Raw genomic sequence first — 72089 nt, 5'->3', positions numbered from 1 at the left:
GGCGGAAGAAATAGTGAGTCTGGTGACTTTTCATAGCCCTCCCTCACTTAAATCCAGTTCACTTGCAAGTCATGGCATCACCTTCCTGATGTCAGGGTCCTCTAGGGTATGAAGGACAATAACTGTGGGTCTTAGTGTCTTTGGGGACTTTGAGTAGGAAGAATCCTTAGAGATGATAAACTCTGATGCCATATCTAATGGCTGCTTCTCAGTCCTCATCCTTCTTGACCTCTCTACAACATTTGACACTGTTGACCATCCTCTTCAATCTGTCAGTCAGCAAGCATTTATTAAGCACTTACTATGTACCACCACTGTATAAAATTTCAGTACTACAAATAGAAGTACAAAAATAGTCCCTACCCTCAAGAAGACTGCAATCTAATGGGGAAAGCTGATACAAGATGTGAAGTAAGGTAAAGTCCTGCAGAGAGGAGACAACAATGCAGCCTAGAGAAGGAAGAGACATTTTTGGTGTAGGTCTCCTCCTTAAATTGGAGGTTCTAAGAGGAATCAACTAAGCAGAAGCAGAGGTCTTAGGGGCTATAAGTATTCCCAATGTGAGAAGCAGTCCAGAGGTAGAGAGAGCTTCCAGGATGAAGAGGTTTCAATGGTATGATAAAGATGATCTTGTGGAGGGGGGCAGAGCCAAGATGGCAGAGTAGAAAGACGCACAAACGCTACCTCCGAACCCACTGCCCATAAAATACCTGTAGAGAAAAGAACCACTGGCGAATTCTGGAACAGCAGAAGCCACAGAATGGAGTGGACGAGATTTCTGCTCCAGAGAGCCTGAAAACCTCTCGCAAAAGGTCCCTCGAATTCCAGACCTGGAGCAGAGCCCAGCCCTGCCTCGGCAGCACAGCGCCAAAAGGAGCTGATCCGAGCAGGCTTCAGGGACAGAATCTCCAGCAGCCACGCGGGTCCCTCCACCCACAGGTGACAAGGGTCGGTGACAGGGTCTCTTTGGCGGGTCGAGAGGGGAGTGGGGTGCCCCCATAGCTCAGGCCCCCTCGGGGGGCGGCAGCGGAGGCGGGAGCAGACCAGGGCTCCCCAAGCAGGCAGGACCCTGGATCCATTGTTGAAGGTCTCTGCATAAACCCCCTGAGGGAACTGAACCTGTGAGCCAGCCCTGCCCTGACTTGAGCACCTGAACTTAATCTCACACTGAACAGCAGCCCTGCCCCCGCCCAAAGCCCTGAGGCTGGGGAGCAGCATTTGAATCTCAGATCCCAAGTGCTGGCTGGGAGGATCTGGAGGCGAGATGGGGGTGGAGAGTCAAGTCACTGGCTGGGAAAATGCCCAGAAAAGGGAAAAAAAATAAGACTATAGAAGGTTACTTTCTTGGTGAACAGGCATTTCCTCCCTTCCTTTCTGATGAGGAAGAGCGGTGCTCACCATCAGGAAAAAACGCAGAAGTCAAGGCTTCTGTATCCCAGCCCACCCAATGGGCTCAGGCCATGGAAGAGCTCAAAAAGGATTTTGAAAATCAAGTTAGAGAGGTGAAGGAAAAACTGGGAAGAAAATTGAGTGACATGCAAGCAAAGCATGAAAAACAAGTAAACACCCTGCTAAAGGAGACCCAAAAAAATGCTGAAGAAAATAACACCATGAAAAATAGGCTAACTCAACTGGCAAAAAAGGTTCAAAAAGCCAATGAGGAGAAGAATGCTTTCAAAAGCAGAATTAGCCAAATGGAAAAGGAGATTCAAAAGCTCACTGAAGAAAATAGTTCTTTCAAAATTAGAATGGATCAGATGGAGGCTAATGACTTTATGAGAAACCAAGAAATCACAAAACAAAACCAAAAGAATGAAAAAATGGAAGATAATGTGAAATATCTCATTGGAAAAACAACCAACCTGGAGAAAAGATCCACGAGAGACAATGTAAAAATTATGGGCCTACCTGAAAGCCATGATCAAAAGAAGAGCCTACACATCATCTTTCATGAAATTATCAAGGAAAACTGCCCTGAGATTCTAGAACCAGAGGGCAAAATAAGTATTCAAGGAATCCACAGATCACCGCCTGAAAGAGATCCAAAAAGAGAAACTCCTAGGAACATTGTGGCCAAATTCCAGAGTTCCCAGGTCAAGGAGAAAATATTGCAAGCAGCTACAAAGAAACAATTCAAGTATTGTGGAAATACAATCAGGATAACCCAAGATCTAGCTGCTTCCACATTAAGGGATCGAAGGGCATGGAATAGGATATTACAGAAGTCAAAGGAACTAGGACTAAAACCAAGAATCACCTACCCAGCAAAACTGAGTATAATACTTCAGGGGGAAAATTGGTCTTTCAATGAAATAGAGGACTTTCAAGCATTCTTGATGAAAAGACCAGAGCTGAAAAGAAAATTTGACTTTCAAACACAAGAATGAAGAGAAGCATGAAAAAGTAAATAGCAAAGAGAAGTCATAAGGGACTTTACTAAAGTTGAACTGTTTACATTCCTACATGGAAAGTCAATATTTGTAACTCTTGAAACTATTCAGTATCTGGGTACTGGGTGGGATTATACACACACACATGCACACGCACACACATGCTCACATAGAGACAGAGTGCACAGATTGAATTGAAGAGGATGGGATCATATCTTAAAAAAATGAAATCAAGCAGTAAGAGAGAAATATATTGGGAGGAGAAAGGGAGAAATGGAATGGGGCAAAATATCTCTCATAAAAGAGGCAAGCAAAAGACTTATTAGTGGAGGGATAAAGAGGGGAGGTGAGAGAAAAACATGAAGTTTACTCTCATCACATTCCACTAAAGGAAGGAATAAAATGTACACTCATTTTGGTATGAAAACCTATCTTACAATACAGGAAAGTGGGGGATAAGGGGATAAGCAGGGTGGGGGGGATGATGGAAGGGAGAGCATGGGGAGGAGGGAGCAATTTGAGGTCAATACTCATGGGGAGGGACAGGATCAAAAGAGAGAACAGAAGTAATGGGGGACAGGATAGGATGGAGGGAAATATAATTAGTTCTTACACAACACTACTATTATGGAAGTCATTTGCAAAACTACACAGATTTGGCCTATATTGAATTGCTTGCCTTCCAAAGGGAAGGGGTGGGGAGGGAGGGCAGATTGGCAGACAGGGGCAATTAGAACGCTCGGTGTTTTGGGGTGGGGGGAGGGGACAAAAGGGGAGAAAATTTGGAACCCAAAATTTTGTGAAAATGAATGTTAAAAGTTAAATAAATAAATAAATTTTAAAAAAAACAAAAACAAAAAACAAAGATGATCCTGTGGAAATGAGTGCAAATGCAGCCTGGGCAGGGGAACTTCCAGATATTCTCTATCCTGGTTTTTCACCTGTCTGACTGTTCCTTCCTGGCCTCTTCACTGTATGTGACCTTTAGAAAGTTCAAGAGACATAGTTTTAGGGTACTTTAATTATTTTATTAATAAGGCTAACATGTTATTAATAAAAAGAAGTCACTGGCACTCTCGAATGCCAAGGACAATCATGGTGGCAGGCTTATGGCTTATATGCCCTTGGAAGAGAGGTGTTCTTGAGGATGGCAATGAACTCTGATTGGTTGACAATTAATGAGAGAATGAATATGACAATGAAGGGCCAGACCTATTTTAATGAACCACGATTATGTCGTTTCTTCTAAGTTACTCAGGCATTGGCCATGTCTTCAAAGAATTTATCCCCACCCAAACCTAAGTAGAAAGTTGGGTGGGGTCTGACCAAGATTGAGGAGATTTATTATCTGTAATGTCCTTCAAGAGACTGACCTTGAAATGAGGACTATAGAAAAAGGGGAACTCTGGATCTCCCCAAATTTATTATTATTAATTATATACTTAAAATAGAAAATTATATTATATAAATTATCATCATATCACATAAATTATATAAATATATTATATGAGATGAATTACTAATTAAAATTAAATGTTATTAATAATAATTCCTTTCATTGTATCATTGTTCGTGTCATACTCACTGTGAGTGTATTCCAAGGCTCTCTTCTGAGCCTTTTTTCTCTCTATACTGTCATCTGATGAATTCATGCACTTCTATGAATTTAATTACTGTATTTATACAGATGACTCCTAGACCTATATATCCAGCCTTAGTCTCTCACCTACATTGCCACTTGCCTATTAGCCATTTCAAACTGGATGTGCCATAGGCATTCTAACGTTAGCATATGTGAAATGGAACTCACTACCTTTCCCCTGCAAACTTACTCTTTTCTGAATTTCCTTATTGTTGAGGACATCACTAATCTTCCAAGTCATCCAGGCTCACAATCTTGTAGTCCTCACCCCCCATCTTCATTCATGCTACATATCTAATCAATTGCCAGGCATTGCAATCTCCAACCCTATTGCAGGCCACTCCTAACTTGGGCCAATGTAATAGTTCAGTTTTGGGATTGTAATATGAGACACGTAGGTGATCTAATAGTTATCAAATGGAGATTTACTTAGCCATGATGTGGAAAGGATATGTAACAAGGATGCAGCATTGATTCAGTTTGCTGGTCATACCTGTGCCCTGGTCAGAAGCCTCAGAGAAGAACTCCTGACTCCTTCTGTATTGGCTTTTATACCTGGGCCACTCTGAATCCCTGTCAATGGTTTAAGCCTTGGTCTCCTGGGCCAATTAAGCTTTCAAATAAATTTCAAGACCTTTTGAGGAAAAGTTAGCAAGCACAAAGTAGAGCCCTAGAAAAAGTTAAGCAGATGATATGGAAAGGCCATAGAGGAGATATTGCTTGTAGCACAGTCCCTTGCTCTCTACTCACATAACCCTGAACATAGGCCTCTCCTCGGGACTATTGTAATAGATTCTGAACTGGCCTTCCTACCTCCAGTCTCTCCCAACTTAAACCCATCCTGGCACTGCCAAAGTGATTTTCTGAAAGTGCAGGCCTAACCATATCACTCACCTACTCAATAAACCTCAATGGTTTTCCCAGCCATAGTAAAGCAAGAAATTGAATGTTCACTGGCAACAACCTGGATAAGGAGAAAAGAGGTTTTGGACCCAAATTATGCAGCTAATCTTTTTAGTTCTTCTCTTTGCTTGAACATTATTGATTTGGTCCGATTGGCTTTGAACCTGGGTGATAAAAACTAGAGTGCACGACATTGACGGTGAAATAGAAAGTTAGTGATTACTTGGTAAATTTGATTAGTGTAGAACTAAAGCAAATGATTACGAAGAAAAGTTCGAACTCCTTCCTTTTAGAGATGTGGTTTTATTTTTATCTGAATTATTTAGGTAATTATAGATAAGAATAGACTAGTTCAGTGAGTTGATCTCATTTTGGTCTTCTAATAGAAGAAAGAATTTAGTCATGAAGTGTAAAGATCAGATGAGGAAATAGGAATGCGCAACTTCAAAAGAATTTCTGGATAATTCCATGCCATGTATGGCTACACTGAGCTATGGAGCAGAAAGTCTTCAGGAGCCCATTCTCAAGAAATGAATGTCTTAAGCCTGAGATCTAATGCTAGGCGTTCCTTCTCTAGGGAGCAAACACAATGGTTTCTTAGATTTGGTGCACCCACTAGTGTCACTCTGCCCTGTTTTCCCCACACAAAATACATCCAACTAGAGTCATGGGTGGCTTGGAAGGACAGCAGGAATCTTGTCTGAGCTGCCAAGTGGCGCTGTTTGAGGCTGGGCTTCGCCAGCTTTGTAGCCGAAGCACAATGAAACTTGACAATATGACATTAATCATTAATAGATCGTTTTGGAGCAGTGAATAGCAGTGATTTTTCTATCAGCAGGACCAGCTGGTCGTCTTGGGTTAGTATCATGTGCCCCAAGTAGGTGGATAGTAAAATATGCCCCCAAATATTTATAGCAGCACTTTTTGTCTCAGCCAAGAACTAGAGACCAAGTAGAAGCCGATTGATGGGATAGAGTGGGATACTGCTGTGCTGTTGAGCCAAAAGCTGGATGGAGCCGGGCGGAGCACAGCCAGGGGGCAGGGGAACTCACACTCCTGAGCTCAGGTGTGGCCTCAGAGGTTGTTGTTGCTTGTTTGTTGTTGCTTTTAATTTGTTGTTATTTGTTGTTATTGTTGTGCTGTTGTTGCTGTTGTTGCTGTTGTTGCTGTTGTTGTTGCTGCTGTTATTGTTGTTGCTGTTGTTGTTGCTGGTGTTGTTGGTGTTGTTGCTGTTGCTGTTGTTGTTATTGTTGTTGGTGTTGTTGTTGCTGTTGTTGGTGTTGTTGTTGCTGTTGTTGTTGCTGTTGTCGCTGTTGTCGCTGTTGTTGCTAGTGTTGCTGTTGTTGTTGTTGCTGTTGTTATTGTGGTTGCTGTTGTTGCTGTTGTTATTGTTGTTGGTGTTGTTGTCGCTGTTGTCGCTGTTGTTGCTAGTGTTGCTGTTGTTGTTGTTGCTGTTGTTGCTGTTGTTGCTGTTGTTATTGTTGTTGGTGTTGTTGTTGCTGTTGTTATTGTTGTTGCTGTTGTTGCTGTTGTTGCTGTTGTTGCTGTTGTTATTGTTGTTGGTGTTGTTGTCGCTGTTGTCGCTGTTGTCGCTGTTGTTGCTAGTGTTGCTGTTGTTGTTGTTGCTGTTGTTGCTGTTGCTGTTGCTGCTGTTGTTGCTTGTCCTTCCTTCTTCAAGAGGACCTGATACTACTAGCTGAATGACCCTGGGCAAGTCACTTAACCCTGTTTGCCTCTGTTTCCTCCTCTGTAAAATGAGCTGTAAAAGGAAATGGCAGTTCTAGTACTTTTGCCAAGAAAACTCCCAATGGAAGTGGAGTTGGAGATCATCGAAAACAACGGCACAGCAACAATGCCACGCTATTAAAGGTGAAGATGATGACCATGGAGAAGCATGTATGACTGTACGAACTGATGCAAAATGAAGAGCTAGAAAAATGAAATACACCATGACGACAACAGTGTGACTGGAAAGCAATAAAAGTATCATAGCTGAGTGCTGTAAAATTACAGTGGTCAAACCTGGCCTTAAAGAATAGATGTGACTAGATGTGCCTTCCCTTCTTTGAAGAGACAGGGAACTATTGGTGTGAAATATCACATATAATGTCAGACTTGGGTGATGTGTTTGTTAGTTTTTCTGTTTTAAAAAACTTTTATTATGAATGCTTGCTCTGGGGGAGGGAAGGCTAAATGGGAACTGTAGGTGACAGAAAAAACAAAAGATATTAATTTTTAAAAGTTGTTAGACAAACAAAAAGCTTAGGTCGCTTCTTTCTAAGACTGTCATTTTGAAGTTGGAGTGCATTTTTTTAATTAAAAAGGAGTAGATTGACCCTCAAAGTCAGATTCACACAAAATACAACCAGAGAACTCAGATTTAATGTTCTTGTCTTTTCACGCATTCACACCAATTTTCTCTGGTCAGGTTTATGTCATACACTTGAATGCCTTTTTCCTAGCTATACTAGCTAAGTCCACTGGTAGCAAAAAATCATAAGTAGAAATACTCATTTTGCGTAGGAAAGCAGAATTGATGGTCCAGAACTTGAGCATTGATTTCTTAGGAGAGACTCTCATTTCTATGTGAATGGATTCACCTTACATTTCTTCTCCCCTGCAGTGTTTTTGACAAGCTTCTCTTCTACGGAAACAGACATGAAATGGACAAAATCAGTAGTTTCTACGTTCTTGGTCGGAGATAGGACAATAACAGAGTGGGTATGTATTGCGATCGGCAAGAACATGCAAAGGGGCACAATGAAATATTGAGAAATTATGCCATTGGTAGCATGTCTAACATTCTCTGATAGATTTATCTTTTTGAGATCTCTCCAAGTAAATGTAAAAGATAGTTTCCTTGGTTAGTGTTTTATTTTGCAGTTTCACAACTTTTACCTTTAGAGAAATTATAAGAATCATAGCTGGCAGATCAGAAGGAGTTCTATAGGTGGCAGATAGTGCTTTTGGAAGTGATGGGGAACTCCTTCCCCTCAAAAAGTTCAAATTAAATCAACAAATATATATATTTCAGGAGCATAGGACATATACACATGGGCAGAGTAGATAGGGTGTTTGGATTGACACCAGTGTGAGAAATGACCATTTCTTTCTGTCTTAATATCTAATTATTGTAGTAGGATCCAGCTTTTTTTTTCCCCTTTTCTACTTCCTCATCCAGAAATCAACTAGTGTGGGACATCTTTCTAAAGCACTAACCCAGCCAGGATGGCTGAGATCTAATCAAGGATAATAAAACAAATTCTAAATTTAAACTAATGGGTGCGTTTCTTCTCATTGTGTTTACTCAGACAGGTCTGGGAAAGTGTTGACTCTCCCTCCATTCAAACAGATGATATGGAAATTGATGTTTCTTTGACCAAGATTTTGGTGACCCAAGTCATGTACCCCAAGACCCTCATTGTTATATAGCCCAGATTCTTATTGTAATATTCATTTTCTCATTAATTGTTAGCCAATCATAGTTGATTACCACCCTTCAGGAACACCTACTCTTTAACGGCACAAAAACCATGAGTCTGCTACCATGAGTGTCTTTGGTCTAAAAGAGATGGCCAAATGACCATCCTTTCATTAAAATGCTGACATTATTAATAAAATGATTAAATTAACCAGAAATTATGTCTCTAAAACCTTTTTAAACACCACATCAGAAAGACATGGGGTCAAATTTAGCTTCATTCACTTGGGATTTGACCCTAGCTAGGTCACTTAACTTGTGAGTATCTTAGGAAATACCTCATCCGTATTAGACCCAAGTTAAAATCCTATATCTGCCATTTACCTAAATTGTGTGACTTTGGGCAAGTCACAATCTCTTTGGACTTCAGCATTTATAGAATGATTTTAGTGAACCCTATGACCATAGTTCCCTTCTAGGTCTAAATCTATCTACTATAATGTAGGAAACAGATGGGTTGCAACCTTCACTGAAAAAGGAGTCCCCATGGTGAGAGTTGCCTATAAGGATAAAAATCCCTGATTCTTCATTTGCCATACACAAAGAACTGCCCTGGGTACTTTATTTTCATTTTTCATGTCCCACATAGGTAAAATGTGAAGAATCAGTGACAAGCCTATAGCCCTACCCAGCAGAGTTGTAACTAGGGATTACTTATAAGGAGGATGAGAAAGAAAAGGAAAAAGGTAACTGACAAAGGCATAGCTCCTCCTCTGCTAGTGATGTGAAAAAAGAATTACCGTTCACGCCCAGAGAAAAAGTAAAAAAAGTGTTTACCAAAGACAGAGTCAAGATAGAGTGAGAGCAAATATTTTTACCCAGGATACCTCTTCTACAGCAACCTAGAAAATGCACCAGACCAAAGTTTGATTGGGAAAACCAAGAAAAAGTACCAATGAATAATTTTTTTCAGCCCAGGGCAGCCTAGGAAGGTAGGGAGGTCTGTGGACACTGAAATGGGGGCAGACCAAGAGCATGGGTCAGTGACGGTGACAGCAGGGTGGTAGATAAGAAACATATCCTATAATGATCCAAGACAGTTCTGAAGAACTTATGCTGAAAGGTGCTGTTCATCTCCAGAGAAAGGACTGGTGGAGCCGGATTGCAGATCAAAGATGCTTTTTCTTTACTTTCTTTGTTTTTGTCATTTTTTGCTTCATGTTTTCTTTTATGGCATGACTTATGTGGAAATGTATTTTGCATTATTCTACACTTATAACCTATATCAAATGATTTGCCTTTTAAATGGGGGTGGAAAGGGGAGAGAGGGAAGGAAAGAATTTGGAACTCAAAATCTGAAAAAAAAAAAAGAATGTTAAAATTATTTTTGTATGTAATTAGGGGAAAATAAACATTAAGTTTTTTTAAAAGAAGTAATAAAAACAGAAGGTAAAAAAACAAGGGTTTTTTTTCATCATACAATTTTCCAATAAACTGTTTAAAAAAACACTTTATACAAATAAGGCCATCTAAATAATTGGAGAAATATGAATTGCCTGTGGGTAGGTTGAGCTAATATAATAAAAATGACAACACTACCTAAATTAGTTGATTTATTCAGTGCCATGTCAATCACATGCCCATAGACTTAGCTTATAAAGGTAGAAAAAATCATAATATGATTCATCTGTAAAAGTTCAAGAATATCAAGGGAACCCATAAAAAAAAAACAGGAAAGAAAGGAGCCTCAAATCTCAAACCATATTACTAAGCTGTAATCATCAACAACTTGGTACTGAATAAGAAACAGAGTGGTTGATCAATGGAACAGATTAAGTGTGTGATATACAGAAGGAAATGAGCACAGTAACCTACTGTTTGATAAATCCAAAGATCTCAGCTTATTGGGACAAGCACTTACTCTTTGACAAAAACTTCTAGGAAAACTGGAAAGTAGTTTGGGCCCAAACTAGGCATAGACCAAAATCTCACACCATAAATACCGAGATAAATTCAAATTGATACATGATTTAAACATATAGAAAGATATCATAGGTCAATTAGTAGAACATGAAAGAAATTACCTGTCAGATCTATGGACAGGGGAAGAGTTCATGACCAAATAAGAAATAGAGAAATTCGCAGAAGGTAAAATGTATCATTTTGGTTATATAAAATTAAAAACATTTTGGACAAATAAAACAAATGCAGCTAAAATTAGAAGAAAAATAAGAAACGGAAAAAAATCTAAGTGTCTCTGTTAAAGGTCTCATTTCTAAAATATATGGTAATTTGAGTCAAATTTATAAGAATAAGAGTCATTTCCCAATTGACAAATGATCAAAGGACCATAGACAGTTTTCAGAGGAAGAAATCAAAGCCATCAATAGCCATGTGAAAAAAACCTCTAAATCGCTAATAGAGAGATGCAAATTGAATCTACTCTGAGTTACCATCACTATCATCCAATTGGCTAAGATGACAGAAAAATAAAATGACAAATATTGGAGAGGACGTGGGAAAATAGGATCACTAGCACAGTATTGGTGGAGCTGTGAACTAGTCTAACCATTCTGAAAAGCAATTTGTTACTATGTCCAAAAAACCTATTAAACTCTCCATACCCTTTGACCCAGCAAGACTGCTAGTAGGTCCCTTCCCTTAAGGATCTCATATGCTAAGGGAGGAGACAATATACAAGCAACTACATACATACAAGAAATAGCTTATAGATATAATGAGATTATTCAGTGTACAAAGGTCATTTTCCAAATCCCATTGTCATGATAACGGCTTGTTATTTTGTGTTCCTTTTTCTGGACCTAGGATTTAATCTTTGTGGAATTCTTGGAATGGAAGATTCTCCATTAATACATATTAGCCACTCATCTATAACTTTAATTCTGCCAGTCCTCTGTTTGCTGCCTCACACTTCCTCTTATTACATTGGTTCTTTTTTTTTAATTTTTAATGTCAAAGGGCTTATTCACCCCATGGATGAACAACTATAAATGAATCTGAGGAATCAGAATCTACTTCTGCTTATACCACTAGTCAGGTTTACTTCAGTTCTCTTTGTTTTGGGTCTCGCTCTGGCAGAATGAGATGGTCATGCCTCTTCCCACTCTACAGAGTATTCACAGACTTCCTTAGGTACAGAAAAGGCCTAAGACAATGCCAACATAGCTTTTGTTTTTACTGCCCTATCAGCACCAGATAAACTCCCTCTCTTGCCTTGGACTCTTTTCAGTTCTGATCTTCCATCTAGACTCAGAATCTTAGCTGCCACCTTGGATAAATAGCCTTCCTTGATTTCCTTATTTATCAATGTTCCCTCTCTCCTCAAGTTATAGCATGTTTAATATGTATGATATTATATTAAATCATTATGTATTATATGATAACATAAATGATAACATTATTATATACAATAAATAATTATACAAATACTGTTATAATACTATATAATTTTGTGGGAAGTAAGAAATGTCCACATTCCTAGGTGATAAGGGTTATGACCTAGCATGGACAGGTTAGAGGTCAGAAACTAATGTGCAGGCCCAAGGAGCTATGTGAGGAAGGCCTATCAGAGAGGAGAACATGGAGTCACATGACCAGGGGATGGTGTTAGGAGAGATCCAAAGTTCAGAAAACAGTTTAAGAAGGCCCATCCTTCTGCATGTGTTGTAGTCTTCCTGTAACCTTTCTGGAGAGGCTACCCGTCCATTCAGGGGGAACGGATGTAAAGATTAATAAAGGCTTTCCTGATTTCACAACAGGTATTGTTCTTTATTTAAGGTGAGCATGTTTCTCACTGTTGGGGGCTTGTTAGACGGGCTCACTTCTAACAATATATATTTTTATACGTTTACTATATTGCCACCCAACATTCCCTAGAACACAAGCTCATTGGGGACAGGAATTATTTTTCATTTTGTCTTTGAAGACATCTTCCGGACCCAGCACCTAGCACACAGTAGGTATTTAATTGTGTTTGTCCTTTGTTGCCATCAGAGAAATGACGACATGACTTGCACTTGACTTTGTTTTGAGTGAGGGAGGGCTGTGCAGATCACCAGCCTCACTTGTCCTCCAGAGGCATCTGAATCCAGTGACCCAATATTCATCAGGATGACTGGAGATGACCCAGGATGCACTGGGAGGCCTTGGTCCCTTTAGGCCAAGGTCATTGCAGGTACTCACTTAGTATGAGGCAATGCCCATTCATTGAATAAGGAAGGTAGGTATTTAATAATTGCCTGCTGAATGAAGAAGAATATAAAAATTGATCACTGCTTCCCAAACACACGGAAAATATTTTTCTACTAAAAATAAACAAATCAGCAAATAGTCTTTCTAAATTTTCCACTCTTTGAGGCAAAGAAAAGAAAGTTTTCAAGTTACATTCCCCAAAATTTCTGATTTCCAGAAGGCATCCCTAGAGGTTCTTTGAAATACTTATGCCAAAGCAAATACATTTGATTGGTACCTCTTATTATCATCTCCAGTTTGGCTCCAAAATTACCGTGCACCCAGGGAGGTGAGGTTCCCCAGCATGAAAGATGTAACCCACAAAAGGGCCACAGCCTCAAAGAATTTGACCCCCTCTGACCCAGATGGCTCTTTCAGGCCGCAGTGCTGAAATGAATAGTCTTTCCATTCAGCTCTGGAGGTACTGCCAGTTCCCATTTCACGACAGGTGAAAGCATGATGACAAATTTGAAACAGCACCTCTACTGAGAGCATTTTAATCAACACGAATGAAGGTGGCTCCCTTGGCTCTCTTCCCAAAAGTTGCAGCCTGCTTTGCATCCAGTTGGTAAACTGAACATTAGGCAGGATGCCAGATCCATTTCTGAGTCCAAAAGAGATTAGAGAAGCAAATCAGCCTCTTTGGTTTTCTTGTCTGCCCCTCCCAACTTCCACCCTCTACATTGCTACAAGGGCTCCTGCCGACCCTCACTCCATTCCTCAAATCATGTTGTTTACGAACTTGGATTCCATGGTATTTTTGTAGCTTTTTTCTTTCTAGACCTCTGACTTCATGAATGTAGGGAGGAAGCTCTACCAATACAGGGCAACAATTGTTTAGAAACTTATCTAATTAGAGGCCACTAGGTGGCCCAGTGAATAGAGTCCCAAAGTCAGGAAGACTCGTCTTCCTGAGTTCAAATCTGGCAGTGTGACCCTGGACAAGTCACTTTACCCTGCTTGTTTCCATTTCCTTCTCTATAAAAAACGAAATGTAGAAGGAAATGGCAAACCACTCCAGTATCTTTACAAAGAAAATCCCAAATGGGATCACAAAGAGTCAGACAGGACTAAACAACAACAAAAAGTCTTAGCTGCCAAAGGGCACTGGGAGGGTTTGCACAGCTTATTGATTAAGAAGCAGGACTTGTACTCAGGTCATCCTGATATGAAGAACTGTGTTCCAACCACTATAGGATGTTACCTCTAATCTAAAAATGATAGAATAGAAAAATTAAAGTTGCATTTCTTCAATATATTTTTTATTGTAAGAGAAGAAAATCCATTCATTCAGTGATGAATAAAATATAAATCAGTGCCAGCAAATATGTCATTGTCTTCGTTGTTTTAACTTTAAAATATCTATATAAACTGAATAGTAAGTGTTACAAATTCATAGTCCATAGAACTTCAAGCTAGAAGGGGGCACCTCCTAGGAACTAGGTCATTTCGTGAGGATATAACCTTTTCTCTGGGCATCATTTTTTGAGAGTGAAGATAGAGCAGGTGTCAGAGCCATACTCAGATGTGAGCTAGTCTAAGGCCTTTTTTTTATCAGTAACTACCAATTTAGCAATGGAATATACAAATAACTCCCATCAGACTATACGTTCCTTGGCAAACAGGGACTGTCTCTTATCCTTCTTTGTATCCCCATTGCTTAGCACAGTGCCTGGCAGATGCTAGATGGTAATTAAATGGTTATGGATTAAGGAACTGAGCTCACACTCTCCCAAGAGTACACAGGTTGCCCTGGTTCAATCATGAAGGGATGCATCCTGAGGGAGACTCCCAAATTCACAGATAAAGTAAAAAAAGGTGTGAGATTGAATGATACTGTTCCCCTCCCCAAAGATTTCTTATTTAATCACATGATCATTTTCAAGTTTGATGATGGTGAAAGCAGTTTACCATGCAGTGTTTTTTCCTCTGACACTATGATAAGCAAAGAGATATCAGATCACCAATATCATGGCACCTCTAATGCTGATTCTTATTGGCTAGGATAATGATCAAAATGACAGTATTTATGCAGAACTTCCAGACTTTCAAAGCACTTTAACTAGATTGTCTCATTTGATCCTATGAGATGATGTTATTCGTATCCCTGTTTTACAGAAGAAACAAGTGTGGAAAGGTGAAGTGACTTGTCCAGGGTCACAGAGCTAATAAGTATGTGGTGGTGTTTGAACTCAGGTCTATTTCAGACTCCCAGTTATCTCCCACTTGTTCACTCACATCCAACTATTAGTGACCTTTGTACCACAGCACACCAGTTCTGTCCATAGAGTGTTCTTGGCAAAGATACTGGAGTGTTTCACTATTTTTTTCTTTAGTAGATGAAAGTCAAACAGTGGTTAAGTGACTTGTCCAGGGTCACACAACTTGTAAGTGTCTGAGAACAGATTTGAATTTAGGTCTTCCTGACTCCAAGTCCAGCATTCTATCCACTGTGCCATCTGGCTGCCTCCAGTTATCATTCACCAGCTACCCACAATGAGCTGATAAGAATTTTTTTAAATTTATTTATTTAAGTTTTAAACATTCATTTCCACAAAATTTTGAGTTCCAAATTTTCTCCCCATTTCTCCCCTCCCCCCACTCCAAAAAATTCTGAGCATTCTAATTACCACTACCACGTACCTGCCCTTCCTTCTAACATCCCTCCCTTCACTTATCCCCATCTTCTCTTTTGTCCTGTAGGGCAAGATGAATTTCTGTACCCCATTACCTTTATTTCTCATTTCCTAGTTGTATGCGAGAACAATACTCAACAGTTGTTCCTAAAACTTTGAGTTCCAACTTCTCTTCCTCCCTCCCTCCCCACCCATCCCCATTGGGAAGGCAAGCAATTCAATATAGGCCACATCTGTGTAGTTTTGCAAATGACTTCCATAATAGTTGTGTTGTGTAAGACTACCTGTGTGTTGGAAGGACATATAGGAGGGAAAGACACATCCTATCCTGCCCCCCATTTCTTCTATTCTCTCTTTTGACCTTGTCCCTCCCCAAGAGTGTTGACTTCTAATTGCTCCTTCCTCCCATTGCCCTCCCTTCCATCACCCCTTCCACCCTGCTTATCCCCTTCTTCCCCACTTTCCTGTATTGTAACATAGGTTTTCATACCAAAATGAGTGTGCATTTTATTCCTTCCTTGAATTGAATGTGATGAGAGTAAGCTTCATGCCTTCTCTCTCACCTCCCTCATTTTCCCCTCCACCGAAAAGTCTTTTATTTGCCTCGTTTATGAGAGATAATTTGCTCCATTCCATTTCTCCCTTTGTCTTCCCAATATATTCCTCTCTCACCCCTTAATTTCATTTTTAAGATATGATCCCATCCTATTCAACTCACTCTGTGCTCTCTGTCTCTATGTGTGTGTGTGTAATCCCACCAACTACCGAGATACTGAAAAAAGCTTCAAGGGTTACAAATATTGTCTTTCCATGTAGGAATGTAAACAGTTCAACTTTAGTAAGTCCCTTATGACTTCTCTTTGCTGTTTACCCTTTCATGCTTCTCTTGATTTTTGTGTTTGAAAGTCACATTTTTTTTTCAGCTCTGGTCTTTTCATCAAGAATGCTTGAAACTCCTCTATTTCATTGAAAGACTATTTCTTCTCCTGAAGCATTATACCCAATTTTGCTGGGTAGGTGATTCTTGGTTTTAGTCCTAGTTCCTTTGGCTTCTGGAATATAATATTCCACATCCTTCAATCCCTTAATGTAGAAGCAGCTAGATCTTGTGATTGTATTTCCATAATACTCAAATTGTTTCTTTCTAGCTGCTTGCAATATTTTCTCCTTGACCTGGGAACTCTGGACTTTGGCTACAATGTTCAGGAGGTGATCTGTGGATTCTTTCAATATTTATTTTGTCCCCTGGTTCTAGAATATCAGGGCAGCTTTCCTTGATAATTTCATGAAAGATGATGTCTAGGCTCTTTTTTTGGTCATGGCTTTCAGGTAGGCCCATAATTTTTAAATTGTCTCTCCTGGATCTATTTTCCAGGTCAGTTGTTTTTCCAATGAGATATTTCACATTATCTTCCATTTTGTCATTCTTTTGGTTTTGTTTTGTGATTTCTTGGTTTCTCATAAAGTCATTAGCCTCCATCAGTTCCATTCTAATTTTTAAAGAGCTATTTTCTTCAGTGAGCTTTTGAATCTCCTTTCCCATTTGGCTAATTCTGCTTTTGAAAGCATTCTTCTCTTCATTGGCTTTTTGAACCTCTTTTGCCATTTGAGTTAGTCCATTTTTCAAGGTGTTATTTTCTTCAGCATTTTTTTGGGTCTCCTTTAGTAAGGTGTTGACCTGCTTTTCATGCTTTTCTTTCATCTCTCTCATTTCTCTTCCCAGTTTTTCCTCCACCTCTCTTACTTGATTTTCAAAATCCTTTCTGAGCTCTTCCATGGCCTGAGACCATTGAATATTTATTTTGCATGTTTGGGATGCAGAAGCCTTGACTTTTATGTCTTTCCCTGGCAGTAAGCATTGTTCTTCCTCATCCAAAAGGATGGGAGAAGATATCTGTTCACCAAGGAGGTAACCTTCTATAGTCTTATTTTTTCCCCTTTCTTGGGCATTTTCCCAACCAGTTACTTGACTTTTAGGTCCTTTGTCAAGAGTAGGGCATAGTTTGGGGGGCTGGTGCTGAGATTTAGATAAGCTGCAGGGGCAGGGCTGCTATTCAGTGTGAGATAAAGATCAGCTGCTGCTGGGTGTCTGCACAGGGCTGAGGTAAGAATCAGCTGCTCAGTGCCCCCAGGGGTTTTACGATCCAATAATAGATGCAGGCTGCTGTAGGGGCTGCTGTGGAAGCTGGTGCTGCCCACCCAATGTGGCCTCTGCAGCCGCCTGAGACCAGAGCTATGAGAAGGCCCTTATCAGCCTGCTGCAAAACCTTGTCACTGACCTTTGGTGCCTGTGGGTTGAGGGATGTGGGAACCACTGCTACTAAGACTGGAGATTCCACCCCAGAGACCTGCTCTCATCCTCCTCCCAGAGCACAGATGGCCAAAGCTAGGCTAGGCTCAGCTCCCAGTCCAGTGTGAGACATTTCCTGTGGGCCTTTCAGGTCACCCTGGGCTGGAAATCTCCTCCACTCTGTTGTTTTGTGGCTTCTGTTGCTCTAGAATTTGTTGAGAGTCTTTACAGGTATTTTATGGGCTGTGGGGGAAGATCTAGTATATGTGCATCTTTCTACTCTGCCATCTTGGCTCTGCCCACCCTGATAAGAATTTTTATATCCCAGCTCCATTGCCAAAGCTGATACTCTCCTTGCACTAAGCCCTTCAGTCTTTGTGTTTGCTTGGTCCCCGTTTCAGTTCTGCTAGCTATGCTTGCTTCCTTGGTGGGAGCAGCTTTTGCCAAGTGATATAAGTTCACTGATTTTCTGTGATCTTTGTGCTGGGGTAGAAGGGGGTCATCTGACATTATGACATGTTTCTTTCACTTTAGAGTTTCTAACAAGGCTATTATTTTGAAATGGGTAAAGAATATTCTGATGAATACCATAAAGCCAAAAATCTTGAAGTCCAACTATGAAATAAGATTACTAATTAAAAACACATATCCAAGAACTCATGTTCCCAAATGAGTTTTATCCTTCAAAGGAACAAACTTAGGAAACTGTTCATTTGTCCCAGTGTTAATGCCATCCCTCAAAGATAGTGCAGTGAATAGAGACCTAAGTTTAAATACATCTTCACCTACTTACCAACTATATGACCTTGGTCAAGTAACATAAACTCTGCCTCAGTTTCCTCAAATACAAAATGGAAATAATAACAGCAACTATCTCCCATAGTTGACATGAGGATCTATTGAGATAATAATATTTGTAGAGTAGTCCCTGTCGTAGGTGTTATAATAAGTGGTGGCTAGCTATTATTACTGAAACTTCTCTCTGAGAAAAGCTTCCAAAAACAGTTTATGAGTCATGTAAGAAAATAAATCTTAACTTTTTCATAATCACACCTCACTTTGGCATTTGCCAAACCTTGTCACCTATCTTATTATATAACTTGTTATCGATTGGCTTGATCGAATCTCAAAATGAATATGCACCTTTAGCAGATGAAGATTTGTTACTATTGAGCACATTCAAAAGAATATGTCCTGGCCCCACTAACAAGCATGCACCTCGAGGACGCCAAAGACAGACATAAAAGTACTGTATATACTGTAATATTCATAGATACCCTTTTTGTTACAGAAAAAAGCCTTGAAACAAAGTGGGAGCTCAGCAATTGAAGAACTGCTGAACAAACATACAAATATAATGGAATATTATTTCATCATAAGAAGTTAAAGCTATAAGAGTTCAGAGAACCATGGAATGACATTTGAACTGATATAGAATTAAGAAAGCATAACCAGAAGAAGAATATATGCAATGGCTGTAATAATTTAGATGCAAACCACATTGAAAGACATGAAGAAACCATTAAATGCAACTTAGTACTTTCAGTAAAGAAACTCAAAGGGGTCAGTGGGGATAGGAGTGGAGACTCTGGATGCTAAATGCTGTGTGCCCGGACAGATGAGGCTATAATGTTAGTTGGTTTTCCTTAACTATTTTTATTGGTAGATTTGAGAATTCTACTGGACTGGCAGGAAGGTGGAGGGTGGATTTTTAGAAATTACTAGGGTGATATTGGGTTTTTTTTTGACATCAATTTAAAATTTAAAAAAAAAGAACCCATCATGAGGTCTACAGGCAAGCCTCAAAGAACTCTGTGAATATTTTGGACAATGGCAATATTATAACAATAAATTGATAGTCTTCTGAATGATCTGTTTTCATGAAACAACTGTAATTTGGATGTATGTTCTGGTATTGTTGTTATTTTTTTTAAAGAAGCCTAATTAATTTGTATGATCTTCCTCTCCTTGCCCTGCCTATACCCTTGTAAAAGGAAAATGAACTGCCTTGACATTCAACTGTCAAAGTGGGAGGAGACTTCCTAAGGCCTCTCTTCCATATGTGCCCTTTTTGTTCCCCATGAGGCATTTGGCTACAATCCAATTCTTTTGATGACAATCTGTTTGGTAGACATATGTGACTGATGCCATCTTCTCAACACTGTCAGTTTCATTATTTGAAAAGGATCCAAGTCTTTAATTTGACCATTATGCAAATTGAGTAATAATTTCATTTTGGCCTTTATAACTACTGGTTTCTGCCTCCATCTGATAGCAGTTGGTGAACAATTATGTGACATTTACCCTATCTCACCCCATTATTCTGAGCTTCATATAGAATTTGAAAAGGCACGTATTGGATAAGTTTAACCTTTTCTTTTTCAGATGACAAAACTGAGACCAAAAACAAAATGTGAATTGATTTATACCACTAGAATAATGGGTTAACTATTTTCTTAAGCTCTAAGAAGTATAAAATTCTTAGATACACAACACAAATATCTACTAGTGATGGTTTTCACTACTATTCAGTTGAAAATTGCATGAAATCCCTCCCTGGTACATAATAGGTACCTTTAATACTTATTGGTTGATTGATTTCTCTGTAGCCAAAAGGGGTTCTACATGGAATTCCAGTGTGAATATTCCATAAAGATAGTGAGTAGAATGATCAGGGAGGGTCTAGCTGTCACCCTGGTAAGCAATTTCTTCATGAAATGGTACAATGATGGTCTTTAGTACTAGAAGAGTCTAGTACAGGAGATTTCTGCATATATTTTATTTTTTGTGATGACTGCCTTTGCAAGGTTTCCCTCATACAATTCCTCTACTTCTATTTTTGATGTTATTTTCAAGTAGTAAGAGTTACCAGCATTAGGGATTTCTTTGAGCCTTTTATTATTTCCGGGTAAGACAAGACAGGGTAGGAGAACAGGAGAGCTAGCGCTCACTCCAGTCCTTGGATCTTCCCAACTTCCTCTTGCCTCCTTCCTTATCTCTGTCTTCATTCTCCTTCCCTTAGGATGGTAGTACAGGGCTATTCATCTCCCAATACATTTCCAGCTCTATGGGTAAGTTTGGAACAATGTCTAAGGGCTATCTCTAATCATTGCCAGTTTGTCCTTCCCAACTTGCATGAACCCCAAAATGAAAATTCAGAAGAGAAGAAATCCAAAATATAAGCAAAAATGTATTATAGCTAGCCTTTTACATAGTGTTGGAAGGTTTACAAAGCACTTCACAAATATGACTTCATTTTATATTCACAACAACCCTGGAAGGGAGGGATTATTGTTATTATTATCCTTATTTTAGAGATTAGATCATTGAAAAAGAGGTTAAATGACTAACCCAAGGTCATACAGCTAGGATACACTCAGGTCTTCCTGACTCCAGGTTCAGTGATACACTATACCACCTAGATGTTTCAATTATCTATCATGTCCCTTTCTGTTTCTTTTATATATCTAATCTTTACAACCTTGCTTAAAGATGATTTTTCACCCAAAATTGCAATTTTTAAGTGCTAAAGTTGTTAAAGAAATGTTTAACCATCACTGTATACTCTGTCCAATTATTCTAACCTTTTCAATGAGGAGAACCGTGGTATTGTCAATCTCATGTTCATCCTTATTGCTGTGCACCCAATAACGGGATGGCCCTTAGAGAGAATTGGCTCCCAAAGAGCTACTACCTTTGTTTACCTTTTCTCCCCTTCTGTTAGTGGTAGTTACTCACCTATTTAGTCTAGAGATATGTGGTCAGTATAACTTTATTCAGTTAGAAGCTTAGCTTGAGCTTCCATCCATCAGGAAAATTTTACCCTCTTCCTTGTTCGGAAGTCAATCACACAAGCATGACTTAATTATACATCTTTTTTTCTTTTTTCTTTCTTTATTATTATTTTATTTGTTTTCAGTGTTCTACAATCACTTCCATATAACTTAGATTTTTCCCCTCCCTCCTCCTCTTTCCCCCTTCCTCCCTCCTCCCTCCCTGAGATGGTGTGCAATTTTATATAGGTTCTACAGATACTTTCCTATTAAATACATTTTCACCTTAGTCATGTTACATAGAAGAATTAAAATGAGTGGGAGAAATCATAAAACAAACCAAAATGTAATACAAAAGAAAATAATCTGCTACATTCTGCAATCATATTCCATAGTTCTTTCTCTGAATGTGGAAGGTATTTTGCCTTAAGAGACCATTGGAAATGTTTTAAGTCCTTGCATTGCAATGAAGTTCTAAGTCTACCAGAAAAAATCCTAACACACTGTGGTTGTTGCTATGTATAAAGTTCTCCTTGTTCTGCTCCTTTTGCTCAGCATCAGTTCATATAAGTCTTTCCAGGCCTCTCTGAAGTCTTCCTGTTCATCATTTCTTACAGCACAATAGTATTCCATTACATTCATGTACCACAATTTATTCAGCCATTCTCCAATTGATGGAGATGATTTCCAGTTTTGGGCCACCACAAAAAGTGCTGCTACAAGTACTTTTGGACATGGGGGACCTTTTCCCATTCTTGTGATCTCTTGGGGTGTACATCTCTTTTCATCAAAGAAGTAAAGTAAATATGATAAAATATATACAGACTTTTCTTTTAGTGTACGTACTAACTCCCAGACACAGTTTAGATAACTAGATTCATCTGATCCCAACAAACTAATACCAAATGCTGAATTTAGCAAATTCCCCTGTGCTTTCCCACTACTAATAAAAGTGTCCCACATCGTTTTTCTCATCTATGGATTCCTAGAGGGTCATAGACAACAGATTGTCCCTGTTTCATAATTCAGCATGTCCTCATTCGTAGATGTGCCACACACACACACACACACACACACACACACACACACACACACTTCTTTTTTGGAGCTTACATTTCTTGTTCAATAAGAATTTTTTTAAAAAATTCCAAGGGGAAATGGCACTTTCAGACCTCAAACCATATTATAAAGCAGCAGTCATCAAAACCACCTTGTGTTGGTTAAAAATAGAAAGGTAGATCAATGAAACAAACTAGACAAAGGAGAGTCAGAAATAATAGAACAACCCATTGTTCAAAAATATCTGAAAATATAGATCATTTAGGAAAGAATTTCCTATTTGACAAGAACTATTGGGAAAACTGGAAAGCAATATGACAAACTATGATGGTTCAGTGGGGAAAAAAACCATTACTCAGAGATTCAAAAAACTTGTCATTTATAATATAATCCTGCCACTAGATTAAGAAAATAAGGAAGAAAAAAGTGAGGAGGAATTAAGGATAGAAGTAAGATGCAGAAGAACCTCTAGGGTGTGAGAATAGCACTGTTGCATTGTTTAGGATTCCCAAGGAGAAATTTCCTTTATGTCAACATATATTTGTTGACCAAGAAACAGCTGGGAAAAAGAATGTGTGTCTATCTGTGCTTCCTCAGGTATTCAGTGTCTTGCAGCAGCACTTGGTACCATTTCTGTGTGGTAAGGAGTTTGTATTGTGGTAAGAACTAAGTTTATGACGTAAAGGACTTTGAGAGACATCTTTGGGCACATTTCTACATATCACTGGTTCTGAAACAACAGCCAAAATCCTGAGGACATGTTCTGAAACTCCAGACATAACAAGGAAAAAGACAGTAAAAGCAAGAAATTATATATAACCACTTTTATCTTCCTGGGAGCATCATTTCAAATTCAAAAGTCAACAATAATTTAGTTAAAAAACTACTTCATCAGCAGGAGGATAAAATAGAGGAAAAATTAATGGGAGTGATAGCTATTTTTGAAGTTTTAGCATTTGTTTTCCTTTTTCTTTTTCTGTTATGGTACATCAAGTAAACTTGTGAAGAAAAGGTGAACTGATTTACAAAAGAATTAGGTAGAAAATCAATAATATATAATATTAAGACTATATAAGAATATGACATAAGAATATGATAAATCAAACAGAAAGTGTGAAATAAGAAAGTTAAATAGGAAAAAATATAAGCAAATGAAATGCAGATATTTTATCTGGAAGAAATGTGGAGAGAATTGATTATAAAAGTTAGTCAAAGTAATCCAAATGACCTGGACATTTCAGTCTTCTGTGACCCATAAATACACTTTCAACAGGTTGTCCCTGCTTCATAATTCAGCATGTCCTCATTCATGGACACACACACACACACACACACACACACACGCACACATTCCTGGAATTGCTCCTTTTTTGTGCTTATATTTCTTGCTCAATAAGGATTTTTAAAAAATATTCCAAGAGAAAATAGCACTCTCAGACCTCAAAACCACTTTGTGTTCATTAAAAACAGAAAAGTAGATCAGTGAAATAAACTAGACAAGGGAGAATCAGAAATAATAGAACAACCTATTGTTCAAGAAATTTGAAAATACATATCATGTAGGAAAGAATTTCCTATTTGATAAGAACTATTGGGAAAACTAGAATGCAATCTGGCAGAAATTAGGCTTAGACTATCATCTCCCGTTCTATTTCACATTAAATTCAAAATAAATACATGTCTTTAATATTAAATATCATACCATAAAAAATTAGGAAAGGAAATCACATGTCTTTCATATCTATGGGTAAGAGAGGAATTTTCAATCAAACTAGGGAGGTAATTACAAAAGTAAACTGAATTATTTTGATTATTTAAATTCGCAAAACTTTTGCAATAATAAAATTAATGAATTTAGGATTATTGTAGAGAATTCTTTGACTCAGAGATATCACTGCTAGACTTATGTGCTAAGGAAGTCAATGAATTTTTTTTAAGGGTCCATATCCACCAAGATAGGTGGATTTTTACATACCTTTTTTTTTTTTGGTAGTTGCAAAGAACTAGAAATTAAGTAGATGCCAATTGGGTAATGGCTAAATAAATTCCATTGCATCCTTGGCTATAAGAAACAATGAATACGATGAAATACAGACAAGTGTAGAAAAACTTGTATGAACTAATACAACATGAGGTAAACAAAACCAAGAAAACAATATCTACAACAACTATGACTACGTGAAAGGAAAAAGTACCAACCAAAATAATAAAACTAATTGTCACGTAACTGCAAAGAATAAGCTTAGCCCCAAAGATACGGGGAGGCGCTTCTCACTACTCCCTTTAGAGGAAGCAGAGGATACCTGAGTGTCCAATGCTGCACATATTGTCAGATTTTTTTCAAAGCATTGACTGGTTTTGTGGATTTGTTTCTTCTTCCTTTTCTTCTAAAACAACAGACTTTGCTATAAGAATTCACCGGTAGGGTTAAAGGTTGAAATATAGGTAATACAAAAAGACCCCCATCACACGGGAGATGATGCTTCTTATTCCTTGAGTGAGATGAACTATAATTCTAGAATTTGATCTAGAATTTTTCCAAAAGCGTTGAATGGATGTCACCATTCTCCTCAGTTGATAACTCATTTAGCAAACCCTTCCCAGCATAGTCTTCCTCATGAAAACTTCTCTTGCCAGTACTCCCCTTCACTCTTTCAAGGTCTCTCTTCTCTAGGAGAGAAATGGAAAAGGTCTGATCAATTTATTCTTCATTCCTGTCATCAGCATCATCAAATGCACCAATGATGTCCATGTAGTGTTTTAAACTTTTTTAAAGCCTTTTACATATCTTATGATAACACCTAAATGTCTGGCCCTTTTCAGGGATATTTGTGTTTCAATGGCGAGTTCCACCCCAAAACACAAAGTTTTAATCTGAGGGAGTTATTTCAGGCATCACAGTGGGTCAAGGAGAGAAATACTTTTGGTTGAAGGGGTCTTCTCAGCACATTTAGGATAGTATCATGCATGTGATTTACTGCTTGACTTATGTATAAGAACATCAAGTGAACCCACATTTAAAAAATTATCAAAGGTTATGAATAAGATTTTATTTGGAAAGGAGCAAGATTAGAGTTTGAAAGGGCCTTAGAGTACATATTATTTTCCCGGCTTTTCTTATCTTGCTTTGTATCCGTAATGTTCAATTTAATTTTTTCCATGTTTCTTTATGTTCATTACAGTTCTAATTTCTTACAATATAATAATATTATATTACATTCTTATAATGTAATTTGTTTAGCCAGACCTTTTCCTTTATTTTATTTCATACCCTTTGGTATTAAGAATTGAAAAACTCATTCCAGCATGAGGAACAGAGATTCTAGAGTTGAAGAGAAACAATAAGCAAAACTCTCTCGCTTTATTTTTTTTTATTTCATACTTTCTTGATTTTTCACTAATCGTTTCTTTAGTGTTACGGATACTTCTTGGTTTTTACATCACAGTTATTTTAAATTTGATCCCTCCCTCACTTCCCCCATGAGTTTTTCCTTTTGAAAAAAAAAAACTGATTAAGCAAAAGTAAATTCATTGACTGCATCTGACAGCACATGGCTCCTCCCACCCCCACTGAATGGAATGGAAGGTACTCATCTTTTTCTGGGGCAAGATTGGTTGTTATAACACTGTGTTCAACTTCTTTCATTTATTTGTCCTTTGATTTTTATGTTTTGTTTTCATTTAAATTCTCTTATTTGTTTGTCATTGGTTCTATTTACTTCATTCTGCATCAACTCAAATAAATCTTTCCCCATTTCCCCTAATCCTTTGTATCTAGGGATGTGCTGGTAAACATTTAACAATCAGATCCCCAAAAGCATGACATACTTTTAAGTTTAATCTTCATTATTAACATTTCTTCATCACTTAAGTCTAGGCAATAAACAAAAAAAAAATTGAGATTTGATTTCTGAAGTGTAAATTGTTTAAAATTAGGGATATTTTAACAATCAACACTCCTGAAATGGTATGAGATGTCTCCAGCACACCTCTGCATATCTATCATATCTTATATTGCAATACTATTATATTATATTAATATGCCAAAATTTTCAAGTACCCTCATTTTAATGATAGAAACACTAAGGCCCAAATATGGGAGGTAACTGGTCCAAGGTTATACAGGTGGTACCAGTAAGTAACATTTCAGATTCTAACGCATACGGTCTGATTCAAAATCAGAGACCTTTCTCAAAAAAGCCATTTGTCATCATGAAATATTACTTTATGGCAGGACATACTATATATTACATTATAATATAGTAATCTTAGGGCAAAAGGAGAGAAATGATGCTTCTTAGCAAGAAAAAGCAGCCTTCAAAGGTTGATATTTTTCTGCTTTGATGTTTGAATCATGTTTTGGTTCAAATGGTGAATTGTTCTATCTCTTTTTTCTCCACCACAATTAAAATGGAAACTGTATTGGGTGAGCTAGGGAATGTTCCTGGGTCCAAAGAGTTAGAAGCATCACCCAGAGAGGAATCATTTAGAAAGAAATTGATGTAGCATATGAAATCCCATGCAACGTCCATCTGGGCAACACCATTTATTATAGTCTAGTGGTGCTCAATATTCTATGTCAATCCTCTGAGAAATCAATGATAATTTCCCTTACACAGCCAAACAAAGAAAGCCATTTGTTTTCTTTATTAATAGCTTTATGTCTGAGTAACTGCCCATGTGGTATGATAAACTACAGTCTTATGATGACAATAACGCAAAGCAAAGATAGCTGTTATAGAGAGTCAAGGCCCACAAGCCTGACTTAAAAGGTAGTGAAAACAAAGACCTCTTGAGCTTTACATCAGCCTAATCGTTAACCTGTCAGTCTTGTTTTCTCCCCATGAAATAGCATTTTAACTAGGGAAAGTCTTATTTAACCTCTCCCCTTAATTCTGTGCTATTGATTAGGCTCAATACTGACTCTACAGTTATCAAGAATGACTGCAGCCCATAATAAAAAAATTTCTCCATAAATAAATAAGTCGAGAGGCTAATGCTTTTTTCCTGAAGGGTTTTGGTGGTATCTGCTGAGCCTATAAATTTTACTTCAATCTTGGATGACCACCAACTAATGACAAAACAAAAAAGTGTAGGGCTTTCTGACCAAAGCAACTTGTGATAATGATACAACACAGCCCAACCCACTCCAAGTGTCCATATAAATGGAATCAGAGCTAATAAAAACTTTTAAAAAACACCTCTAAATTTAAATAAAGAAACCAATTTGAAATCTCATGAGCAAAGGTTCATTTTAGCTTTAGATAGGGTCTAGAGAAACCCCTTCCATGCAATTCTAAGTCACCACATCTAGACTTCAAAAACAGCAGTCATTCTTGAGCATCCTGTGTTCATTCTTATGCCTTTAAGATGATATCCTACCAAGGCTTAAAGCTGGGTTTTCACCAAGATTTCAAGAGGTCCTTGTACTTGGATGGAGGCGGGGCAAGCAAGTGTGGGAGGGGAAATTGCATCTTAACCTAAAAAACTAAGATCTTAGCAACTGGTCCTATCACTTTCTGACAGACAGAGGAAAAGAAATGGAAACTGTCTAAAAAACAGAGACATCCATCACCTTGCCATCAAAGGTCTGTATAGTCAAAGCTATGTGTTTTTTTTTCCAGTGGTAATGTATCACTATGAGAGTTGGACTATAATGAAAGCTGAGCATTGCAGAATTGACACTTTTGAATTGTGGTACTGGGGAAGACTTCCGAGAGTCCCTTAATCAGTCAATACTTAGATTAATTCAGGCTATTCACTGGAAAGTCAAATAGTGAATCTGAAGCTTAGATACTTTGGTCACATAATGAGACAACAGGACTCATTGGAAAAGACCCTGAGTTGGGAAAGACTGAAGGAAAAGGATAAAAAGGAAAAGAGGAAGCAGAGGATGAGATAGTGTCATGGAAACAATGAACATGAATTTGAAGAGATTTTGAGAGATAGTGGAGGACAGAAGGGCTTGGAGTGTCACAGAGTCAGACACAACTGATCAACTGAACAACAGAAGTCTTTCTTTTAAGATTATAAGACATGATAAGGGAGTGTCTAGAAAAAGCCAAAATGGAATCATCTGTCATATTACTATAAGAATTCTTTATCTACCTCTCATAGGAGAAGTATCATGTAGAATAGTCACAACCAGGACTAGCCCCACACAAAATTATGGAACCTAGTAAGTTGCCAACCTCTTTTCTTACCATCAGTGCCCTTATCCCAAGTGCCAAAGTCACCAGCTAAAAAGCCAAAGTTCTTATATTTGCTGATTGAAACATACATTGATGTTGGTGGTATTGCTGCTTCGTAATGCTGTATTATGAAGGAGCCATATAAGGAAGTGATTGTTACCTGGAGGCCCTCAAATATGCAAATAGACCTATAATCTCATTTTATCTGACTGCTTGTTCTACCCATCCATGCCTGACTCTTGCCTATGCCCTCCCATAAGTTTGCCACAAGAAGTCCACCAGACATTCCAGAGCCTTATTAGCTTACTCTTCGATGCAAGATGGGAACATTCACCAAGCACCTAGCACAGTGTCTGCCATGTAGTAGACTCTCATTAAGTGTTCATTCCCTTCCTTCCTTCCTTTTTTCTTCTTGAGATTGTGAGCCTACCAGGAAATCTCATGGGCTACTCATTGGATACCCCTTGCTTTTGCCGCATGATTGATGGATCTTCTTCAATTAGACCCCTTTTTGATGTCCTTTTTTGTTAATTATTGCAACTTGCTTGCACATACCACATGCCTCTCCAATACCCTCTACATGTTGCTGGTTAAGCATGAGAGAGAAGCTATCTAGAGATTTGGGATGAAAAAATTGGAAGAGAAAAAAGTCTACTCAGTTTTGAAGTCGAATTTTCACACCATCTTTCAGATGACATTCCTTTTACAATCCAATGCATTTGGCATTCACTTGAAGAGAACTCAAATTCTTGTTATGGTGAATTTGTTGTTCTAGTACTAGCACCCAATAAGCTGAATGTTTAAAATCTAAAGATTTAAATAGAAACAAAATCAATATTAAAACTTCACAAAATTAGGAGCATCAATAAATGCGTCAGACTATCCATAAATAAATGAGGCTAAAACTAGGCACTGTTTGCAATAAAGCACAAAAAGGAATTTCTCCCATGATCAAATGCACCATCTCAATCAAGGCTCAATTATGGTCACTCTACACAAACAAGACCAAATCATATCTGATAATAAGAAACACACACCATAGGATCATAGATTTAGAGCTGGAAGTTACCTTAAAAGTCATCTAGTACTATCCCTTGATTTTACAGATAAAAGAAACCAAGGTTCAGAGACATCAAGTGATTTACCCTGGCTCTCACAAACAGATTCATTTGATATACTGTGACTAGTTTACCTGAAGGTTCCTTGTGGCAGGAAACTGGACAGGACAGGTCCATGGCTCTCATGCCTTTAGAACAACTTTACATGTGGCAATGTAGTTGGTGTTTTCAGTCCAGTTCAGGTCAGTTATTGTGCAGAACCAATCTCTGGCAACACCTACAGTCACCATTCAAAGTATTTCAGCTGGCCACTGTGTTTCCAAACTGCTAGCTGAACAACAATCCAAAAGAAGAATTGGGAGGACGCATGCCACCAGGATGTGGGTCCTCAAGATGACATTTTGTTTGGAACATGTGTAAACATAGCTCATGTCTATCTAATAGCATAGCTACGTAGCTTTTATTAAAAGCTTTTCTGAAGTCAAAATAATTTGAATCTACGTGGAGCTTTATTCAAAGAATGATTTTACAAATTTCAAAGAGTTCTAACTGTGAAGACTTTAAAATCTGAATTTGCATGTGTATTTTGTCACTTATAATGAAAAGGACTTTGAGGAAACTAAAGACCAGAATTCCATTGAATTAAGATTTTGCTGGAAGGGTTTAAGTTTTATAAAGAAACATTTGTGCACTCTAAGTATTTTTAACAGATCCAGTTGCAGGAATGGAAACTCTACACTGTAGAACTCCTTACTGAATTCTTGTTTAATTGTATTTGTCCTGTTAAAGGAGTTGTTTATTAGAAAAACTGGGTGATCCTAGCATGACATTTCCGCTCATGTTTCTCCTAAATAATTAAATCATGAACTAAAACCATTAAGAGGGAACAATTTTCTTGATGGCTGTTTTAATTTCTCCAATTGCATTTTGCTAAAAATAAATAAAATATTATTTCTATCTCTACTCCAGTGTGTCTAGTAATATGGTAAATTCATATGTTTGTTTTGCCTTTCTATATAGGATCATATTTTTAACATACTAATTTTATCTGTATCACCTCACATACTATCCTTTCCCATGTGGTCCCCTCCAGAAAAGCTATCCCAGTCAATCTGAAGTCAATAAGTATTTATTAAGCATCTACTACCTGTCAGGCACTGTGCTAAGTAAGCTCTGAGAATATAAAGAAAGTTCCTAATCTCTAGAAACTCACCGTCTATAGAGGAGACAGCATAAAAGCAACTATGTACAAACAAGATTGTGTGTGTGTGTGTGTGTGTGTGTGTGTGTGTGTGTGTAAGATAAATTGCAGACAATCAACTGTGGAGTCCAAAATTATTCAATCTGCAAGAAAAACCACTGAAGCAGAGCTCAGAGCCATTAACCACTTATTAAAAGTTCCAGATCCCTTCAATGAATGGAACCTCAGATGTTCCTCATGACCTTAGATGCCCCCCCCCCCAGTCCCCAGGGGCTTACTTTTATAGGGTTTGATACTCAGACACTCAGAAGAGGCAAAATAAAATGCAGAGTCTCATTGGTTGATAGACCTTGCTTATGACCCCCTAAGGAAGCCAGAAATGAAGTAATCAGCATGGGTGGTCATAGGATGGGCAAAGCAAAGGTTATCTCCACTGACTGGGTGAGCAGAAAATGATTCCTTGCACATGCTGGGCAAGGGAGAGTGGTCCAGAGCTACAAAAATAAGTCGGAGGACTTTCCATATCACATCAAGACATCCTACCCAGCCTGGGTTTGGTCATCAGCATTCCTGTGGTTAAGCAAGTAACCGTCATAACTAGTAAATAAGGTGGTGAATAGCGAATTCCTAGGTTTTTAAATTTGAGGCTCACTATTATCCCTATATGGTAGATAATTATCTATCTAATTACCTTTATATGTGTAATAGTAATTTAAAATAGAAAGATCTTTCTCATTAATTAATAGGCCCATATGATCTGCTTGGATCCACTGGAAGCCTGGGTCACACGTGTTGGGAGGAGCTTGCTGAAGAGGCAGAACAGGAAGGGTAGAGCTGAACCAGGAGGAAGTGAGTGAATAGGGTCAGCTCAGAGGGGAAAGAACACAGGCCAACTGACCCATTGTGACAGTGGATGGTGAGAAGGCCCTGGCTGGGGGAGGGGTAAGTTGATAGTGATACATTGTGACAGTTGATAGTGAGAAGGCCCTGGCTGGGGGAGGGGTAAGTTGATACCGACACATTGTGACAGTTGATAGTGAGAAGGCTCTGGCTGGGGGAGGGGTAAGTTGATACTGACCCATTGTGACAGTTGATGGTGAGAAGGCCCTGGCTGGGGGAGGGGTAAGTTGATACTGACACATTGTGACAGTTGATAGTGAGAAGGCCCTGGCTGGGGGAGGGGTAAGTTGATACTGACACATTGTGACAGTTGATGGTGAGAAGGCCCTGGCTGGGGGAGGGGTAAGTTGATACTGACACATTGTGACAGTTGATAGTGAGAAGGCCCTGGCTGGGGGAGGGGTAAGTTGATACTGACACATTGTGACAGTTGATGGTGAGAAGGCCCTGGCTGAGAGTGGGGAAATTTGAGAATGGCTTTGCCCCCTGCTGTGATGATGGTTATTAACTTCCTGGTCACCACAACGGATTTTGCTTTCTAGTTCCGGGATTTGACTTTCTGGTGTTTAAACAAATGTTTTTCTTCGGCCTTCTATATGGAGAGTCTTTTGTATTTTGTGACTGAGAACTACACTGGCATATTCATAGTCACCACCAGAGCTGTGAATATTGTCTTGGTGATACATTTGGCATCACAAACAGGATTGCAAAGTATTTGCAGGCAGAAATGATTTAGGGGAAGACACTAATATCCCAGGATGGGAGAATTTACCATATTCCTCACTAGCAAGGGAGTGGGCTAAAAGCACTGGACCTTGTGAAAACTGGGAGGGGGGACAGAGCCAAGATGGTGGAGTAGAAAGACACACAAACTCAAGCTCTTCCCCCACAGCCCATAAAATACCTGTAAAGAAAAACTCTCAACAAATTCTAGATGAGCAGAAGCCACAGAACGACGGAGTGGAGGAGATTTTCAGCACAAGGTGACCTAGGAGGGTGATGGAAAAGATCTGTTGCACCAGGATGTGAAGCAGAGCCCAGCCAGCCTTGGCAGCGCAGCATTGGGAGGAGGCCCAGAGCAAGCCTCTGGGGCAGAATCCCCAGGAGCAGCAGCAGTTTACAGATCCCTCAACCCACAGGTGCCAAAGGCAGCTTCAAAGGTCAGTGTGAGAGCTTTTATACCTCAGTGACAAGGGAGCAGGTTCTCCCATAGCCCTGGCTCCAGGCAATGGCCCTAACAGCTGCAACAGCAGCAGCAGCAGTAGACAGAGACTACTGTGGCCAGGCAGACAGCAGCTGGCTTCCTTTGTTGGATAAAGCCCCTAGAGAAATAGAGCAGCTGATCCGAATCTCGGCCACAAGTCAGGCTAGGGAGTAAACTCCTCTCCTTTGATTGTACCACCTTGGAGGAACGGAGAACTTACAGGCTCCCGGAGTACACCCTACTCTTGACATAGGACCCAAAAGTCAAGCAACTGGTTGGGAAAATGCCCAAAAAAGGGAAAAAAATAAGACTATAGAATGTTACTTTCTTCATGAACAGGTGTCCTCTCCTATCCTTTTGGGTGAGGAAAAACAATGTTTACCATCAGAGGATGACATAAAAGTCAAATCTTCTGCATCCAAAACCTCCAAAATAAATATGCAATGGTCTCAGGCCATGGAAGAGTTCAAAAAGGACTTTGAAAACCATGTAAGAGAGATAGAGGAAAAATTGGAAAGAGAAATGAGAGTGATGCAAGAAAATCATGAAAAGAGAGTGAACAGCTTGCTAAAGGAAACCCAAAAAAATGCTGAAGAAAATAACACTTTTAAAAATAGGCTAACCCAACTTGCAAAAGGGGTCCAAAAAGCCAATGAAGAGAAGAATGCTTTAAAAATAAGAATTAGCCAAATGGAAAAGGAGGTTCAAAAGCTCACTGAAGAAAATAGTTTCTTAAAAATTAAAATGGAACAGATGGAGGCTAACGACTTTATAAGAAACCAAGAAATTACAAAACAAAACCAAAAGAATGAAAAAATGGAAGATAATGTGAAACATCTCATTGGAAAAAACAACTGACCTGGAAAATAGATCCAGGAGAGACAATTTTAAAATTATGGGACTACCTGAAAGCCATGATCACAAAAAGACCTTAGACATTACCTTTTATGAAATTATCAAGAAAAACTGCCCTGATATTCTAGAACCAGAGGGCAAAATAAATAGTGAAAGAATTCACAGATCACCTCCTGAAAGAGATCCAAAAAGAGAAACTCCTATGAATATTGTAGCCAAATTCCAGAGTTCCCAGGTCAAGGAGAAAATATTGCAAGCAGCTAGAAAGAAGCAATTCAAGTATTGTGGAAACACAATCAGGATAACACAAGATGATTCTACACTAAGGGATCAAAGAGCCTAGAATATGATATTCCATAAATCAAAGGAACTAGGATTAAAACCGAAAATCACCTATCCAGCAAAACTGAGTATAATACTTCAGGGGAAAAAATGGTCATTCAATGAAATAGAGGACTTTTAAACATTCTTGATGAAAAGACCAGAACTGAAAAGAAAATTTGACTTTCAAACACAAGAAACAAGAGAAGCATGAAAAGGTAAACAGGAAAGAGAATGCACAAGGGACTTACTAAAGTTGAACTTTTACATTCCTACATGGAAAGACAATATTTGTAACTCTTGAAACTTTTCTCAGTATCTGGGGAGTTAGAGGGATTATACACACACACACATACATATACATATACATACATATTATATATATATATATATATATATGTGGAGAGAGAGAGAAATGACAAAGAGAGACAGAGCACAGGGTGAGTTGACTAGGAAGGGATCATATCTAAAAAAATAATAGATTGGGAGGAGAAAGGTAGAAACGGAATGGGGCAAATTGTCTCATAGAAGAGGCAAGGAAAAGCTTTTCTAATGGAGCAGACAAGGAGGGAGGGGAGAGGGGAAAACTGAAGCTTACTCTCATCACATTTGGCTCAAGGAAGGAACAACATGCACACTCAATTTGGTATGAAAACCTATCTTACACTACAGGAAAGTAGGGGAGAAGGGGATAAGCAGGGTGTGGAAGATGATGGAAGGGAGGACAAATGGGAGCAGGGAGCAATTAGAAATAAACACTCTTAGGGAGGGACACTGTCAAAAGAGAGAATAGAAGAAATGGGGAGCAAGATAGGATGGAGGGAAATAGTTAGTCTTACACAACATGGCTATTATAGAAGTCATTTGCAAAACTATACATATATAACCTATATTGAATTGATTACCTTCTCAGTGGGGATGGGTGGGGAGGGAGGAGGGGAGAGAAGTTGGAACTCAAAGTTTTAGGAACAAATGTTAAGAATTGTTTTTGAGTACCACTGGAAAATAAGAAATACAAGTAAAGGGGTATAGAAATTTATCCTGCCCTGCAAGACAATAAAGAAGATGGGGATAAAGGAAGGGAGGGTTGTTAGAAGCGTGGGCACATTGATGGAAGGGGCTATCAGAATGCAAGGCATCTTGGGGTGGGGGCAGGGGAGAGATAGGAAGAAAATTTGGAACTGAAAATTTTGTGGAAATGAATGTTGAAAATATAAAATAAGTAAATTTTTTAAAAAAGATATCAATACATAACAGGAAAAAAACTGGGACGAGAGATTACAAGAGGGGGAACCTGAAGATCTGGAAAGGTGTTTGCAAGGAATACTAATAATATGAGGGCAGGAGTTGGCAGCAGTAAGTAGGAGAGGACAGATTTTACTAATGGCTTACTGTACTGTGTATGTGTAGAAACAGAGATGATCTGTTTAAGTAAAAAATTCAGATGGAAAAAGAGTACAAGAGCAGTCTGGGGGGGTCTCAGGTGGGAGGAAAGGCTCTTCATCTAGCTCAGAAGAAGCTGAAGGCTAACAAAAGAAATGCGCATCTGACCTTTGTACAGACCCAGCCTCGTTGCCATAGTGACAAAGAAAGTGAAATAATTTTAGAGGAAGTTTCTCAGTCAGAAACGGAGCCAATAGTGAGGTGGAAACAGGAGAATCAAGGAGGCAACTCAGTTTTTAAGGAAATAATTGAGAATTTTACTCAACAGGAGGTCAAAGAAATTTTGAGTAAATTCATCCAAAGTACGGAAAAATCATTAATATCTTGGATGGTGAGAATCATTGATGACAGAACTGGAGGAATAGCTATTGATTCTGTAGACTGCCTGAAATTTATAGGTATTAGCCAGAATCCTTTTGTACAGCAAACTTTTAGAGATTACAAAATGCAAGGAGGTAACAATGCTACTAACCTGCTAACTTTGGCTGCAGAAAGCTGCCGTGGGCAGTATCCTACTGACTCTATATGACCTAGTGGAGACAGGCCCTGGTATTCACTTAGGGACTGTATAAGAAAGTTAAAGGAGGAGGTAAGGAAGACTGCCATAGTGACTGGAAATGCAGGTGCATACTACAATACTCCCTTTGCAGTTTACCATAGGAATATAATAGTGAAGACAGTTCCTCCTGCTTACAAGCACTTGATTTTGACTCTAATTATTGGGGAAATAGGGCACCTTCTTTCAGAGGTGCTGGGCAAGATCTCACAATTAGGTGACTTAAGAAACTGGGAATAAGACAATATTGCTAGAGAGAGAAGAATAAATACCCAGCGGATTCAAAATCAGAAAAAATTGACAAGGAGAGAATTGTTTACTGCTCTATTGAGATCAGGGGTAGATTTTAGAAGCATAGATGGTATTCCAACTAATGAACTATACAGAATGTACCAAGAAAAGGGACTTGATACTAGACAAAATAGAGAAGTAAGAACTGCCCTTACAGATCCTGCTGTATCCAAGTTTGTTGCACCTTCAGGGAGAATAGGAAGTTGGCTGAACCTCAACTCAGATTAGGATTAGCAGCTCAAGGAATACATGTATTGAGTGGAGTGATAGATTCTAATTATCAAGGAGAAATTATTGTAACATTACAAAATTTAGGTGATGGACCCATAAAGTTTTGTAAAAATGATAGAATAGTTCAAATGATAATTATTCCTTGTGAAACAAGACCACTTGTGAAAACTTACCTTCCTTCTGAATAACTACCAGAGGAACTGAAGGATTGGGTTCTACTGATAGAATGAAATTGGGAGCTAAAGTATGGGTGAAACGGAGGCCAGATGACGTTCCAAAGGCTGCAGAAATTATCTCACATGGGAAAGATAATACCGTAACTATTGTTTATTCAGGAGAGGATGATTATCAGATTGTACCCTTAAGTCATATATTCTACTGTGATAGCTGGTTTATGGACTCCAGAACCACAACTGACCCTATATCTACCCTACTTCTGGTTATTATTTCCTTGTTTTGTTTGTTTGTTTGTTTTTGTCTTTTCATCTGTTAAACTTGTTTGCTAGATTTGTTTCCTGTAGGCTTAGTACCCTCCATCTGCAGATGCCTGATTATGTAAGCCGGATGTCATCTCCTATCCTTGACAGTGATGTGTCATCTCTGGACCTGAAGGTGACCAAACTCCAGATGCCAGCTAAAGAACTGATCTCTCAAATGGGAACTCTTGGAGCAGGGACAGTTCTACATCCAATCTCAGCAGAAAGTAGTTGTGTATGAAGAGAACTTTGCCCCATATCCCAAGATTTTGGACCCCATTTGTTGAGGGGGAATAATGGGGTGTTTGTAATACCAGTTGGCCCACTGACCTACGTAATGAATATGAAAGATCTTGGGGCCGAATGTAATAGTAATTTAAAATGGAAAGAGCTTTCTCATTAATTAATAGGCCCATATGATCTGCTTGGATCCCCTGAAAGCCTGGGTCCCATGTGTTGGGAGGAACTTGCTGAAGAGGCAGAACAGGAAGGGTGGAGCAGAACTGGAAGGAAGTGAGTGAATGGGGTCAGGTCAGAGGGGACAGAACACAGGCCAACTGACACATTGTGATAGTTGATAATGAGAAGGCCCTAGCTGGGGGAGGGGAAGTTTGAGAATGGCTTTGCCCTCTATTGTGATCATGTTTATTAACTTCTTGGTCACCAGGATGGACTTTTGCTTTCTGGTTCTGGGATTTGGCTTTCTGGTGTTTAAATAAATGTTTATCTTCTACCTTCTACATGGAGAGTCTTTTATATTTTGTGATTGAGAACTACGCAGGCCTATCCATAGTCACCACCAGTGCTGTGAATATTGCCTTGGTCATACAATATGATATGCATTAAAATACTATTCCTATATTAATATTAACTGGCTAAACTGCCTAAATGTATGTTACTGGATGAGTATATCACTAATAACTGCTAACAATTATTGATACTATGGAATTACACTGAACTGATTGATGCCAATTGGAGCAAAATAGGGGTCTAATTAAAATCATTTTTGTTACATGAGAGGGAAGGCACTAGTATTAAGAGGAATTAGGAAAGACTTCTTATAGAAGATAAGAATTTAGTTGGAATTTGAAGGAAGCCAAGGAGGGAAGGAAACGGAGATAAGAAAGAGAATTCCTGGCACTGGGGACAGCCAACAAAAAATGCATGAAGTCAGTAGATAGAATATCTTATGTGAGGGAAGGACATTGAGAAGGAAGCATGTCACTGGATCCAGAATACCTGGCAGGATAGTCAAGAAGACTGGAAAGGGAGAAGGGGCTCAGATTACGAGAGCTTCCAAGTACTCGGCAGATCTGTGTTCACTAAAAACCATAGCTCACAAGCCAGCAATGTGGTTGTTTTTTACCAGTTCTCCAAAAGACATAATCAAGTCAGAGCAAAAGCAATTAAAAAAAATATAAACAGAAAAGTAGCAGCAATACATGTCTTTCATAAACCTGGGACACACTGTCCCATAAATACACGTTATCAGTGAAAAGGATCGACATACATAGAAAAGGTAGACAAATAGAGAACACACATGAAGGGGCATACATGGAACACATGTGGCAAGAATTGCATGTGGAAGGGCAGATATGAATGTTTGGTGATGGCATTTTGACTTGGGAAAATAAGTAATATTCAAGTTTTATTGTAAATGTGACCCATATGTAAACATTTTTTAAACAAATAAGAAATCAGACTTCTGAATCTGATTGTTCATAACAATATACTCTTCTGTGCCCCTCCTCTTTCTCACATCAGGTAAATACTACCATAAATTTAAAACTGAAAGACTTTTGGGCTTAGCTCATCTAATTCCTGCACTTAACTCAATAACACATTAAATAATTTGTTAATCACTCAATAAATGTTTGTTTTAATTTGATTGAATTTAATTTTTATGCTTAAAGTCATAATATTGGATAGTAAATACAAATTTCACTTGCAAAAAAAAAGTCTTGTAATTTAAGGCAATATGTAGCATTATTGTAGGGATGACGAACATAAATGTCATGTAAATAAATTTGCAAATACATCTAGTAGCTAATATTCCAATCTCTGCATCCAAATATTATGCAAGTGTTTTTCTTAGAAACATGTTTCTACAGGAAAGGATGGGTTGGGTGAATAAAATAAAGGGCACGGGGTAGTTTAAAATCGGGCAGAGTCTACACTTGTTACAGAATTGTGTGTGTGTGTGTGTGTGTGTGTGTGTGTGTGTGCATGTGATAAAACAATCACAGCTAGCATTTATATTGTGCTTTCAGGTTTACAAAATTCTTTACTAGTACAGAGAGGATTTCCCACATAGCCCTGGAATAAGTGACAAGAAATAATAATGGTGGGAGTAAAAGTAATATTTAATGGGTCAGATTATTCAAAGCCTAAGTAATTTCCATTTCTTTGGGTCAGTTTCATAGAGCCGAAAGGGATGTCAGAGGTCATCTTATCCAATCCCCTCATTTTGTTGAGGAAATTAAGTCAGAGAGAGTGGGTTATTTGACTATATATCTAAACATATAATCTACACATTTGGCTACATATTCACACATAACAATAGAGCATCAGAGGTAAGATTTGAACTAAGGACCCCTGACTCCAGAGGCAATGTTTTAAAGGTGAATTTAAAAAGCAAAATGAAAACAAGTCTCAAGGCAGCAGAACTGATCTCACGTTGAGAAGTCGTAGGGAAATCGATGCTGTGAAATATGGCTCTGTGCTCTCAGGGTTCATCAATTCAGAAATCTGGGATGGACATAAGTTAATAACAGAGGAAATGAAGTTGGATCATTTTTAAATGATAGATTAATTGGAAGAGAGAAGAAAGCTCTTGAAGTTACCTGGTTTGCTATGTTTTCCATTCAGCAAAAACATGAGAAGCATAGCAAAACAAAGTGACTTCTGGGGACAGGGTCAATTTATTTAATCATTAAAAAAACCCTACTGGCACATTATCAGGGAGAATAGAATTTATAAGGTTTTGGACAAATTTGCTAGTATGATTAATTTCCTGTTATTAGCAAGATATTTTCTCTTCTAAAAACCGTATTTTTTGTTGTCTCTTTATCTATAAAATTAGATATATAATGCTATGCCTGTTCAGACACAGGCATTTCAGTTTTCTGAATGAGATTTACAAGATGATCCAAAGTCAATGTGCTGGTCTTTAGGCCTTGAACCTGTCCGAATTCCAAGCACCGATTAGGCTAATGAAGCCTCCGACTTATCATCTGACATTGTCATGATAGGCTTGCGACTGATTTGCCTATGGAAATGGATCCAAGCATATCAATGAAAAATTGAAAAAGAGAGTCTATTTGGAGACCTTGAAACTCAGAGAAAGGGAACTGTGAGAGTTCTGTTTGTAAGAAGGAAGACCAGGAAAAACGAATGTACTTGTAAATGTTTAACAACTGGCTTTCCAAAAAAGCAAAAAACAAAACCATGTACACGGAACACACTTTGAAGTTTTATCTGCATTATTACCATTTTTCCCAACACTTTCTTCAATCTCTAACAATCAACATAATGATAAATCAAGCTCTGATCTACAGAATTTATCAATTTCCAAGGAATAAAGCCTCATACTAAACATTTTACAATTGCCTCTCCTGAGTGGGTTTGATTTCATTCTCCAGCATATCCCTGCCAAGGACTAATGAGTTCACAATATAAAAGTTCAAATTAATTACTATTATAGTATAAACCCTGGCTTCTACCAGCTGAAGGCCAAGTATGGGAGATATCACCATTTCTTCCTCCCAGGGTTCACTGGTGCACTTGAGGTTTTTGGGGGGGGTGGGGCAGGGAAGGGTATAAGTTGTCTGTTATTGTCTCCAGCCCTCATGGATAGCATTCGCTCAAGTGTAGGGGTGATATATTCCCTGTACTCCAGTTTCATTTTTCACTAATAGTCTGATTAGCTTTTACATAGAAATATTTGCTTCAAAAACAATAATCACAAATATACAAACTTACTCTCCCCACCACATGGGCAGCGTAATCATCTTGCTCCCTTCCACCTCAGTTGCTGGGGAAGGAAAGGAAATTAAGTTCATAGCTTCACTCAGTTCCTAAAGTGCATAATCCTAGTCCTAAATCCAAAAACCCCACTTGGGTTCAAGTCTCAAGTACCCTAGCTTCTCAGGGCTTCCATGCCAGGTTGGCTATTGGCACCCCCCCCTCCAAACCTGACTCCAAGGTCATCGTGATTCAAATTCCTGGGCCGCATTGGGATCCCCTCTGATACCTACAACTGAGAAACACAAACAATACAGACAAGAAACAAGCACATACACCTTCCCCTATCCCAAGCCCATTTCTCAGAGCTGAAGTTAAAGAGAGGTAACAGGGCGAGGAAAGTCCTCCCCTCTCACTGGTTCAGTTCATGGTGCTCATGCTGTGGGTAAACTGTGATCTTCATCCTTTGGACATAACAGATAAAATTCTCTGAAAAGAGTGCATCATGTCCATCTCCCGGTTTTCCTTGATTCCCTTAAGAGTCAGACCAAATTTCATCTTCTACAGAGGACCTTTCCTGTTTTCTCTAAATGCTAGTGCCTTTCCTCTGAGATTACTTCCACATCCTGTATTTTCATTCATTTTCAGCCATATCTGAGTCTTCATGACCCCGTTTGGGTTTTCTTGGCAAAGATAGGGAGTGCTTTGCCATTTCTTTCTCCAGCTCATTTTACATAGGAGGAAACTGAGGCCAACAGAGTTAACTAATCCACCTAGAGTCACAACAGCCTGCATTTGAGGCTACATTTGAACTCAGGAAGATGAGTCTTATTGACTCCAGGCCCAACCCTCCACCCATTGTGTCACACAGCTGTCCTAATCCTGTATATTTTTGTATCTAATTGTTTGTATGTTGTCTTCCACATTAGACTGTGAGATCCATGAAGACAGGGACTTTCTTTGTATCCCAGTACTTAGCCTGGTGCCTTACTTATAGCAAGTACTTAATTAATGCTTATTGACTTGACTTGCCTTTGAGCATCTCCTCATGTCCACACACCAGAATCCTAACTTTCCCTCAAGCCCAGCACCTTGAACAGTGTCTTGTAAATAGAAGGCATTCAATAAAGTTTGATGACATTGAATTGAAATCTAATTAGATCATTGGATTTCTGGTTATGGGGAGGCTTCTTTGTACCTCAGCAACATACTAATTATCAATTCAAGAGAGAAAAAGAGAAATCTGCCCTAAATAAATTAGGCTCCTTCAGGAGCCAAGGGAGTTAAGGAATAGACACTCTTTTTAACCCTTAGGTTCTGAAGCTCATTAGCACTGAAGTGTAATATGACTAATATCAGATCAGTCTCTTAGCTGACAGGGGAAAGGGAGACAGAGTATAAAACACTGGTTGTCCAAAGAAGATTAACAATTACTTACAGATGCAACCATATTGCTGAGTTGGGTCCCAGTTCTCTCTGATTCCCTTTTTGAAGGTATACCCTGTCTAGCGCACTTATTGGCTGGTTCTTTGAAAATACAGCAGAATGATGCCTTACTATGTTGTGTGAATAATTTCATCATAAAATATATGTGGCAGAACAAGAGGACGTGGGCTCTGGCTGCATGTGCCTTGTGCTGTCCTTGTCCCCACCATCGTCACCAGTCTTAAGCTATATGGTCATAAATGGCAACCAGCCAGAGGCAAATGGTGAAGGAAGGGGGAAAGGAATGGTAATGAGAGAGAACTTATGTTCTTCATTTCTCCAAGACCAAGTGGGGCACTGGAATGGGGAAGTACAAGGAATGGCAGTGACCTCTGAACTCTACAATTCCTCCATTGACTTTTCTGATTAATTAATAGCTTTCCCAAGGCCTGTTTTTCCCTGGCACTGGATGATAGGAGAATCCTTCTTTCCATGTGGCAGGATAATCTGTCCTCTCACAGCTCAGGAAGCAGAATGGGCAGTTCTTGAAGCACAGGAGTTGGGGGGAAAGGACCTATTTGTACAAAAATATTTATAGCAGCTCTTTTTGTGGTGGCTAAGAATTGGACATCAAAGGGATGCCCTTCAATTAGGGAATGGTTAAACAAGTTGTGGTATAAGATTACAATGGAATATTATTGTGCTGTAAGAAATGACAAACATTTCCCAGAAAAATCTAGAGAGACACACATGAACATCATGATGCATAGTGAAGTCAACAGAACCAGGAGCACATTGTACACAGTAACTGTCATATTGTTCAGTGAAGATCGATGAATGACCTGGCAATACAGTGATCTAAGACAATCCCAAAAGACTAATGATGAAGCATACTATTCGCCTCCAGAGAAATTACTAATGTTGACTGAATACAGATTGAAATATGCTATTTTCACTTTCTTTCATTTTTTTCTTTTATTTGAGTCTTCTTGTACAAAATAACTAATATGGAAATGTTTTACATAAATTGCACATGTATGACTTCTATCTGATCACTTACCATGTCAGGGAGGAGGAAGGGAAGGGAGAGAGGGAGAGATAGAATTTGGAACTCAAAACTTTAAGTAGAAGTCTTTTTACAAAACATTTTAAAGAAGCAGCACAGGATGCCCTGGGCACAAGAGGACTGAACTTGCTAACACAGTAGTTCCAAGGGTAATCCTTCATAATGAAATATACCTAGAAAAGAAATGCATTTTCTGTTTTTTTCTCTACTCATCCTCACTAATCCACTCATGCATAAATGCACATGTACATGCAAACACATATGCATATCCCTGACTGCTAGAGCTGCTCTGAGGCTGCTCCTTTTACAACCACATCATCTCTCTAAGGCAGGAGTTAACCTGAGGCCCAGAGGCCCCGAGGGCATCTGAGGATAGATTTCAGGGAATCTGCAAACTATATCACAAATCCATAAAATACTTTGATAACTGCAACTGAATGTAATTGGCTTCCTTCATAATCAGAACTATTTTATATTTTGTACTTAGAAAAAAAACAAAGATCTGCCTTTTCCACTTTTTCCATTGACCAGGCAATGAAAATTCACTGCGAAGTTAAGATTAGTTATTCATCAGTATTCAAGGTGGTGCCACACTAATACCTAAATTTATGTAGTAAAGCCCTTTACAAATATTATATCATTTGGTACTCTCAATAATCCTTGGAGGTAGTTGCTATTATCCCCATTTTACAGAAAAGGAAACTGAGGTAGACAAGGTTAAATGACACGTCCAGGAACATACATCCTAATAAGTGTCTGAGGTTAGATTTTAATTCAAGTCTTTTTGACGTCAGGTCCAGTGTTCTATTCACTGTGCCAACTAGCCATTTCATACTAGTTGTCATCTGTTATTGTTGCTACAATTGGTATTAACCTCTACAAGAAAGGAATTCCTTGACCGTCATAAAGAATACAGAAAGATGCAGCTGGCAGTGCCAAAGATAGACTTTACTTTCTTCCCAGTTTGCTGAGGATCATTCCATTTACCTCCAGCTATGGTATTATACTTCTGTAAGACTTAGAATTTCTAGGCTAACATAGTAAGCACTTACTCAGTATTCATTCATTCATCAAACATTGACTGAACTGTCTATTTCCTGTGAGTTTCCATGCTAGCACTAAGTCCTAGACCTCATGGAGATTGTAGTTTTATAGAGCAGATGGCATTTGAATGTGGACGAGCCACTACCTCGCTGGGCTTTAGCTTCCACTCTGCAAAATGGAAACATAAGTCTTGTACTACCTACAACATAAGACTGTTAGGAGCAAAGTGCTTCATAAACCTCAAGAATTAAATAAATGCAAGTTATTATCTATAACATAAGGTATAGTGAGTGTTTCTGTAAGGAGAGTCCTGTATTTTGAGTCAAAAAAACCCTAGGTTTGTAGTTCCATTCTGACACTCCTTAGACAACCTTGGGCAATTTACTTCTCCTCTAAGTGCCTGAGCTCATCCCAAAAATGGGGGAGGGGGGAGTTTGGGGGAAGATTAGATGACATAGAACATCAGATAACAGCATATGGATTTAAAGTTAAAAGAGAACTCACACCATGTAGTCCAACCTCCATATTTCACTGATAAGAAAACAGAGACACAGAGCAATCAGATTATTCACTCCAGATCACACAAGGGGCAGGGCAGGGCAGGGCAGGGATGCCCACAAGAATTTTCAGACTCAAATCCAGACTTGGTTCCCCTGGAAAACATCGTTACTATAGTTTCCTTTACCTCTAAATTCTATCCTCCTGTGTAATCCAATCAAATAAAAGCTGTGTTTGGAGACATTATAATCCTGCTGAGACCCACATATGACCAATTTAGTAGGAACACTCATTATGGGTCCTGCTCCAAATCACAAAAATTCTTTGTGGAGTCTCACTAGTGACATTTAGGTAATACTCTGTCTCAATAGAGCATTTCTATCTGGGACCCTCTCTTCCCATCTTTCTGCATGTGACTGTAGGCAGGTGCACCAAATGAATGGCATCCCAAAGCCAAACAAAGGCAGTTTCTTCAGATTACTCATCCTTCGTTCTCTAAGAGGACTAGTGATATCAGGAGGGTAATGTCTTACCCTGCAAGTGAATTGAATTTAAGTGAGGCAGAGCTGTGCAGAGTCATCTGCCCCACCCTCTCCTCCAATCATCAGGGCCCAGTGGCAAGACAAAGGTCATAACGACGGCTGATGGCCCGGGATGCAGTGGGAGACCTTGGCTTGGGCTAAAGTCTTTCCCAGGTCTGTTTGCTTGAGGCAACGCCCATTCAGTAGTTCAAGTCTAAGTAAGAATTGAGGTAAAAGATGATCTACTTTACCTCCAAAAAAAGAATCAGTCAGGGAAGGGAAGACCCTCAGAGTTTCTGCACAGACTACTCTATACCTCAAGCAACTCTTTCCCCAAGGTAAGCAAGGAAAATGATGCATGTTATAGAATTAGTAACTGGTAAGGCTGGTTTGGATTTGTCAACAGCTGCCGTGTTGTTGATCCTTGCTGTCTTTTCTAGGACTATTATATTATACTTGATACATTTTTTTATTAGAGTAAACTATTGTTGTTCAGTTGTGTCTGACTCTTCGCGACTCCGTTTGGGATTTTCTTGGCAAGGATACTGGAGAAGTTTGCAATTTCCTTCTCCAGCTCATTTTGCAGATGAGGAAACTGAGGCAAACACGGTTAAGAGTCACATGGCTTCAACGTGTCTGAGGGCAGTTTTGAATTCAGGAAGATGACTGCTCCTGACCCCAGGCCCAGTGCTCTGTCCACTGTACCACCTAGCTGCCCCTCTGAATAAACTAGAACACTAAAATGGAACCTCTAGTTCTGCGTGTGGGGTCAGGTGTATACCCTAGTTAGCCTAATGCAGGATAATGGGACAAATTCATCTAGTCTTTGTTTCTCACCCTAAAAGACTGAAAGAATTTCAAAGTTTAGTTATTCATCAACTAATCCATCCACAAATCTTTACTGAGTACTCTGTACCAAGCACTCATGCACTGGGAATACCAAAAACCCATACAAGATTGCGTGCCATCTCAGGGAGGGAGGTGGGAGGAAGGGAGAGAAAATTTAAAACTTATGGAAGTGATTGTTGAAAACTGAAAAGAAATTCATTAAATTTTAAAAAAGAAGTTGATGTTCTTTTGAGGGAGACAGCATATGCATATAGAAATAAATGCAAAATATAGGCTAGGGACTGGACCTGTGATTTCACTGGTGTAGAGAACAGATGAGGAATCTCTCTCCATCAGGGCAGGGAAGCACCTTTTCCACAATCTATGTTCTTGGGGGGGTCCCTCAGAGTATTGAGAGGTTAAGTGACTTGCCCAGAGTCACAAGCCAGTAGGTGTCAGAGTCAATCCTTGAACTCAGATCTCCCTGACTCTAAGAGGAGATTTCTATCCACTATGCCACACTGCTTATATATCCAAAATGTAGACAGAATAAATATGAGGTAAATGGGGTGGGGGGAGGACAATAGCAATTAAGAGAATCAGGAAAGGACTCATGCAGAGTGAGATACATGAGTTATGCTTTATAGGAAACTAGGAATTTTAAAAGGCAGACATGAGGTGGGCACACATTCCAGTCATGGGGGACAGACAATACAAAGGCACAGAGATTGAGTGTTACACAGAAGGGCCAGCAAGAAGACAAATTTACTGGACAACAGAGCAAGTAAAGGAAAGTCGTGTATAAGAAGGCTGAAAAGGTAGATTAGAGCAAGATTAAAGCCAAAAGCCTTCAATGACAAATTGGAGAGGGAGAGGGATAAGGGAGAGAGGGATAGACTTTTAAAAAAACAAATGTAAAAAATGGTTTTTACATGTAATTGAGGGGAAAATAAAATATTTTAAATTAATTTAATTTTAATTTTAAAAAGAAGAAATAGGGAGCCACTAATATCTTTTGAGAAGGAAATGGTTATGGCTAGACTTATATGTCACTATCTATTGTTACTCATTCATTCATTTCAAACAGTGGATCTGTCCTTTTTTTTGGGTCTTCCTCCTGCTCCCAACATGAGTCTCCCAGCCCCCAAAAATAGCCCTTTTATTTTTCCTTAGTAGTCAATATTTATTTCAGGTCATTCTGAGTTTTAAGTACTCTTGGCATAATTCTTATAGGTTCTTATAGGACCACTCTTTTATACTCATCCTGAGTAACCTGTCTTTTCATCCATCTTCCATCTATATGTTTTTACATTTTACAATAATAAGTTCTCTGCACAGCACACCAGTCTCTTTAGACAGCAGCTCTTTTTTCTAACTCATTGGAATTGTTTGTGTCCCTAGATTTTCATTCTTGACAGCATCCCATCCCCCAGGTTGACTTTCTCTGAGGAATTTTAGGTCATGGGATCCTAACCATCCTTTCTCTGATTTTTTTAAAATCAGCTCTTCTGAAATCTAGAGTGCTTATTAAACCACACCTGGTTTTTCCCTCCTTATATCTAACCCAAAATCAAAAAAGGGGTTGTCGCTCCTCATGGTTCACATCATTTCAACAACTACACCCACTTCTTTGTTAGTCATTAGTAGGTTCCTGATAGTAGTGGTTTCCACTACTTCCTAACATTTGAAGAATGAAATTGCTACAGCAGTTTACGAATTTGTCATGTTCTCTTGTTTCAGCAGAAAGAGCTCTAATAGATGCCTGAACAGGGGAAGTCCCCTATCATTATGAAATCATGCCTTTATGCCAGATTTGTGTTCTGTTTCACAAATGAATCGACATGACTCCCTCTCACTGGTTGGTATTTAGTATACTTTTAATACAATACTCAAATGGCCCCGTACTCTCATTGATTTGGAAGTTCTTCCCAATTGGGCAGACAGCAATTTATTCATGCTTGTGTGACTCTTGTCAATGTTTCTCACAATGGGTCCACCAGATGTGCTTGAGGCCTTCTTCACTTTCTTGTGATATTACAAGAAGCTGTTCAATTGTCAGGCCTTCTTCCTGATCACGTGACTAGCCCATATTCTCTTCCTACATACAAGTAATTCCTTGATCACATCCTTCCTCCTCCTCATCAGAGAGCCTCATATGTGACAGCCTGCTCATCTATCATGCATCTTTCCATGGACCTCTGTGGGATATTTCTTTTCAATTCTTTAGCAGCTTTTGTGAACCATATCTTGATGCTACAGAGCAGCACTTCTTAAACTGTGGGTTGAGACCCCATATAGGATTGTGAAAAATTTGGACACAGTGAAATGTGCCATGGTCAAAATATTGGTTGGTTGTTGTACTTCATTCTCAAAGAGGATCAAAATGACATCACCATGATAAAGTGAAGTTTCAGTGGGTACGACTGTGGCTGATCAGACTAACGAGCTCAGAATGCTCCACCACAGGTTGGGCATAGATAGTCCCTGTGAACATGTAGGATGGATACTCCAAATTTGTGCATCCTACATTTACTTTGTGCTGTCTCAATTCTGCTTTGTTCATAGAGCACAGCACCTTCTCTGATGTGGACACACCATGCTGAGCAGTCCTGTGCCAGTGTCTCCCATGTCACACAGTCAAATCCAAAGTTCTTGAGAGTATCCTTGTATCACTTCTTCTGACCACCATGTGATCGCCTGCCCCATATGAGTTCTCTATAAAATAGTCTTTTTGGCAAGTGTACATTTTGCATTTGAACAATGTGGCCAGCCCATCAGAGTTGTGCTCTCTGAAGCATGGTTTGAATGCTTGGCAGTTTAGTTCGAGCAAGGACTTCAGTGTGTCTCCTTTTTTTTTTTTTTTTTAATGTTTCACCTTATATTTCTAAGAGACAATGTAGTAGAGTAAATGAAGAGCCTGCCTTGAAGAGACAAAGTTTCAAGTTCAAGTTCTGTGTCTGGTTTGTGTGACCAAGGAAAAGTCACTTTTTTCAGTGCTCTAGGAGTCTACGTAGCTCTCTGATATAATTTGCAGGAAAGGTTCAGACCTGCATTAATAGAGGCAGTTTCATCACCTTAGGAGTTCTCTATGCCAGCGAAATCACAGATTCAGTCCCTGTCCCTGATATTTATGGTCAGTGTTATTAAATAGGGCTATTCTGATTGCTATAGCCTTCAAGAAATTTTGAATTATTTTGATATATGAATATGATACCTTGTTGTAAAAAAGCCTGTCATAATATAATAGCCAACACTTATGCAGTGCTTTCTATGCTCTAAACATTATGCTAAGCACATTACAATTATAATTTTTATTGATTCTCACAACTCTGGAAGGTGGCCACTATTATTATCCCCATTTAATCCAAAAGCAAATTGAGACCAACAGATTTTGAGTTATTTGTCCAAGGTTACTGTATCAGCAACTGTACTGTGACATACACAGGAGGACCCACTGTACAGGTTCTTAGATTTGCTTTTCTAAAAGGAAAGCAACTTTGAGGTCTCAATAATCCCTTTAATCAAGCACATATATCATTCACTTGGTTCAGGGTAAAAAGTCAGCACCCTGAACTTCAGAGAAAATACAGAGAAACAAAGATCAACGAACACACAGGGCTTCCAACTGTCTGACCAGACATGCATAGTTACCAGAGAGATAAACACCAACCTCTAGGGCATCACAATGCTTGAGAACCAGTGCCTTATTAGAAATTAAGAAAAGGTGTAGGCCTTCCTTAATCAAGCTTTCCTTAATGGGCAGACCCATCAATGGGTAGGGAAGATCTTTAACTCTCATTAGAATTACAGTTACACAGCTGGTTAGTGTCTGAGGTCAGATTTGAACTCAGGTCTTCCTGGTTCCAGGTCTAGCCACTCTTCTACCAAATTAAATGTTCTTTCATAATCAATTCATAAAGAGCGTGATGGAGTCATGTATTCTTTATATCTTTTTAATTAATCATGAAAGAGTAAACATATGGTATAGTATTGAATATCATTGAAAAAACCTGCTTATTACATTCTTATCCTCTAAGGATGCCTTCAGTTTACGCACACATGAGTCTCATAAAGATTTTGCATAGGTGAAAGAGTAGTTTTATGCTATAGATATTCCCTTGGTCACCTTTTTCTATATTAAGGTTCCAGGTTGTTTTCTATTCCTTTGACATCTTCCCTACCTTCATATGTCTTGCATATTTTCCCTCACTACCCTTATAGTTGTGTTGTCTCCAAGATAGCTCTTCCCTGAATACACTTGGTCCATTCTGGCTCCTTCTTCAACCTCTTTAGAACCTTTCCTACTGCCTTTATAACTATTACTTGGACTGTGACATTAGGATCCAAATGTAGCAGTTCCCTCAAGCTTGATGGAGAAAAATAATCCATCATAATGACTTTTACAAATATTTTCCTTTGGTAGACATCTCTTTCCAGCTGCCAAGGAGATGGTTGCTGAATACAGTGCTTTCAGTGCTGATTTAGTCTTCCTTTTATCTCAATTGATTTACACCAGCTGAACTTCAGAATAAAATTGTTATAGTCAGTGTCAATGCCATTTCTGTTGTCCATTTTCCATTTTGGATTGTCAAATAATTTTTTCAATAGTTCAGGAATAAGCTATTGAAATCGCATATCATACTTTTTTCTATTATTTTTTAGTAATTCTGATATTAACTCTGACAAGTAACAACCAGCTGACTCAAGAATAACTCATTTGTCAACAACAAGTCTGTTCCTGTCTCTCAAGACATAATCTATTAAGGTTTTTATGCTACTATTTGGCGTTCAAAATGCCTAGCACCTATGAATTCATTCTTGAAGAAAGTTTTCAGGATATAATAGCATTAGGCTTTTGTGTAATTTACACATTTTTGGCCTCTCTCCTTCTTCTTGAACCACTCTTCCTATATATTTCTCCCCATCCTCACCAATATCTTCTTTGTATTAAAATCATTGAGCGTCAGAAGTTACAAGTTACAACTGATTCAATTTGCATTCATCAAGTTAACTGCAGAATTTCTCTACTTCTTCATCCTCAGCAATTGATGTTGGTGTGCACATAAGCTGAAATTATTTTCATGGTGGTCTGTTTGTAAATACTTTTCTGCAAGTCGGTTGATAAAAATTTATTAAGTCCCTACTACAGGCACTCTGCTAAGCACTGGGGCTACAAAAGGTGGCAAAAGATAGTCCCTCCCTTCAAGAAGCTCACAATCTAATAAAATAATATTAATTTAGTCCCATAATACATGGTGACCAAATATACTGTGAAATAATGTTTCATTTGGGTATGTTACTAAACCCACTCCTCCATCCTCCCCCTTTTTTTTGTTTTCCTGAGAAATATGAAAAATTTCCAAGCCATCTTTTCATTCACTATTTCTTTTCTACTCCCTTACGTTCCTTACTTGGATGCTGTCCAGTATGCATTCCTTCTTTCCTCATTTCTGGATAACCTCATATGAGTATTCTTCATTTACAAGCCTATTATGCTATTCTATTTCTCAAATCTTTTCTTTTTGAACAAGGTTTTTCCATCCTTAGACAAAATCAATTAAAAGTTATATCTCAACAAGACTCAATGATACATATGAGATTTAATTTATTTCTTGGTGCTGTAGTGGTGTGAACAAATGTATTAAGACCTCCAATTAAAATTACCCATACTTTGTGTAATTGGTATACATTATATCATTTGAGGTCAGTGGTTTTATCCCTTCCTTTCTTATTGTATATAATTATCTGTTAATTACTAAACTTCTTTACTGTTCTTCTTCTTATGTTGTACATGGTATTCACTATATTATCTGGGTTGGCTGATATATATATATGAAATACATTTGTATGTATGTATGTACAGATACATACCCATGTATACATATGTGTGTGTGCATGTATACAAAAAAAGTTTTCTCCCTGTCTCTTTTTGTTTCTTTAAAGTCCTGTTGCTCAGATTCTCAAGTGCCCAGGAAAATATATTTTTATTAGTATTGAATTAGGTGAACTCCATCCCTGGACAAGAATTCATCATTCCTATATCTTAAAATGGTTCAGAAATCCAAAACTGGTTTTCAGACACTGTCTTCTTAATTAACTTTACCTCTCAAAACTCTTCTTCTTCTAAAACCCTTATCTTCAACTAATAGTAGTTCTGAAAATACCAAAAATATTATTCATTTCTATCAGTTTTTGGGTTACTTGCACAAAACATCATAATTGCATGAAATACTTTCTAAATTCTGATGTTTTTGTTTGTCTAGAAGTGAATTACCAGAAGTGAGTAGTGAACCTCAGGATGCTATCACATCCTGGATATACACTCCAGGAGGACAACAGGCTCTCTATTGTCGCTGTCAAGTCAACATGTTGTCACGTCAGTACCTCTCAACAGGGAGGTACTAACTACCATGATCATAATTTGTCTTGTGATCAATACTGAATGGCTTTTCTTCTAATAGTAGTGAGAACTTGTTCTCAAAATTGAAGGAAAAGAAGGTCCTTCCTCACCAGAGGATCTAGCTCTACAATCTTTAGAAAGCTCTTCTTACTTATTCTAAAGTTCTATGTTTCTTTTTACCATTTTTTCCCTGTATCACATTCATTTAGCCTCCTGACGTTGGTTAGAATTCTACTCCCCATTCCCCTTTGAAGCACTCATTCCATACTTTCAAGAATCATTTCATCCTCCTTGATTACGTGAAGAGTAAAAATAATACAGTTGACTTTTTAAAAAAAAAAAAAAAACAGCCTTCTGAATAATCCTTAACTCAAAAAAGTAATTGAATAGTGGAAATTTCAGGAAATGTGGCAGAGAAGAGGAAGAGATATTTTGAGGGAGTAAAAGCTGGGTACTCTGATCTGTGCTGGGATGAGAACAGGTGTTATCAATCAGCCACACTTGCCATCTGCATCACCTGCTCCTAGATGGTGACCAAGATCTTTCTGACTTTCAGAGAAAGGGCTGTCATCTTCCCAAAGACTGTTCCTTTGTGAATATTATCACTTTTCTTGTTGGTTTAAGATTTGGTGTGGATTATCCAATCAGATCATAGCTTTCTTATCCCTATCTTACTCTAGGAAAACTCTTCCCCTTCATCTTGATCCCTATTGGATTCTAATTACTTTTAGTAATTAGTGAGTAGAAAAACATACTTAGCTGAATTAGTAAAATACAGGAATCAGTGAGGGTCAGCATCATCTCTCATTTACTCACTAAAGCATAAACTTAATCTCCCAACTCAAGCCATCTCATTGCACTGAGCACTTCCAGGCATAGATGGAAGAGCACGAGTCCAGCCAGAACTCTGGAAATGCACTTGCCTTTTATTACAGAAGATATGGCTTCTCTACAAACTGGAAATTCCTTCATGTTGTCGCTGGGGTTCCTGGTAGCCTCTAACTTCCATCTTGCTTGCTGCCTCAGTTTCCAGTCACTCCCTGGTTGTTCTTGAACCATGTTTGGGTCTGGCTCAAATCCCAAAGGGTATGTGCCCTCGCTATTAACATTTGAGCCCAGACTAGAAGGCACCATTTTGTCTTCTCTCCTTTCTAGTCACTTTTCAAAGTCTCTGCACTCCTTCAATAGTTGTTTCTGTTTGTCCTTCATTCTCAAAGAGGCCCATGACATCTCAGGAAGGAGATATCGTGACTTGCAAGTGAATTGAATTTAAGTGAGACAGGGATGTGCAGTCACCAGCCTCCCCTCCAGTAGCTAAGATTCTCTTCCTATGTCCTCTACCCAGATCCAGCTGCAAAAAGATATGTCAGCATAATAAGGGTACTGAAATGCCTTTTCGGTGTCCCTCAGGACATACCACATAGGGGATTATAACTCCATCTACGATCACCTATGACCTTGCATATGGACCCTGAAAACAAACAACTGATATCACCCAAAAATAATCACAGAAAATAATGACTAATAATGACCTGTCCCCAAGAATCAAAGCACCCTTATAGCAACATCATCTAGAAAGAACTGCTGTAGAGCAGAGACCTTATGAGGAGTCACTTCTCATCTGTTTGATTCCTACAACTAAACTGTTATTGTCCCTGGAGCCTATGCTCTTTCAAAAAGAAGTTGCATTAGCTTAATTAAAAAGTCAACTCAATAAGGTGCTTGTCCTGAAAAAGCAATAAATATGCCACTACCACTCTGTTCAATTGCTCATAAATTACATTATATAGATTCAACCAGAGAAAAGCAGCTGTTTTAATTTCTCCTAAAGACATTACATATTTGTTTGGGCTTTCTGTATTTATAGAAGAAGTTTCAGTGATGCCCAGGGCACTTGTGAAAAAGATGTTCTTCCTTGGACCCCAGTATAAGCATCCAGGCACCTCGGGTTATATGTTGTTCCCATCCAAGAATTTCAAAAATTGAAGGCAGACAGAGAAGCTTAAAGGTCACATAAGCCCATCAGTTATCCATGTTGTCTTAAAATGGCAGAAGTCTCCATTTTCAGGTAAAAAAAGAAAAATAAATGTTCTATCTTTTTATTATGCAATAAAAAATCCATTCTTTTCCCCTTCTAAAATGCTTAGAATAGCCAAGTCACAATATTAAACACAAACACATCCCAGCATCTCATAATACAATAATTAAAAAAAAATTAAGTACTTACTGTGTTCAAAATATTGTGCCAGGAATGGTAGAGAAGATACAAATTTTCACTATGATAGGATGTCTTCCTTCAAGCTGTTTACAGTCTAGTAGGGAAATAAGACACCATATTTTGAACTGAACTGAAATGCATAGAATTACATGGCAAGGACATCAGAGAATTAAAAAGCAAAGCACTACGTTGAATATCAAGGGGGAACATAGTTACCAAACCAAGAGGATCAATGAAGTCTTCAAAGAGTAGGTGACACTACGATAGGCTTGAAAGCAGAGTTGTTAAATGGGGGATGGGCGATGGGAGTGGGGGGTGATGGACCTCTTTGGTACTCGGGTGAAGGCTATGGACCTTTCTTTGGTTGTGCTCGATCAGTCATGTCGACTCTTTGTGACCCCATTGGAGGTTTTCTTGGCAGAAATCCTGGAGGGATTTGCCATTTCCTTCTCCAGCTCATTTTACAGATGAGGAAATGGACACAAGCAAGTTTAAGTGACTTGCTCAGGGTTACACAGCTCAAAATAAGTGTCTAAGGCCAGATTTGAGCTCAGAAAGATGAGTCTTCCTGACTTCAACCCCGGCACACTATCCACTGCATCACATAGATGCCCCGTGGATCCTACTTAGAATATTTTTAAACACATAAAGCAAAACACGTAGAATAAAAAAGTTGTAATTATACTGAATTACAATGTGATTTTAATAATTATAATAGTATTAAAAATATATAACATACTGAAATGAAGTTACCCTTTTCTTTTAAAGTTCACAGACCTCAGATTAAAAACCCTGCTTTAAATGAGTGGTAGAAATGCAACAAGTGAAGAGTAGGTATGACCACTATGCAAGAAAAAGATTATTCTGGGAGTACCATGAAGGATAATTTGGAGGAGGGACAGTGGAGGCAGGAGGAAAGACTGTAGAGACCATTGCAGTGGTCCAGATTGTGGGGTGGCGGTGGGAAGAAAAACTTATGATAAAATGACAGAAATTGGAACAGCGAGAAAGAGAGAGCAGACTTGAGAGATGTTTCAGAGTTTAAATCAATAGAACTTGGAAACTGAATAGACCTGAGAAGCAGCATCAAACATTATAAGGCTATAAACAAGAGGGAACTGAATGAATGGTGATGTCCAAGTGAGAAAGCGAATGAAGTCTCTGGGAAGTAGCATCCATTAGACATAATATTATGGTCACTGATTACTTCTCCCCACTGACTGTAGGGAAAAGTTCAAACTCCTTAGCCTAGCATTGAAGGTCAGGAAAAATCTGGTCCCTCTAACTCCATGTCCAGCTAATCCTCTACTTTCATTTAGTTGAAATGATAGGGAAGGAAAATGGGGATTAGACCTCTGATTGGTACAGGGAAAGCCCAGGTAAAAAACTCCCTCTATCAATGCAAATCGGCACTTTATTTGAAATGTGTAGTCACAGAGGGTTGCCTAGAGCACCGAGAGGGTGTGACTTTGCCCAGAGTCACACAGCCAGCAAGTTTCAGAGATGGGGTCTGAATGCAGGTCTTCCAGGCTCAGATCCCAGTCCTCTATTCAATCTAAGCAAATTCATTTTCTGAGTTATTAAATAGGGAGCAATGTCTGTCCCTCCTCTTATATATCTCTTCCTGCAACAGGCCACCCCCACACCCACCATTTTTCCTCAGATAGTTGATCAAGTAAGTAACTAAATAGGAGAGCAGATATGACTTCAGGTCTAAAAGATGCTGCCTCCAAGAAAAACTGCATAGAGAGAATTTAGAGAGGCTCAGGTTTTCGATACTGACTCCAAGATAAGAAAGAAGCAAACTGTGAGGCCCAGAAACATAGAATCTCAGGGCTGGAAAAGACCTCAGAGGCCATTTAGTCCAAGCTGTACCTTAATAAAAATCCCTTCCACAAAATCTCCAACAAGAGGTCATTTGGCCTTCAATTGAAGATCCTTTCCAGTGGTGGAGAGGGGTAAGGGGGAGAGAGCACACTGCTACAGAAAGCACTTTGAGGTTTTAAAATTTTTCCTTAAATTAAGTCAAAATTTGCCTTTCTACAAGGTCCACCCATTTCTCCTGGTCCTGTTCCCTGGGTCCATGCAGAACAAGTCTAATCTACCTTCCTACTAGACCCTTAAAATAACTAAAGATAGCAGTTATGGTCTCCCCAAGTCCTATCTAGACTGCACCTTTCCCCATTCTTCTGGTCACCCTCCTATGGACTCTCTAGCTTGTCAATGTCTTTTCTAAAATATAGTTTAGGATTAACATGATATTTCAGATTTGGTTTGATTGGGGCTAATACATCCCTGGTTCTGGATGTTCTTCCTCCCTGAGTTTCCTTGCATCTTAAAATTTAAGTTCTAAGTCATCATTTAAAGCTTAGAATTCATTTTTCCCATTGGAATGTTATAAACGGTAATCAGCTCATTTAGCAATAGTGTCACTGAAATATTCCACATTTTCAAAAAAGAAAAGTGGATGACCACAGGGCTAAAATATTAGAGACAGGAAACTAATAGAATTGAATGACTTGAAAGGGGAAAAAAACAGACAAGATTAATTAGAAGTTAAGGCGTATGCCTCACTTTCCTTTTTCCCAAAGAGGTATATTAGTTAACACTATTTTCACACTTATCAGCCGTAATTAGGAACATCTTTTGCTTCTCAGCTGTAAGTAAGGGAAGGGAAGAGACATTTCCTGAAATAACTGGGCAGAAGTTGAAAAACAGAAGACTGGAGGTAGTTACCGAAGATGTGTTTGATTGCCTGGGGTGGATTTAATAGAGTATTGAACAGTCAAAGACAGGGGAGAGAGGTGTGAAATGAAGAATGTGAATTATTTATTCTCCGGAAGGACAAAGAAATATGAGGGCAGTGACGGTGGAGAACGCTGGCCAGACAGTCACCCATGCTGCCTTTCAGGTGGCACCTTTGGTTCAGGACAACTCATATTTTGTCTGGAAGAAAGGAAACTCAAGGAAGGAAAATAGTGGACTGTCCTAAGGGAAGGTGAAATAAGTAGTAATCAACCAGTCATTTATATGTAAATACTATTTCCATTCCTAACAGCTGACATAAATGTCAGACTTTAAAGTTTACAAAGCACTTGGTGGACATGAACTGATTAGATCCTGACAGGGACTATCTCCACTTGTCCTGATCTGTATCTCGCCACAGATGGCTCCAGAGGAGAAAATGAGGCTGGTGACTTTGCACAGTCCTTCCTCACTTAAATCCAAGTCATTTGCATGTCATGGCATCACCTTCCTGATGTCATGGAAGGACAACAGTGACATCAGCAATTGATTCTGACAATCTCAAGGGATTGTCCTTTGAGATAAGTGCTTCAGTTCTTATTATCCCAATTTGACAGAAGATAGATTAAGGCAAAGAAAAATGAAGCAGCTTTACACAAATCGCATAATCTGAGTGCCCATCCCCAAGATTACTCAACATTTTAGTCAGTCCTAACAGAGGTACTTCCCTCTCCTCCCCTCCCATAATGCTCTGCTATAGAAAACCAAGGACTAGCTAGGTGGTACAGTAGATAGACCACTGGGTCTGGAGTCAGGAAGATTTGAGTCCAAATCAGACCTCAGACACTAGCTGTATGACCCCGGGGCAAGTCACTTAACCTCAGCTTGCCTTAATCCACTGGAGAAGGAAATGGCAAACCATTCCAGCATCTTTGCCAAGAAAACCCCACAGACACATCCATGGGGTTACGAAATGTCAAACATGACAACAATAACAACATAGAAAATCAGCTGTACAAGCCATGTTACTTTCCCATGTTTTCATCAGGTGGTATAAGCTATAAATGCTACAGGAGTTTTGAGAATGAAACTTAATAATAGCCTGAAAATAAATCTCCCAGGCCTCATACTGAGTCAGAGCATTGATTCTGCTTCCAACCACCTGACCCACAAGGGCAATGATGTAGCAAGTGCAGAGGGAGTCTACTGACATTTTCAGGTTGATTTTCAGATTTCCTTGAATCCATATATAAGCCAAGACTAGTGATGATGACTGTAGAAATAGGCACAGGACTAACGTGCCCTGAGTCTCAAATATAATAGTCCTGGGGAAACGTTTCCCATTCTTTTCCTCTCCTTTCTAGTTCCCTTCTGACAATGTTCACGAGCATCTGTGTTGATGGGGAACGAGAGGAGCATATTTGTTGCAGGTGGATGACCATGAGGTATGGAGAGTAAATAATAAACCGAAATCACCATGTGGCCAAAGCAGCAAATAGGCAAAAAGGAATGGGCTGCAGTTTAATATGCTTAGAAATTACTTTGCCAGACTAAGCCAGATGTCGAAGGCACATACAGGTCAATATTTCTTTCTTGTAGGTCTCTCTAAAAATATTTGTATTCCTAATCTTTGACCATAGAATGGAGAAAATACATATTTACTTAATAGAAATTAATAGAAATGTCCAGGACATTTTAATCTTCCCTTATTCGTGCCTTTACTTCTTAATTCCTTTTTAGATTGTCCTCAGAGAATATCTGTTTCATGAGCTTCACATTCTTTGAATTTTCTTTTTAAAAAACTATGCATATTTTTCCACCATTGAAAGGCAAATTCTTTTTTAATTTATCAGGAAATAAAACTGCTTTAGTGATTTTCTTAATGGGTCAGGTCAGTCAATTTAAGAAATCACTTTCTTAAGCAAAGCCAGACAAATGTGGAAAGACAGCATTGTTTGTCCGTCATTTAATGACATCATGAATGAGTGATGACTTGCATGTTGTGGTTACTTGTCCTTCATTTTCCAAGAGGACTCATGACATCATGGGGTGATGTCCTGACTCAAGTGAATTAAGTTTAAGTGAGGCAAACTTGCAACAAGTCATCAGCCTCACTCTCCCTTCAAGAGTCATCGCAGTCCAATGGCAAGGCAAAAGTCAGGATGAATGGCGATGGCCCCAGATGCAGTAGGTGACCTTGGGGTCTTCCACATCTTAATGAGTCTTAAGCACTCCACAGCAGTTGCTTCAGCTGCCATCTTGGCCTTTGGGACAAACTGTTCTTATCCACCTATTCTTCCTTTAAAGCCTGTTGGTTACCTTGAACTTATTTTAACTCATCTTTTGGTTACTTTGAACTTAGTCTAACTCATCTGTTGGTTACCTTGAACTTAGTCTAACTCATCTGTTGATAGGGCTTACTGGGGTATGCCTGCGGCACATGCTACAGCTTCTTGTAGCCACAGATGACTTGTGTGAGAGGTGGACACCAAAGGTAAGTGAGCAGATCTGAGAAGGGCTCAACAAACCTTCTCACCAGAGGTGTTAGACCTCCCAGAACACCTCAGCTTGACTGGCAGGAAGAAGGCCTGAGTTCTAGTCTTATTTTTCCTAGGAACTAGCTATATGACCTTGAAGAGGTTACTTTCTCTCTGTGGGCCACAGGTACCTATAGAGTGAGGCAGTGGACTACATCATAGGATGATAGATTTTGAGACAGAATAGATCTTATAAGGGTTCTAGTTCAACCTCCCATTTTACAAATGACATAAGTGGAGTACAGAGAGGTGAAATCAATTGCCAAAATTAGTAAGTACATTAGAAAAACCAAAGTAGATGGACATTAATTAAGGAATGACTAAAGGACAAGTACATAATGAAATATTGCTGTGCCATAAGAAACAATGACTATGAAGACGGCAGAGAAGCATGGGAAGTCTTATATGGTCTGAAGCAAGCAGAACCAGAAAACAATACACACAATGGCTATGACAACATAAAAGGAAAGAACAAAAGGAGAAAGTAAATAATCTATAATGACTATGATCAGTCTTGGCCCAGAGAAGAGAGGAGAAAATGGACCTTCCTCTCTTTCTTACACAGGAAAAAGATTATGGGTATAGATTACTGAATGTCATCAGATTTGGCTGGGTGTTGGTTAAGTTTTTTTTATTTATTTGTTTTCAACATTTATTTCCACAAAATTTTGGGTTCCAAATTTTCTCCCTATTTCTCCCCTCCTCCCACCCCAAAATGCCAAGCATTCTAATTGCCCTATCACCAATCTGCCCTCCCTTCTAACATCCCTCCCTTCCCTTGTCCCCATCTTCTCTTTTGTCCTGTAGGGCAAGATAACTTTCTGTAACCCATTGCCTGTATTTCTTATTTCCCAGTTGCAAGAACAATACTCAACAGCTGTTCCTAAAACTTTGAGTTCCAACTTGTCTTCATCCTTCCCTCCCCACCCATTCCCTTTGGGAAGGCAAGCAATTCAATATAGGCCATATCTGTGTAGTTTTGCAAGTGACTTCCATAATAGTCTTGTTATGTAAGACTAACTATATTTCCCTCCATCCTATCCTGCCCCCCATTTCTTCTATTCTCTCTTTTGATCCTGTCCCTCCCCAAGAGTGTTGACTTCTAATTGCTCCCTCCTCCCACTACCCTCTCTTCCATCATCCTCCCCACCCTCTTATCCCCTTCTCCCCCACTATCCTGTATTATATAGGTTTTCATACCAAAATGAGTGTGCATTTTATTCCTTCCTTTAGTCGAATGTGATGAGAGTAAGCTTCATGTTTTTTCTCTCACCTCCCCACTTTTTCCCTCCACTGAAAAGTCATTTACTTGCCTCTTTCATGAGAGATAACTTGCCTCATTCCATTTCTCCCTTTCTCCTCCCAATATATTTCTCTCTCACTGCTTAATTTCATTTTTTTAAAGATATGATCCCATCCTGTTCAATTCATCCTGTGCTCTCTGTCTTTCTCTCTATGTGTGTGTGTGTGTGTGTGTGTGTGTGTGTGTGTAATCCCACCAACTACCCAGATAACTGAAAAAAGTTTCAAGAGTTACAAATATTGTCTTTCCATGTAGGAATGTAAATAGTTCAACTTTAGTGAGTCTCTTATGATTTCTCTTTGCTGTTTACCTTTTCATGCTTCTCTTGATTCTTGTGTTTGAAAGTCACATTTTCTTTTCAGCTCTGGTCTTTTCATCAAGAATGCTTGAAAGTCCTAGATTTCATTGAAAGACCATTTTTTCCTCTGAAGTATTATACTCAGTTTTGCTGGGTAAGTGATTCTTGGTTTTAGTCCTAGTTCCTTTGACTTCTGGAATATCCTATTCCATGCCCTTCGATCCCTTAATGTAGAAGCTGCTAGATCTTGTGTTATCCTGATTGTATTTCCACAATATTTGAATTGTTTCTTTCTAGCTGCTTGCAATATTTTCTCCTTGACCTGGGAACTCTGGAATTTGGCTACAATGTTCCTAGGAGTTTCTCTTTTTGGATCTCTTTCAGGAGGTGATCGGTGGATTTTTTCAATATTTATTTTGCCCCCTGGTTCTAAAATATCGGGCAGTTTTCCTTGATAATTTCATGAAAGATAATGTCTAGGCTCTTTTTCTGATCATGGCTTTCCCATAATTTTTAAATTGTCTCTCTTGGATCTGTTTTCCAGGTCAGTTGTTTTTCCAGTGAGATATTTCACATTATCTTCCATTTTGTCATTCTTTTGGTTTTGTTTTGTGATTTCTTGGTTTCTCATAAAGTCTTTAGCCTCCATCTGTTCCATTCTAATTTTTAAAGAACTACTTTCATCAGTGAGCTTTTGAACCTCCTTTTCCATTTAGCTAATTCTGCTTTTTAAAGCATTCTTTTCCTCATGGGCTTTTTGGAGCTCTTTTGCCAATTGAGTTAGCCTATTTTTCAAGGTGTTATTTTCTTCAGCATTTTTTTGGGTCTCCTTTAGTAAGGTGTTGACTCACTTTTCATGCTTTTCTTGCATCTCTCTCATTTCTCTTCCCAGTTTTTCCTCCACCCCTGTTAGGCTCTTCCATGACCTGAGCCCATTGAATATTTATTTTGTATGTTTGGGATACAGAAATCTTGACTTTTATGTCTTTCCCTGATGGTAAGCATTGTTCTTCCTCATCCAAAAGGATGGGAGAAGATATCTGTTCACCAAGAAAGTAACCTTCTATAGTCTTATTTTTTTGTTCCCTTTTTTGGGCATTTTCCCATCCAGTTACTTGACCTTTGGGTCCTTTGTCAAGAGTAGGGTATACTCTGGGAAGCTGTAAGATCTCAGTACCTCCAAAGTGGCACAATCAAGCGTGTACACTGGTCTGGGAGCAGGGAGATTTTTGTGCCCAGAATCTTAGCAGTTACCTCTCCACAGCCACCTGGCCTCCAGTTCCACCAAGCCAGCACTGGGGGCTGATTTTCAGTTAAGCTGTGGGGGCAGGGCCGCCATTCAGTATGAGATAAAGATCAGTTCCCTCAGGGCCTCTACACAGGGCTGAGGTAATGTTCAGCTCCTTAGTGCTCCCAGGGGTTTTTATGCTCCAACAATGGATACAGGCAGCTGTGCGGGTTGCTGTGGGAACTGCTGTGGCTTGTCCCATGTGACCTCTGCAGCTGCAGCCTGAGGCTGGAGCTATAGGAAGGCCCTTCTCCCTTCCTGGCCAGCCGAAAAAACCCTGTCACTGACCTTTGGCGCCTGTGGGTTGAGGGATCTGTGGACTGCTGCTGCTGTGACTGGGGATTCCACCCCCAAGGGTTATTCGTGAGTGGCCAAGGCTGGGCTGGGCTCCGCTCTGCATCCTGTGCAACCAACATTTCCCATGGGCCTTTCAGGTCACCCAGGGCTGGAAATCTCCTCCACTCTCTTGTTCTCCTCTTCTGCTGCTCCAAAATTTGTTGAGAGTCCCTCTCTACAGGTATTTTATGGGCTGGGTGGGGAGAGCCTGAATATGTGTGTCTTCCTACTCCCTGTTGGTTAGTTTTATTGAACTATTTTTTTTTCATTTTTTGTTGTTATTATAAGAGATGGCTCAGTGAATAGGAGGTGATACTGATATTAAAAGATATCAAAACAAATTTAAAATATCAAGCCTTATTACCAAGAGGGGTTTTCCTTCCCTCCAGGAGCTTCCTCTAAATGAGGAGGGAATAAAGATTTTTTTGTTTTAATTCTTAAGCCTCAAGTCTACCTGTTCCTTCTAATTCTTGCCTGTGCCTCTCTCTGTGTAGTTTCTTCAGACTTCCTTATACACCCACAGCGTCTCAGCTGAAACAAGAGCACGCATTCTGGCTCTACAATTAGCCAGTCACCCAAACTCTGAGTAGACATACATTCAACTCCCCCAGCTAGACGGTGACATTAAAGTACACCTACAATGCGTACTTCTGTCATTTCCAAATATAAGGACAAAGGATAAAGGCTGCCTGCTGGAAGCAGCATCAAGACCCGGTGCCCCCAGATTTGTGGGCAGTTAGATATCATCTAGGAACCAAGCCTAGTTCTTATTGAAAAATGTGGTAGGTAAAGGCAGAATCATGCATGTATAAAGAGCAGCAGGGCTCTGAGACCCTGGATACCAGCACTGTTGCATCACCTGGAGTCACTGGACTTCTCAGCCCTAGTTTTTCTCTCTGTAATACCACTTCTATACTTGCCTCATAGGAGAATCCTGAAAATAAAATAGGGTAATAAATTAAAATCACTTTTTAAAAACATAAAATGCTGTTCAAATGAGAGGATTTATGTAAGTAGACCCTCCTGCTACTTGACTGTCATATGTATATAACTTGGAAAGTTGTGCCACTAGGAGTCAAGTTGGCCCTGCATGGGCAGAGGAAAAGCAACAGATATTTATTAATAATTAGTTATACTGCAATGCTGTCTCAGCATAGAAAGATAAAATAAGAAGAAGGCAATGTTTAACAAAGCAGAATGTAAGCTTCTTGAGGTCAGGGGCCATTTGGGTTTTGCCTTGTACCTAAAGGGAGTACTTTTCATAGAATAGGTACTTAATAAATGTTTGCAGACTGGGAGCTTAAGAGTTCAACATGAACAAGGTTATAGATCCAATTGGACATTCTCTAAGGGGAGGGGGACAATTAGGGTAATAAAGGATTGATATTCATTGATAAATCCACTTAGGCAGTCACTCCTCCCCAAAAAAACCCAGAGGAGAAATAGAAAATGAAACTCCAGTTGTCAATGTTACCGTCAATTCTCCTAGCTTCCATGGGACAGACAAGTGAGAAATAATCAGGCCCCTCCTCTGTATACAAAGATAACTGCTAATTTTGAAGAAACCATTGCTAAGTCCCCTGAAACTGGGGTTCTGTGCTGCATCCAGGCATGGGGTCTGCGTTGAGTTTAGTCCTAAGGAATCTGGCCTTTCATGAGGAAGGGCTAACATGGGTCAAACTGTTAAATGCCCACCCGGGGATGATTTTACTTTAGCTCAGATCACAGTTTGAGGTTCTAAAAGAAAGAGAATGAGGGATAAAATGTATGCAGTATACAGTAACAGTCAGGTGTAGAACAGGTAATTTATTCTTATACATGAAATGCAAAAAAAAAAAACAAACCCACAAAGTAAATTAAGAAAAAAACTTAAATAGGATTTAATAATTTAATTTGTAACTATTGTTATAATCTTCTGAGAGGCAAATACTTAAATCTCAGAATATAAAACAATTTGTGGTACTGCTAATTAGACATTTTGTATTTCACCTTGACTTTATGCCATCCGAACTACTTCTAATACATAGGCAGGTTTGAGCCACTCCTCTTAGGTGACCATCTTCTCCAAAAGGGCTAAAGTAGTCCCTGGAGAATCCTCTCCTATTGCCATTCAGATCTAACCCAGGAGGACCTCTGAACCATTTGAACCCACATCTTGGGAGAGGTACTCATTTGGCTAAGTTCAGGAAAGAAAAATCACAAAAGAAGCAGCCCAAACCAGGGGCAGATTTATCTAGACAGCATATATGCTTTAAATATCATTTGTTCCTGGCTAGGAGTAGAGGGTAGAGTGGGCCAAGTTCCCCTCCCCACCTCCCATCTCTGAAGCAGCACAAAACAGTCCTGACAAAGATTTGCATCCCAGAAATGAAGAGAAGTCTGATAGATGGTTGATCCCGTTTATGATCCAATGAGTTGTCAACTCCAAAGCCAATAAGAGAATCATTCATCGCCTCAAAGTGTGTGCCTGAGTCACACCCTGAGTCACACAAGGCTAGACATAGGCCCCGAAACTCAGAACCAAGAAGGACAACTGAACATGATCCATTCAAAGCCCCTGTAGACTACTCCTACTAATCCACTCTTCAGTGTCAACAAATATTAACTAAGATCCCTGGCAGCAATCAGGAGCATCACACAGCTAATATGTCCCGGGGCTAACCATTTCAGCAGATGCTAAAATATTCCTCCTCACAACAACAACAACAAGAAGTCAGAGAGCCAAGAGCTGTCCTGTGCTGGGTAATAAATGACTCAAGGTTGAAAAGTAATTGGAGTCCCTGCCCGCCATCCTTGGACCAAACTTCCTCAGTACATTTTTAAGAGACTTGCTTCTTTTCAATGAGTAAAGCTTAACAATTGTGTTTCCATCAACTACCCGTCTAGCCCTACTAACAGACTAAAGGAAAATAAATGCTCCAATGCTGTCGTTTACAAAATCTTAGAAGAAGAAAATTCCTTTCTTCTTGTTCCAGTGTCATTAAGAAATCAAATCTATGAGTTCATTTAAAGGGAATTATAGGACCTTCTGGCAACAATTGTTTTTTGTTTTCAGATTCACTACTCTCAAGCCTACAGCAGGAATCAGTAACTCATCTAATGTCACAAAGATTAAAGAGAATTTTGTTGAATTTGTGAGTGCACTTTTCTTGGATCCCAGTTCTGACCCTTATTCACTAAGTCACATCATCTCTAGGAGTTCCAATTTCTTTCCTTGTGAAATGAAGATATGTTCTCACTAGCTACCCCAGAGAGATACCTGCTTCCTGGGCTGGAAAAAATGGCTCACTCTTTTCTCCTATTACTTGCAAATACTGTTTGGTCAGGTGATCATCTTAGAGCTTTGTTGGGGGTAGTTGTGGGGAAAACTGGGCTGTATTGTTCTCTCTTCCACCATCTAGACTGGTGCGTCCCAGAGCGTTGTTAGGAGCAAACTACTTTGTAAGCCTTTGTTGTTGGTGTTGTTGTGTCAGACTTTTTCTGTGACCCCATTTGGGGTTTTCTTGGCAGAGATACCAGAGTGGTTAGGCATTTTCTACTCCAGTTCATTATACAGATGAAGAACTGCGGCTAGTGGAGTGAAGTGACTTGCCCAAGGTCACATAGTCTGAGGCCAGATGTGAACTCAGGTCTTCTTGGCTCCAGGCCTGGCACTCTATCCACTGTACTACCTAGATGCCTTTGTAAGCCTTAGCATATGTATGATATTAAGATATTTCAATTCTTATATGAAAAACTATAAGAGTCACCATTGTCCATTCAAAGGAAAACAATACCTTCCAGATATCACAAGTCACAATAACCCTTGGCCATCAGCATTCATTGTGCTGAAAGTATGCTGGAGTTGATGGTCAGGAGCACAGTGCCACAGGAGCACAGGCTGGATCCTACCAAAATGAATCCCAATCAGGGATGGGGATCCTGGACCTCAAGGATCCCTTGAGGGTGGCATTTTGTGACCCTCTAGGGTGGCATTTTGACTGAATCCAAACTTTACAAAACAAATCCTCTTAATACAAGGATTTGTTCTGTAAAACTTGGATTCAGTCAAAAGGCTGAACCCAAGGATCTAGAAAGTGGCAGGTGACCTTGGAGCTGAAGGTTCCCCACCCCTACACTTTAATCCTTAAACAGACAGATTAAGCCATAAACCTTCCTCTCAAGAGTCCAGACCAGAACTATTCTCCCTGGGCAAGTCACTTAACTTCTGTCTGCCTCAGCTTCTTCAAATGTAAAAAGGGAATAATAATAGCACGCACCTCCCAGGGTTGTTTCGAATATCAAATGGGATAATATTTGCAAAGTATTCAGCATGGTGCCTGGCATATAGGAGATACCTAAATGTTAGTTCCTTTCCCTTTCTCCTTGCCAGTGAAGTCCCAAGCAGAACTGCTGTCCCCTTTCTTGTATGACTGATGTCCATATAACATGGAATTCACCCTCAGTATCTTTTATCTATATATCTCTACCAGAGAATGCTTGTTCTTCAAAGACAGCAGCTCTCTCTTCTTTGTCATTGTGTTCCCCGTGTCTAGTACAGTGTCTCAAATACCTAATAAATGCTTATTGAATGAATGAATGAATGAATGAATGATCATGGAGGAGGGTCAGCAATGAGGAGGTTGGACTCCAAATCTGTTATTCCACAACTCTTTATTTTGTTTACCAAAACAGCATATTGTAGTACTGCTACATGCCAATTCTGTATAATACACATTAGCTTCTAATAGGTATCATCAACTGAGAGCTGGAAGAGGCTCAGACCAAACCCCTCAATTTAGGGATGAGGTAACTGAAGCTCAGGAAGGTTATGACTTGCCAATGTCACCCAAGTCATCAAGTTGTCGAGCTGGAACTTAAAGCAAGGTCATCTAGCTCTAAGGGCAGTAAGATGACACAGTGGATAAAGGGCCAGGTTAGAGTCAGGGAGTCTGACTGAGTTAAAATCTGGCCTCAGACACTTATTAGTTGTGTGACCCTGGCCAAGTCACTTAACCCTGCTTAACTCAGTTTCTTTATCTGTAAATTGAACTGGAAAGAGAAATGGAAAACTATTCCAATATCTTTGCCAAGAAAACTCCCAGAAGGGCATCACGAAGAGTTGTTCATGACCGATAAACAACTAAACAACAATATCTGACCCTATATTCAGTCCTCTTTCTGCTACATTCATATCTATCCCATCTATTATCCCTTGCTGATGCCCCTTTGCCCACTAAAGACTTAGCCTGCCCCTAACATGTACTATGCTACTTCACCTTCTCCTTTCCATCAAACCTGCCCTTCCACCAGTTTCTACACCTTATTCCTTTCCTATAATCTGTTTGTTATTTTAAGTGAGGGCAAATGCCTTTGAAACTGTAAGTTAACTTTTTGGAGTCAAAGCCCTGCGGGAGGGAGGAAGCACCCAGTAAATAACCCTGTACTGAAGACAAGTTACCCACACAATATGTTCTTTTCCATGGCTGTGACAAACAGTATGCTGAAGGAAAATTACACAGTTTCTAAAAGAGCAAAAGGAAAACAGATGATTATAGCTGTGGGGAAAGCATTTCACCCAAGGAAGCTGGGGAGTCAATAAAAAATATCTATGATAAATATTACTGTTTGCATGGGGATAGCATTGAAGGCTAAGGACACAACATCAAGCAAAGTCAGACAATTGGTCATCAAGGAGCAGGGGAAGGAAAACAAACCATGGATTTGCTGCACGACAAGCAAGGATCTCCAAAGGAGCTGTTGGAAAGGATGCTATTTGATGACCTGAAGCAAGATTTCAGCCAAAGGAGGAACCAGAAGAGTCACAGAATGTTAAGAGCCAGAAGGCTCTTAGAAATATTGTCCAATACCCTCATCTTACAGATGAGAAAAGAAAAAGAATGGCCAAAAGTGAAGCAACTGACAAAAAGATGTACATATTGAGAAAGATTTCTCCAAAGACTTATTAGCCCTGAGAGCTTCTAGAACTCATGTGCTATCCCAGAGCTCAATGACTTCCACAACCTGTTATCTGTTTTGAGAGGGGTCAAACCCCAGGAGCAGGCTACCTGCCATCAAACACACATGGAGGATTTCTTAGTTCCTAGGACTTTAAGGATCCAGGGAGCTAAAAAGGGCCCAAAACCTAGTCTAAGATACCATGTGGAGTCAATAATGAAAGTAATTGTTCATTTTTAAGCCATTCATTTATTTAATCAAGAAGTAGCATGGTGTAGTGGGTAGAATATCAGCTTTAAGACCTGGGTTCAAGATCATGCTGGCTGTGTGACACCGGACAGGTAATTGGATCTTAAAGTCATCTAGGAAACTCTTAGTTTCCTCTTAGAAAGTACAGACTTTCATTGGTAGAGGGAGTTTTCTAACTTGGGATAGCCCTGTACGAAGGAAATCAAAGCTCCAGTCCATATTCCTTTTTAATATATGCTTCATTGCACACTCTTGTCACTGCCGTATTTAGAGATGTGGTGTTCATGGCTTCTGCAACATAAAGCCACCATTTTTATGCATGTCTCTGGAATAAATCAGTATAAAGATATATTAAAATGCACCCTACATGTTGATCCCCTTTCCACCAAGCAGAAACTTGAGAATTCAGCAACTTCTAATCCCTTCATGACAGAGAAACTGCATATGAAAGAAGGAAGGAAACAAGCCCCTACTAAATTCATCATCTACCAGCATGCCAGGCATTATGCTAAGTACTTTACAAATATCTTGTTTGATCTTCACAACAATTCCCTTTTACAGCTGAAGGAACTGAGGTATGCAGAAGTTAAGTGACTTGTCCAGGGCCACACAGCTATTAAGAATCTGAGGCTAGACTCAAACATGGATCTTCTTGACTCCAGATCTAGCATTCTATCTACTGGATCACTTAGCTGCCAGTAATAAAGATAGAATCTTTTCATTCCACCTAATCAAAATTTGCTGAATTGCCAGGGATGCATAATTTCCATTAGAGAAAGGAGTTGAAAGAAAGTAGGAGCAAATTGTTTACTGCGAGGAAAAGGGGATAATTAAATTGATGGCTGTAGAGGTATCATAAGGGAAGAAATGAGGTTACTTTAAAATATGAAAGCACAGATCTGAAATGGAGCCCAGGTGTGGGGATGGGGGAGAAAGGAAAAGCTCTGTGTCACAAAATTTCACAGTTGGACCGGACCTCGGAGGCCATCTGGTCTAACCTGGGCCTGAATAAGAATTGCTTCTACAATTTACCCCAAAACTGGTCATCCAGCTTTTGTGTGGAGATCTTCAATAGGGGCAAAGAACTTCTTGTCCACGTAGGGAGCTCATTCTGCTTTGAGACAGCTCAAACAGGGAGGAATTTTTTTCCTTACTACAAATTTAAATGGGTAGTTTTTTGCAACTTTTGCCTCCTGATCTTGGTCCTGACTTTCATGTCCTTTTCCCTGTAAAAAAAGAACTCAGCAAGCAAAGGGGCACCCCCAAGCTATGACAACCCAGAGGATAAATTGCTCTTATGTTTTCAAATAGATATCTGATCTCAGTGATTTGAGAGTTCCACCAAGTGATGTACATACAGCCCACTCGTACCTTCCCATTCTGTGTGGTTCTTGTTCAGGTCCTCCCAAAAGTTCACCACAGGAAGTTAACCCATTGTGCTGGAGGCCTTCCTCTCTTTGTTGGAGTTGGAGAAGGAAATGGAAAACCACTCCAGCATCTCTGCCAAGAAAACACCACAACATAATATTACAAAAGCAACCAAAGCTTGGTGAATGTAAGATGCAAAATTTTTCCCATTCCCATTCACAGACTGAAAGTTAACTCCTGTTTCAGAGGAAAGCTCTTAGGCACGTCACATCATCACCACCCCCAGTTTCTACATCCATGAAATGAAAGGGCTATTGAGATGATTTCTAAGACTCCATGATTCTAGGATTCTAGCATTTAATTTCCATGATTTATGGATTTTCTGTATTTAACCATGATGTTAATGAGGGGATTTAATTAAGTGATGTGGGGAAAGTTAAATAGGAGGTAATAAGAATAGATTTTGATGTGAGCTACTGGTCTCATCGTATCCTATAATGGGAGCCTCAAAAGCCTTAACTCTAAGAAACCAGCAATATTGGATATTAGGTGGTAGCAGACAACCTTTTAACCTCACTAAGTCAAGTTCTACAAGAGTGTAGTAATGTCAGGTTGCACAAAGCACTCCATCTCCCTCCTTGTCTGTGGCCTAAGTCAGTCTCCTGTATGACAAAAACCTAGAAGCACTTGGCTGGTTATAGACCTTCACCCAGAAAACTCTTAGACCATTTTTCTACTACTAAAGAGCACAGGTATCTTCTTGTTTTTCTTAACATCCGGTTTAAAAAAAAACCCCAAAACACTGCAAGGATCAGCCAGCAGGGAAGGCGACAATAATAGAGGTGAGCTGTTTTTTAAAATCCAATAGTGAAATACTCTGTACACAGTCAGGAATCAATACATGCCCCTGGCAAATGAAGAAAGTAGCGGGGGTGGGGAAGAAGCATGAATGAGCATTATATAATGGAGTGGA

This window comes from Notamacropus eugenii, chromosome 4 (genome assembly GCF_028372415.1).
Source record: "Notamacropus eugenii isolate mMacEug1 chromosome 4, mMacEug1.pri_v2, whole genome shotgun sequence".
NCBI lineage: Eukaryota > Metazoa > Chordata > Mammalia > Diprotodontia > Macropodidae > Notamacropus > Notamacropus eugenii.
The sequence above is the reverse complement of the archived record's forward strand: the minus strand, read 5'-3'. Positions refer to the sequence as shown.